At 40.3% G+C, this 72,089-nt stretch overlaps 1 protein-coding gene across 1 annotated transcript; it reads left to right on the forward strand.

Annotated features, from left to right (window-relative positions):
• Positions 1–28,698: 28,698 nt before the first annotated feature.
• On the forward strand, positions 28,699–31,420 carry LOC311601857 (uncharacterized protein). The gene is made up of 3 exons (XM_084789566.1): positions 28,699–28,791; positions 29,244–29,351; positions 30,636–31,420. The coding sequence occupies exons 2-3, from the start codon at positions 29,326–29,328 to the stop codon at positions 31,306–31,308; spliced, it is 699 nt and encodes a 232-aa protein (XP_084645692.1). The 5' UTR covers positions 28,699–28,791; positions 29,244–29,325; the 3' UTR covers positions 31,309–31,420.
• The last annotated feature ends 40,669 nt before the right edge of the window (positions 31,421–72,089 follow it).

Here is a 72,089-nt window from a genome sequence, read left to right on the forward strand (position 1 = left end):
GCACACAAACGTTCTGGTTTTGTAGGTTGATCCCAGTTGCCTGTCCTTCCTGGGGCTTTGTAGTCAAAACCCCAGGTAAATCAGATCTTCTGGGAGTGTAGCTGTCTTTTAGGTCTGTCTCTATATCCTGTAGATGTGTTCAACCTCTCCCAGAACCATATGCCTTGGGGGACCAAGGTCGCTCTTGGTCAGCAATTAGACACTTAAAGCAAGACCCACATTTTGTCTCCTGATAATGTGAGAGTGCCTGCCTTGGTCGGGCCAAGAGCCCTGGCTAGGCACTCTAGTTCAGGGAGTGCAGGGCCAGTGCCTTGTGGCTGGCTGGGGAGGCACAATAGGGTTGCAGAGCTCTGGGGGAAGCCCACGGAACCAGATCTTCCTGCCGGGCTGTGAAGCTCCACTAGTGCTCTAGGGAAGCAATTAGACACTGCAAACACGACCCACCCACGTCTCATCTCCTGAAAATGTGAGAGTTCCTGTCTTGGTCGGGCCAAGAGGCCTGGTTAGGCTCTCTAGTTCAGGGAGTGCATGGGCAGTGCCTTGCGGCTGGCTGGGGAGGCACAATAGGGTTGCAGAGCTCTCGAGGAAGCCCGCAGATAGGAAGGAGATCTTCCTGCTGAGCTCTGATGCGCCACTAACGCTCTAGGTTAGCAATTAGACACTGCAAACATGGCTCACCCACATCTCGTCTCCCGATAATGTGAGAGTGCCTGCCTTGGTCGGGCCAAGAGCCTTGGCTAGGCTCTCTAGTTCAGGGAGTGCAGGCCAAGTGCCTTGCAGCTGGCTGGGGAGGCACAATAGGGTTGCAGAGCTCTGGAGCAAGCCTGGGGAACCAGATCTTCCTGCCGGGCTCTGAGGGTCAGCTATAGCTCTAGGCAAGACCCAGGTCTCCTGAAAGGTCTGTAGAAGCAGTTCCAAGCTGACTTCTCCGTGCCGTTGTTTTCAGGCTCAATCCACTGTGATTGGTGTTAGGTTGGGCCCCGGATGGCCAGCGAGCTGCAGTCCCACTTTAGCTGTCTCTGTTGGGTCCCTCTGCCTGTGTTTCCACTCGTCCTAGGCGGATGATCTCTGCAGTTTGGGGTGGTGTGGAAGGAGGAATCCTAGGGAAGATTCACCCTCTTCATTGAGACTCCTCTGGCTGGGGACTCCAGAACATCCCTTCCCCAAACAGCGAGTCTGTGCTTTATATACAGGCTGTAGTTTGCATGTGGATTCCATTCCAGAGTTTCGGGAGTGTGCTTTGCACCTCCAGGATGTTGCTTTTCCCAGGGGGGTAGGCCCCCTGTTTGGTCTGTGGCCTTTGGGGCCCCACTCACCTACAGTTCTCATAGTCCAGCAATCTGTTGCTCCATTTATGTCCCTGGTCTCCTCGGAGTAGATCAGATACACGGCTTATTGTTCGGCACCATCTTGGAATCCCCCCTAGATATGATTTAATGTTCTTCATCTGGGTGGGATTCTCCATCCATGCCAGCCATGTGCTTCTCCTCCATCCAACCCATGGCAGCCTTCCTCTCTTCCCTTCGGGTCTCTCTCCTTCCTCCAGGTGGCAGTCTTTACCCTATCCTCATTTTCAAATGCTTAAAAATCAATGCTTTATGAATATTCTTATCCTTGTTTTTTCCAATCTATAATATAGCTTTAGACTTTTATAAGCTATGGACTTTTTATAAACTAATTCATATAAGAAACTGTTATGTTCTTTGTTTATGGACTATGTTCTTGATTTTTAAGACCACAACAGACATAAAATCTAAAGCCCTACTCCTTAATTATTAAGATCTTATAAATGATCAAATCCTTTAACATTTTGAAGAATATAGCTTTAGTCTTACTAAGAACAAATGTGGCATATTTTCAATGTCAAACATAGAAAAATATCATAACGTTCTATTTTATCTTTGCAAGATATGGTTTAAATCAGATAAGAGATATAGACAAAAAGTTGATTTACTCAACTATGCAAACCCTCAAACTTGTCAAGGGTCTGCTGAATATGGCATTTAAAATGTATAAGTTCATTATAAAAAAACAAAGATTAATAGTTCCCCAAAATCTCTTAGAAGATTTGGGGTACAGCAGTAGATGACTTCAACCCTGGAATATGGTATGCTGACTACTGAGCAAGATTGCCCCCAATGTCTTGCCCTCTTGCTATGGGACAGCCTCACCTGTGGACAGACTGACCACCTAGAAGATATTGTCTCAACTTGCTGAAAAAGAGGTGAGGTCAGTCTCTCCTATGTTATCTTTCCACAGAAACAGCCCCTCCTGTGCTGTGCCTGATGATGAGACTGCCTGCCTGTGGTGCCGTATTGCCACAGGAGACAACTCATACAACTTATCACATTGTAAGCTAAGGTGAGGTTAACTTGATAGCTAAAAAACAGACAACTAGCTCCTTATCCCAAAGTAATCTGCCATGTTAAGTTAGCTAGTTGAAACTACTAGGTACTATATCTCTTATTTAAAAAAGCAAACAGATATGCCTTACTCATAAACCTCAGGGTAAAGATAAACATACTTCAGATACTTATTTAGTACTTTTCATACGCAGGAGATAAGGCTTTAAGTCTCACTCCTAGAGACGCTACTGCCAGGTATAAGTACAGTCTACCTTGTTACAAGATTTAAAAGACAGGTCTCAGATGCAACTTTTTAAAAACCATTTATTAAAACCTAAACAACAGTGACTCTTCCTCGGGAATTTCATGTATATTTTTTTATTTAAGTGATTTGTTCATATTACATCTAAATTGCTATCCCTCACTTGTATTTTCCTGTTTCTCCATCCCTCCCTCCTTCACTCTATTCCACTCCCTTAGGTCTGTGATAGAATGTGACTTCTGCCTACACCATATGATCACAGTGTATCAGGACTCATCCTGGCAGCCTGCTTACTCTTCCTCTGTGTGACACCAGGCCTCCACACCAAGGGGAATTAGTCAAATAGGGGCCACCGTAGTTCATGTCAGAGTCAGTACCTGCTTCCCAGACAACTGTGAAGAATGTGTTGTCCATTGGCACAATCTGAATTGGGGTTCTAAGTTTACTGCATGCATTGTCCTTGGTTGGTACAGTAGTTAGAGTGGACCGTCCCCTGGGTCCAGATAGCCTTGATGGAATTCTTGTAGGTTTCTAGGACCCTCTGGATCCTTCTATTTCCCCATTCTCCCATACTTCTCTCACCTGAAGTCTCAATAGGAAGTCCCAGAATCTAATCCAATCTCCTGCTAAGTAAAGACTTTCAGGGGACATCTCTGTGTGGCTAGCATCCAGTTATAAGCCAGTATATAGTATGTGTATCGTTCTGTGTCTGGGTTAACTCCTGCAAGATGATCATTTGTAGTTCCATCCATTTGCCTGCACATTTCAGGTTTCCCTTGTTTTAATAGCTGAATAGTATTCAATAGGGTAAATGTACCACAGTTTCTTTATCCATTCTTTGACTGATGGACATCTAAGTTTTTTCCGGGTTCTGGCTATTATAAATAAGGCTGCTATGAACATAGTTGAGCATATGTCCTTGCTGTGTGGTGGAGAATCTTTTGAGTATATTCCAAGGAGTGGAATAGCTTGTTCTTCAGGTAGCCCTATTTCAAGTTTTCTGAGAAAGTGCCAACTTGATTTCCAGAGTGGTTGTACAAGTCTTCACTACCATCATCAATGAAGGAGTGTTCTCCTTCTACAAATCCTTGCCAGCATGTGCTGTCACTTGAGTTTTTGATCTTAGCCATTCTGATGGGTGTAAGATGGAATCTCAGAGTAATTTTGGTTTTTATTTCTCTGATGACTAAAGATGTTGAGCATTTCATTAAGTGTTTCTCAGCCATTCAATATTCCTATGTTGAGATTTCTGTTTAGTTCTGATTTCCATTTCTTAATTGGGTTCTATGGTTCAGTGGTGTTTAATTTCTTGTGCACTTTATATGCTTTGGATATTAGAACTTTGTCAGATGTAGGGTTGGTGAAGATCATTTCCCAGTCTCTATGCTGTTTCTTTGTTCCCTTGACAGTGCCTTCTGCCGTATAGAAGCTTCTCAGCCTCATGAGGTCCCATTTATTAATTGTTGACCTTTGAGCCTAGGGTGTGGAGTTCTGTTGAAGAAGTTGTCTGCTGTGTCAGTGAGTTCCAGGCTCTTGCTCACTTTTTCTGATTACAAGTTTACTATCTCTGGTTTTATGTTGAGGTCTTTAATCTACTTGGACTTAAGTTTTGTGCATGATGATGAAGATGGATCTACTTGTATCTTTCTACATGTAGACATTCAGTTAGACCAGCACCATTTGTTGAAGATGCTATCCTTTTTCCATTGAATAGATTTGGCTTCTTTGTCAGAAATCAAGTGTTCATAGGTTTTTGGATTTATTTATGGGGCTTTGATTCAACGTCATTTGTCCACCAGCCTATTGTTATGCCAGTACCATACTGTTTTAATTAATGTTCCTCTATAATACAGTGAGAGATCAGGTATGGTGATTCCTCCACAGGATCTTTTATTGTACAGGATTGTTTTAACTATGCTAGGTTTTTTACTTTGCCATATGAAGTTGAGAATTGATCATTCAATGTTCTAAAAAATCGTGTAGGTCTTTTGATAGGGATTGCATCAAATCTCTAAATTGCTTTTGGTTAGATGGCCATGTTTTCCTATGTTACATCTCCTGATCCACAAACAAGGAAGATCTTTCCATCTTCTGATGTCATCTTCAATCTCTTTCTTCAGAGATTTGAAGCTTTGTTCAAACAAGTCTTTCACTTGCTTAGTTATAGTTTCCCCGAGATATCTTATTTTGTCTGTGGCTACTGTGAAGGGTATAGTTTCATTAGTTTCTTCCTCCTCATGACTGTCATTTTTACACAGGAAGGCTACTGACTATTTTGAGTTAATTCTGTTTCCAGCCACTTTGCTGAAGGCATTTATCAGATGCAGAAGCTCTCTGGTGGAATTTTGGGCATCATTTATGGTCACTATCACATCATCTGCAAATAGGGGTTATTTTACCTCTTCTTTTCCTATTTGGATCCCCTTGATTGCCTTTCTTGTCTTATTACTCTGGCTAGAACTTCCAGATCTATAGTGAAGAGAAATGGAGAAAGTGGACAGCCTTGTCTATTCCCTGATTTTAGAAGAATTTCCTTGACTTTCTATCCACTTAATTTGATGTTGGCTATTGGATTGCTGTATATAGCCTTACTTATATTCAGGTATGTGCTGTGTACCCCTGAGCTGTCCAGAATTTTAAAGATGATTCGGTGTTGGATTTTGTAAAATGCTTTTTTTGGCATTTAGAGAGATTATCATGTGTTTTGTTTTGTTTCTTCCAGTTTGTTTATATGGTAGATTACATTGATGGATATCCATATATTGAACCATCCTGCATACCTGGAGTGAAGTTTATTTGGTCGTAGTGGATGATATATGTGATCACTTCTTTTATTCAGTTTAGAAGTATTTTTTAAATTTTTCCTTTTTTACTAATTTATTCCTGTTACATCTCAAAGGTTATCCCATCCCTTGTATCCTCCCATTCTTCTCTCCCTCCCATTTTCCGTTATTCCCCTCCCCTATGACTGTTCCTGAGGGGGATTACCTCCCCCTGTATATGCTCATAGGGTATTAAGTCTCTTCTTGGTAACCTGTTGTCCTTCCTCTGAGTGCCACCAGGTCTCCCCCTGCAGGGGCATGGTCAAAGGTGAGGCACCAGAGTATGTGAGAAAGTCATATCCCACTCTCCACTCTACTGTGGAGAATGTTCTGACCATTGGCTAGATCTGGGTAGGGATTTAAAGTTTTATGGTCTGTATTGTCCTTGGCTGGTGTCTTAGTTTGAGCGGGACCCCTGGGCCCAAATCTGCCTATCATAACATCTGAGATTCTATCTTACACCCATCAGAATGGCTAAGATAAAAATTCAAGTGACACCACATGCTGGCGAAGATGTGGGGAGAGAGGAGCACTCCTTCATTGCTGGTGGGAATGCAAACTAGTACAGCCACTTTGGAAATCTATCTGGTACTATCTCAGAAAACTGGGAATGGGGCTTCCTCAAGACGCAGCTATTCCACTCCTTGGAATATACCCAGAAGATGCTCCAGCACACAACAAGAAAATTTGCTCAACCATGTTCATAGCAGCCTTATTCATAATAGCCAGAACATGGAAACAGCCTAAGTGTCCCTCAGTAGAAGAATGGATAAAGAAACTGTGGTAAATATACACTATGGAATACTATTCAGCTATTAAAAACAAGGAATTCCTGAAATTTGTGGATAAATGGATTGAGCTAGAAATGATCATAATGAGTGAGTTAAGCCAGAAGCAGAAAGACTCAAATGGTATATACTCACTTATATCTGCATACTAGCCCAAGGGGCATGTCCTACGAAAGCCTCCACGTACCAGGAAACTGAGACAGAGGGGAGGACATTCTAGTGGGACTCTAGATGAGAGAAGCATGGGAGAATGGCAAAGTAGAAGGATCCAGAGGGTCCTAGAAACCTACAGTTTTCAAGTATTTAACTGAGTATTTTTGCATCAAAGTTCATAAAAGAAATGGGTCTGAAGTTCTCTTTCTTTGTTGGGTCTTTGTAATGTTTAGGTATCAAAGTGACTGTGGTCTTATAGAATGAGTTTGGTAATGTTCCATCCATTTCTGTTTTTGGAGTAACTTTAAGAGTATTAGTATTAGGTCTTCTTTGAAGGTCTGGTAGAATTCTGTGCTGAAGCCATATGGCCCTTGGATTTTTTTTTTGGTTGGTAGACTTTTAATAAGTGCTTCTATTTCTGTAGAAGAGAAAAGATTGTTTAATTTGCTTATCTTATCTTGATTAAATTTTAGCAAGTGGAATCTATCAGGAAAGTGTCCCTTTCCCTTAGAGTTTCAAATTTTGTGGCATATAAGCCTTTGAAGTAGGACCTTATGATTCTTTGTATTTCTTCAGTGTCTGTTGTTATTTTCATTTCTGACTTTGTTGATTTGGATAGTGTCTCTTTGACTTTTAGTTAGTTCAGCTAGTGGCTCAATCTTGTTGACTTTCTCAAAGAACCAGCTTCTCATTTTGTTGATGATTTGAATTGTTCTCTCTGTTTCTAATTTACTCATTTCAGCTCTGAGTTTGATAATGTCCAGACTTCTAGTGGTCTTTGGTGTTTCTGAATCTTTTTTTCTAGGGCTTCCCGATGTGTCCTTAAATTGCCTACGTGAGATGTTCTAAATTTCTTTGTGATCACACTTAGTGCTATGAATTTTTCTCTTAGCACTGCTTTAAATGTGTCCCACAAATTTGTGTATGTTGTTCCTTCATTTTCAATGAATTTCAGGAAGTCGTTAATTTCTTTCGTTATTTCTTCCTTAACTCAGGTGTCATTAAGTAGCGAATTGTTTAGTTTCTGTGTGTATAGGCTTTTTGTTATTTCTGTTGTGGTTGAAGTCCAGCCTTAGACCATGGTGATGTGATAGGATACAAGGTATTATTTCAATCTTCCTGTATCTGTTGAGGCTTGCTTTGTGACCTACTATGTTGTCAATTTTGGAGAAGGTTCAATGGGGATCTGATAAAAAGTTATAATCCTTTGGGTTTGAGCGAAAATTTCTTTAGATATCTGTTAGATCCATTAGATTCATGACATTTGTCTTGTTATTTCTAGTTTTTATTACTGTTTCAATGACCTATCCTTCAGTGAAAGTGGGATGTTGAAGTCTCAATTAATGTGTTGGGATCAATGTGTTGTTTAAATTTTGTTAATATTTCTTTTACAAATGTGGTTGCCCTTGTATTAGGAGTATAGATGTTCAGGATTGTGATGTCCTCTTGGTTGACTTTACCTGTGATGAGTATAAAGTGTCCTTCCTCATTCCTTTTGGTTAATTTTGTTTAAAAGTCTATTTTATTAGATACTAAAATGGCTACACCAGGTTTCTTCTTGTGTCTGTTTGCTTGTAATATCTTTTTCCAGCCTTTTAAATGGAGACATTGTCTATCCTTGTGGCTGACATGTGTTTCTTGAATGCAGAAGAATGTTAGATCTTGTTTATGCATCCATTAAGTTAGTCTGTGTCTTTTTATTGGAGAATTGTGACCATTTGTGGTACACATTGAAAGCAGTGCTAACAGAAAAATTCATATTACTAAGCACCTTCATAAAGAAGTTGGGAATATCTTATACAGGCAACTTAATGACACATCTGGAAGACTTAGAAAAAAGAAAAAGATACACCCAAAAGGAGTAGACATTTGAAAATAATCCAACTTAGGACTGAAATCAATAAATTAGAAACAAAGGGAACAATTTAAAGAATCAACAGACAAACCATTAGCAAAACTAAATAAAAGGCAGAGAAACACTACGCAAATCAAAATCAGAAAAAAAGGAAGACATAAGAACAGATACGAAAGAAATACAAAGAATCTTAAGATCCTATTCAAAGGCATATAAGCCACAACATTTGAAAATCTGAGGGCAATGGGCTATTTTCTTGACCAATTCCACTTGCCAAAATTGAATCAACATAAGGTAAACAAACTGTATAGTCCTATTTCCCCTACAGAAATTGAAGCAGACATTAATACTCTCCGAACCAAAATAAGTCCAGGGCCATATGATTTCACCGCACAATTCTACAAAGACCTTCAAAGAAGAGCTAATACCAATACTCTTCAAACTACTCCAAAAGATAGAAATGGATGGAACATTACCAAACTCATTCTATGAGGCCACAGTCACTATGATACGTAAATATCACAAAGACCCAAAAAAAGAAAGGGAATTCCATACCAATTTCTGTTATGAACTTTGATGCAAAAATACTCAATAAAATACTCCCAAGCTGAAAAAAAGAACACATCAAAACTGTCATTCACCATGACCAGGAAGGCATTATTCCATGAATGCAGGGATGGTTCAATATACTGAAATCCATCCACGTAATCCATCATATAAACAAACTGAAAGGAAAAAAACATAAAATCCTCTCTTTAGATGCTGAAAAAGCATTTGACAAATTCCAGCACCCATTCAAGTTTAAAGTTTTGGAGACATCAAGCATACAAAGCACATACATAAACACAACAAATACTATATACAGCAGGCCAATAGCCAACATCAGATTAAAAGGACAGATACCCAAGGAAATTCCTTTAAAATCAGAGACCAGGGAAGGCTCCACACTTTATCCATATCTCTTCAATATAGTTCTTAAAGCTCTAGCTAGAGCAATAAGACAACAAAAGGAGATGAAGAGGATCAGAATGGGAAAGCAGGAAGTCACATTACCCGTATTTGCAGATGATATCATAGTGTACATAAATGATGCCCAAATTTCCACCATAGAACTCCTGTAGCTGATAAACACCTTCAGCAAAATGGCTGGATACAAAATTAACACAAAAAGTCAGTAGCTTTCCAATATACAAATGACAGTTGTGCAGAGGAGGAAATTAGGCAATATACACCCTTCATGATTGCCACAAGCAATATAAAATATCTAGGGTAACTCTAACCAAGCAAGTGAAAGACTTATTTGATAAAACCTTCAAATCTCTGCAGAAGCAGATTGAAGATGACATCATAAAATGGAAAGATCACCCTTGTTCATGGATCAGGAAAATTAACATAATAAAAACGGCTATCTTACCAAAAGCAATTTACAGATTCAATGCAATCCCTATCAAAATACCTACACAATTTATTAGAGACATTGAGAGATCAATTCTCAACTTTATCCAGCAAAACAAAAACCCCAGGATAACTAAAACTATCCTGGACAATAAAAGACCATCCAGAGGAATCTCCATACTTGATCTGAAGCTGTACTATAGAGCCACAGTAATTAAAAGAACATGGTACTGGCACAGCAATAGGCGGGTGGATCAATGGAATCAAACTAAAGACCCAGAAATGAATCCATATGCACATGGATACTTGATTTTTGACAAGGAAGCCAAATCTATTCAATGGAAAAGAGATAGCATCTTCAATAAATGATGATGATCTAACTGGATATCCACATGTAGAAAAATTCAAATAGAACCATATTCATCACCATACACAAAACTCAACTGAAAGTGGATATAAGATCTCAATATAAAACAAGAAACATTAAATATGTAAGAAGAAAAAGTGGGGAAGAGCCTGGCACAGGAGAGACAACTAGCTAACCAGAACCCAACAGCCCAGGCCTTAAGGTTAACACTTAATAAATGGGACCATATGAGGCTGAGAAGCTTCTGTAAAGCAGAAGACACTGTCAACAGAACAAAGTGACAGCCTCCAGACTGGGAAAAGGTCTTCACCAATCTTACATCTGATAAAGGGCTAATATGCAAAATATATAAAGAGTTCAAGAAATTAAAGACCACCAAACCAAATAACCCAATTTAAAAATGTGGCTGAGTTCACCTACCGGGAAACTGAGACAGAGGGGAGGACATTCTAGTGGGACTCTAGATGAGAGAAGCATGGGAGAATGGCAAAGTAGCAGGATCCAGGGGGTCCTAGAAACCTACAAGTAGAACATTATGATAGGCAGATTTGGGCCCAGGGGTCCAGCACAAACTAAGGCACCAGCCAAGGACAATACAGGCAGTAAACCTTAAGCCCCTACCCAGATCTAGCCAATGGACAGAACATTCTCCACAGTAGAGTGGAGAGTAGGATATTACTTTCTCACATACTCTGGTGCCTCACCTTTGACCATGTCCCCTGGAGGGGGAGACCTGGCGGCAATCAGAGGAAGGACAGCAGGTTACCAAGAAGAGACTTGATACCCTATGAGCATATACAGGGTGTGGTAATCCCCCTCAGGAACAGTCATAGGGGAGGGGAATAAGGGGAAAATGGGAGGGAGGGAAGAATGGGAGGATACAAGGGATGGGATAACCATTGAGATGTAACAAGAACAAATTAATAAAGGAAAAACAACAAAAAATGTGGCTGAGGATTAAACAGAGAATTCTCAGCAGAGGAATATTGAATGGCTGAGAAACACTTAAAAGAAATGCTCAATGTCCGTAGTGATCAGAGAAATGCTAATCAAAATGATTCTTAGATTCCATTTTACACCAACCAGAATTGCCAAGGTCAAAACTCCAGTGACAACACATGCTGGTGAGAATGTGGAGAAAGGGGAACATTCCTTCATCAATGGTTGGAGGGAAAACTTGTACAGCCACTTTGGAAATCAATCTGGTGCTTTCTCAGACTATTGCAAATAGGACTACCTCAAGACCCAGCTATTTCACTCCTTGGAATATACTCATTAGGTGCTCCACCACAGAACAAGGACATATGCTCAACCATGTTCATGGCGGCCTTATTCATAATAGCCAGAAACTGGTAACAATCTAAATGTCCCTCAGTATAAGAATGGATAAAGAAACTGTGGTATATTTACACTATGGAATACTACTCAGCTATTAAAAACAAGGAAATCCTGAAATGTGTGGGCAAATGGATGGAACTAGAAATGATCATATTGAGTGAGTTAATCTGGACTCAGGAAGACTCATATGGTATATACTCACTTAAAATTGGAAACTATACCAAAACAGATGTCCCCTGAAATTCTTCATTTACCAGGAGATTAGGATAGATGTGGGGACCTCCTATTGGGATACTAGGTGAGAAAAGTACAGTAGAATGGGAAATAGAAAGGTCCAGAGTGTACTAGAAACCTATAGGAAGAACATCATGACGGGCAGATCTAGACCCAGGAGGGTCTGTTCAAGCTACTGCACCAAGAAAGGACATTTCATGTAGTAAATATTGAACCCCTACTTATATCTAGCCAAGGGAGAGGATATTATCCACAGTTGTGTGGAGAGTGGGGGCTGACTCTGACATGAACTCTAGTGCCCCATATTTGACCACTTCCCTTGGTGGGGAGGCCTGCTAGCACTCAGAGAAAGAATAGGAAGGCTACTAACATGAGACTTGACAGGCTGTGACCATATATAGGAGGAGGAGGTTCCCTTCTGTCACAGACTTAGTGGAGGGGAATAGTGTGAAAAAGGGAGGGAGGAGGAACAGGAGGAGACAAGCAAGGGGATAACAATTGAGATGTAATCTAAATAAATTAATAACCATGAATAAATAGCCTAGTAAGTGAAATGACTATGATTGGATCAATTGACAGTTGCCTTGTCTAACTTACGTATCCTAAACAGCTTGCAGTAGGATTTTCAGAGCAGTGGAGGTATACTTTGTGTTCTACTTGAGTGGTACGGGTACAATACCACACACACATATATAATGTGTGTGAATAGTATCTTAAATTTGAATTCTATCTCAATGTATCAACATTAAACTTGTTGTGCATCAATACACAATTTTCTGTTAATGCCCGGCTGGTGCTCTGGTGAGGGTCCAGGGTAGATTCTCTCTGGGGTTGGATTGCGGGTGCCCTTCTTGTTCACTTTATCTCTAGGGTGGCCAGAGCTGATGGCTCAGGCAACCGATCAGAATTGAAAGAAGAAAAGGGAAGGAAAGGGAAAAGGAGCCCAAGGTGTCTTCTCTAGGGACTGGCTGTACCGCGGCTGAGGAGAATTTAAACTGACCACCTTTTTTTCCTATGGCTGAGGCTGTAAAAGCGGCTTCTGGCTAGAAACTGCACGGGGTCATAAAAGGAGGCTCTTTGATCTGTAGATAGGCCTCTTTGCGGAGATCTCCAATAAGTTGGTGTAAACTTAGGCTTATTAGCTATAGAAGGCTGATGGCCCTGAGTCTGCTAACTTATTTGCGAATCTACAGAGAAATAAGAAGTAAGAGGGAGATAGAAAATAAACCACTCACACACATACATTCAAGAGAAGAGGATCAGGAGAAAAGGTGGATGAAGTCAGGCATCTTAACTTCAACTGAAGTTGAGCTGCTTCATTTCTTCTCTTCTGTTCTCCCGCTCTCTCCTTTCTCTCTCCTTTCTCTCTTCTCTCTCGCTCTCTCCTTTCTCTCTCCTTTCTCTCTCTCCTTTTCTCTCCCTCTCTCCTTCCTCGTTTATTGTAGAAGACCATACTTATACTTCTGAGAACAGGGAATTACCTCATAGTCAAAACAGTACAATTAATCACAAAAGCAGATGAATTCTAAAATACAACAGGTTACATGCTTTAAATCTAAACATTTCTTATCTATGTATCCATTACATAAGTTCATGGCGAGTTCAGAATGACAAAGGTTGACAGGGTCTAAGGTTAATAGGGTCAGAAACTTACAAGAGTATACAACTTATCAGTTAGGACGGACCTGACTATACATTATCCAGCTATCTCTTAGTTCGTTATGAGCTCAGGACAATAATTTTGTCTGTCTTTCATTCTAAGAAACAGAGTAAATTCAGACATCTCTAGGTAACTTCATTCCACATAGGTTCACATGGAGTTTAAACAAAGTTGGCTATATTTATGGTCAAATACCAGGATTCGTGGTGCCATCTGCGGTGGAGGCTTATCTGAAGCCACAAATCTGCTGGTAGGCTATCCTAGTGAGGCATTTGGAGGTCCACAAAGGTATTTATTGCAGCCATAAACTAACTTTAACTTTTAAAACTATTTGAGCCAAATCAGGAATTCCATAATCAGGGATTAATTCATCTGGATAACAAAAAGTACATCTTCAATAAGAACCTCTAGGAAGTTTGCTCAATCAGAGCTGGTCAGTACCCAGAAAATAACAATTCACACCAATGCCAGATGTATTTATTTTTGGTTTTTCGAGACAGGGTTTCTCTGTGTAATCTTGGCTATCCTGGACTCGCTTTGTAGACCGGGCTGGCCATGAATGTAGTCCTGGCTGTCCTGGACTCACTTTGTAGACCAAGCTGGCCTTAGACTCACAGTGATTCACCTGCCTCTGCCTCCCTGGGTGCTGGGATTAAAGGCATGCGCCACCATGCCCGGCTCTAATGCCAGATTTCAGAGAGATGCAGCAGTGCACAATTGACAGGGTAGTCAGAGGTTGGAAGCAATTCTGGGGCACATCACGATACAGACCTTGCAAATATCGGATCAGCTCCAGAGATCTCTCATGCCTCCTGGACTTTCCCAAATCAATGGCTCCTGACAGCATGTTAGAGGCTGGAAGTAGTTTCGGGGTACATCGTGGTATAAGACCTTGCAAACACCAGATCACCTCCTAGACAGCCCACATGCCTAGTGAGCCCCCTCAACAGGGCGGCTCTTGGCAATTTTCTATACCAATGAATTAAAAATGACATTTTCATTTATTTCATTAATTTATTCATATTACATCTCAATTGTTATCCCATCCCTTGTACCCTTTCATTACTCCCTTCCTCCCATTTCCTCCTTACTCCCCTCTCCTATGACTGTGATTGAGGAGGACTTCCTCCCCCTGTAAATGCTCATAGGGTATCAAGTCTCTTCTTGGTAGCCAGCTATCCATCCTCTAAGTGCCATCAAGCATCTCCATCCAGGGGACATGGTCAAATATGGGGAAGGATGCAGGATTTCACTGTCCAACATGCTGAGAGGAATGAATCCTGCATGACATGATTCAGCATCACTGTCCATTCATTTGTTCTGAAAATATTTAACTTCTCACAAGCATTATATAGTCCTAAAATTATATACATGTGAGATATGTGTGATACACATGACAATTAAGGCTGGTTTTCAGCTCTTTTTAATAGCAGAGTAAAGACATTTGTAAACCTTCATACAATGTAAAGAATGGAATCTAAAAATATGTAAGAGGTATTCGGTAACCAACAATAAGCATTGCCTATGCAAAGACATTCATGTCTCAGCCAATCTCAGAGCTATTCTCAGGTATTGAGATTAGCAATATAAGTTACCTGCTGGTTCTGTAGTTTGAATTCTTCACATCCAGATTTTAGCCCACTCTTGTTATTGCCTCCTGATCCCCCTCTCTCCCTAATATGCTCTTCTACTCTCCACTAATCCTCAGAAAGGAGAGCCCTCTTCCTTTTACCTCTGGCCTCAGTCTATCAAGAAATGTTCTTAAGAGAAAGGTAAATTGTTAAAACAAAGACAGTTACATAGACAGAGCTGGAATCCATGGCTAAACCTGTGGAAGTCTCATGAGCTCATCTCTCAGGTTTTGTATCTAGGCCTTCTGTCAAGAACCATTCAGAGGATCATGAAGGAATTAAGTTCCCTTCTTAGTTTTTATTTTTTGTTTTTGTTTTGTTTGTGTTTTTTTAGTGCTTTTTAAAAAATTTATTCTTGTTACATTTCAATGGTTATCCCATCCCTTGTATCTTCCCATTCTTCCCTCCCTCCCATTTTCCCCATATTCCCCTCCTCTATGACTGTTCCTGAGAGGGATTACCTCACCCTGTATATGCTCATAGGGTATCAAGTCTCTTCTTGGTAACCTGCTGTCCTTCCTCTGATTGCCACCAGGTCTCCCCCTCCAGGGGACATGGTCAAAGGTGAGGCACCAGAGTATGTGAGAAAGTAATGTCCCACTCTCCTCACTCTCCACTCTACTGTGGAGAGTGTTCTGTCCATTGGCTAGATCTGGGTAGGGGTTTAAGATTTACCGCCTGTATTGTCCTTGGCTGGTGCCTTAGTTTGAGAGGGGACCCCTTAGCCCAAATCTGCCTATCATAATGTTCTACTTGTAGGCTTTTAGGATCCTCTGGATCCTTCTACTTTGCCATTCTCCCATGCTTCTCTCATCTAGAGTCCCATTAGAATGTCCTCCCCTCGGTCTCAGTTTCTTGGTAATGAAGGCTTTTGTGGGACATGCCCCTTGGGCTAATATGCAGATATAAGTGAGTATATACCATTTGACTCTTTCTGCTTCTGGGTTAACTCACTCATTATGATCATTTCTAGCTCAATCCATTTATCCACAAATTTCGGGAATTCCTTGTTTTTACTAGCTGAGTAGTATTCCATAGTGTATATGTACCACAGTTTCTTTATCCATTCTTCTACTGAGGGACACTTAGGTTGTTTCCATGTTCTGACTATTACAAGTAAGGCTGCTATGAACACGGTTGAGCAAATTTTCTTGTTGTGTGCCGGAGCATCTTCTGGGTATATTCCAAGGAGTGGAATAGCTGGGTCTTGAGGAAGCCCTATTCCCATTTTTGTGAGATAGCACCAGATAGATTTCCATAGTGGCTGTACTAGTTTGCATTCCCACCAGCAATGAAGGAGTGTTCCTCTCTCCCTACATACTGGCCAGCATTTGGTGTCGCTTGACTTTTTTTATCTTAGCCATTCTGATGGGTGTAAGATGGAATTTCAGAGTTGGTTTGATTTGCATTTCCCTGATGATTAAGGGGGTTGAGCATTTCTTTAAATGTTTCTCAGCCATTTGATATTCCTCTGTTGAGAATTCTGTTTAGTTCCAAGCCCCATTTCTCAATTGGGTTATTTGGCTTGGTGGTGTTTAATTTCTAGAGTTCTTTATATATTTTGGATATTAGACCTTTGTCAGATGTAGGGTTGGTGAAGATCTTTTCCCAGTCTGTAGGCTGTCGCTTTGTTCTCTTGACTGTTTCTCCTGCCTTACAGAAGCTTCTCAGCCTCATGAGGTCCCATTTATTAATTGCTGACATTAATGTCTGGGCTGTTGGTGTTCTGTTCAGGAAGTTGTCTCCTGTGCCAATATGTTCCAGGCTCTTCCCCACTTTTTCCTCTACGTGACTTAGTGTCTCTGGTTTTATGTTGAGGTCTTTAATCCACTTAGGCTTGAGTTTTGAACAAGGTGACAAATATGGGTCCAGTTGCATTTTTTTTACACATAGACATCCAGTTAGACCAGCACCATTTGTTAAAGATGCTATCCCTTTTCCATCGAATGGATTAGTCTTCTTTGTCGAAAATCAAGTGACCATATGTGTGTGGATTCAAATCTGGGTTTTCGATTCGATTCCACTGATCAACCAGTCTGTTGCTGTGCCAGTACCATGCTGTTTTAATAACTATTGCTTTATAGTACAGTTTGAGATCAGGTATGGAGACTCCTCCGGAACACCTTTTATTGTACAAGATTGTTTTAGCTATTCTGGGTTTTTTGTTTTTCCATATGAAGTTCAGAATGGAACTTTCAATGTCTTTAAAAAATTGTGTAGGTATTTTGACAGGAATTGCATTGAATCTGTAGATTGCTTTTGTAGGGTGGCCATTTTTATTATGTTAATTCTCCGGATCCATGAGCAAGGAAGATCATTCCATCTTCTCATCTCATCTTCAATCTCTTTCTTTCGAGTTTTGAAATTTTTTTCAAACAAGTCCTTCACTTGCTTAGTTAGAATAACTCCTAAGTACTTTATATTGCTTGTGGCTAATGTGAAGGGTGTAGTTTTCCTAATTTCTTCCTCTGCAAGCTTGTCATTTGTGTATAGGAAGGCTACAGACTTTTTTGAGTTAATTTTGTATCTAGCCAATTTGCTGAAGGTGTTTATCGGCTGTAGGAGTTCTCTGGTGGAATTTTAAGGGTCACCTATGTAGACTATCAGATCATCTGGAAATAGGGAGACTTAGACTTCCTCCTTTCCCATTTGAATACCCTTGATCTCCTTTTGTTGTCTTATTGCCCTGGCTAGCACATAGAGTATTATATTGAAGAAATATGAAGAGAGTGGGCAGCCTTGCCTTATTCCTGATTTTAGAGGAATTTCCTTAAGTATCTCACCATTTACTTTGATTTTGCCTATTGGCTTCCTATAAATAGCCTTTATTATGTTGAAGAAGGTGCCTTGTATTCCCAATCTCTCTAAAACTTTAAACATGAATGGGTGTTGGATTTTATCAAATGCTTTCTCTGCATCCAAAGAGATGATCATGTGGTTTTTTATTTTCAGTTTGTTTATATGGTGGATTACATTGACGGATTTTCGTATATTAAACCATCCCTGCATGCCTGGAATGAAGCCTACTTGGTCATGATGAATGATATCTTTGATGTGCTCTTGTATTCGTTTTGCAAGTATTTTATTTAGTATTTTTACATCGATGTTCATCAGAGAAATTGGTCTGAAATTCTCTTTCTTTGTTGAGTCTTTGTGAGGTTTAGGTATCAATCAGACTATGGCCTCATAGAATGAATTTGGTAATGTTCGATCCCTTTCTGTGTTTTGGAGTAGCTTGAAGAGTATCGGTATTAGCTCGCGTTTGAAGGTCTGGTAGAATTCTGCACTGAAACAATCTGGCCCTGGGCTTTTTTTGTTGGGAGACTATCAATGATTGCTTCTATTTCTGTAGGGGAATTGGGACTATTTACCTTGTTTATCAGTTCTTCACTCAACATTGGCAAGTGAAATTGATCAAGAAAATCATCCATTTCCCTTAGATTTTCAAATTTTGTGGCATATATGCCTTCAAAGTAGGATCTTATGATTCTTTGTATTTCTTCACTGTCTGTTGTTATGTGTCCCTTTTCATTTCTGATTTTGTTGATTTCAGTACTGTCTCTCTGCCTTTTATTTAGTTTGGCTAATGGTCTGTCTATCTTGTTGACTTTCTCAATGAACCAGCTTTTGGTTTTGTTGATTCTTTGGACTGTTTTCTTAGTCTCTAACTTGTTAATTTCAGCCCTGAGTTTGATTATTTCCAGACATCTACTCCTTTTGGGTGTTTCTGCTTCTTTTTTCCTAGGGTTTCCAGTTGTGTCGTAAGGTGCTTATGTGCGATGCTTCCAATTTCTTTTTAAAGGCACTTAGTGCTATGAATTTTCCTCTTAGAACTGCTTTCAATGTATTCCACACATTTGGGTATGTTGTTCCTTCATTTTCATTGAATTTCAGAAACTCCTTGATTTCTTTCTTTATTTCTTCCCTGACCCAGGTGTCATTTAGCAGAGACTTGTTTATTTTCTATATACGTGTAGGCTTTTTGTTGTTTCTGTTGTTGTTGAATTGCAGCCTAAGCCCATGATGATCTGATAGGATACAAGGTATTATTTCAATCCTCTTGTATCTGTTGAGGCTTTCTTTGTGAACTACAATGTGATCAATTTTGGAGAAGGTTCCATTGGGTGCAGAGAAGAAGGTATATTCTTTCTTGTTTGGGTGAAAGGTTCTATAGATATCTTTTAGATCCATTTGACCCATGGCATTGGTTAATGATGTTATTTCTCGGCTTAGTTTCTGTTTCAATGACTTGTCCTTCAGTGAAAGCGGGGTCTTGAAGTCTCCCAGTATTATTGTATGTGGATCGATGTGTGGTTTAAGCCTTTTTAGCAGATCTTTTACAAATGTGGGTGCCATTGTATTGGGGGCATAGATGTTCAGAATTGTGATGTCATCTTGGTTGACTTTACCTTTGATGAGTATGAAGTGTCCATCCTCATCCCTTTTGATTAATCTTGGTTGAAAGTCTATTTTGTTCGATATTAAAATGGCTATGCCTGCTTGCTTCTTTTAACCATTTGCTTGGAATATTTTTTCCAACCTTTTATCCTGAGGTAATGCCTATCATTATGGGTGAGATGTGTTTTTTGAATGCACAAGAATGTTGGATCCTGTTTATGCACCCATTCAGTTAGTCTGTGTCTTTTTATTGGAGAATTGAGACCATTGATGTTGAGAGATATAATGACCAGTTACTGTTAAGAGTCTTAATTTTGATGTTGGTTCTAGTCGAGCATTTGTGTAGTTCTGTTTTTGCCATTGTATAGTTATCTATTTCCTGAGTAGTTTTGGTTGTAGCTTGACCCTTTGGGATGGAGTTTTCCTTCTAGTACCTTCTGTAAAGCTGGATTTGTGGATAGGTACTGTTTGAATTTGTTTTTGTCATGGACTATTTTGTTTTCTCCATCAATGGTTATTGATAGTTTTGCTGGGTAAAGTAGTCTGGCCTGGCATCTGTGGTCTCTTAGGGTTTGCAGGATCTCTGTCCAGGCCCTTCTGGCTTTGATGGTCTCTGCTGAGAAGTCATGTGTAATTCTGATAGGTTTGCCATTAAATGTTATTTGGCCCTTTTCTCTTGCAGCTTTTAATATTTTTTCTTTGTTCTCTATGTTTTGTGTTTTGATTATTATGTGACGGGCAGTTTTACTTTTCTGGTCCATTCTATTTGGTGTTCTGTAGGCCTCTTGTATGTTTATAGGCATCTCTTTCTTTAGATTGGGGAAATTTTTTCTTCTATGATTTTGTTGAGAATAGTTTCTGGGCCTTGGAGTCTGATATCTTCTCTTTCTTCAATGCCTATTATCCTCAGATTTCTTCTTTTCATGGTGTCCTTAATTTCTTAGATGTTTTGTGTCAGGAGTTTTCCAGATTTGGCATTTTCTTTACTGGTTGCTTCAAGATCTGTGATTGTATCTTCTAGACCTGAAATTCGTTCTTCCATCTCTTGGATTCTGTTAGAAAAGCTCAGCACTGTGTCATTCGTCTTCTTCTCTGAGGTCTCACGTTCTCGTTTTTCTTCTGTCTGTGTGTTTATCATTGAATCCATTTTCATCTTCATATCTTGAACAGATTTTTTGATTTCTTTCATCTGGTTGTTTACATTTTCTTGAAAATTTTCCAGTTCCACTCTATGTGCTTCTTTTATATCTCACACCTGCTTGACTGCATCTTCCTACATCTGATTTTGAATTTTATTTGTTTCCTCCATTATCATCCTCATTACCAAGGATTTGAGGTCATTTTCTTGTGTTTCCGTTGTATTTGAGTTCTCTGGGTTATTTTCTTTGGGATAACTGGAAACTGGAGACGCCATGTTGTTTTGGTTTTTGTGTGTGTGTGTGTATGCTTTTACGCTGTCCTTCAGACATCTTGTCGTCTCTGTTTTTGTTGGGTAACTTCCAGAGTTGGTTGGAGGGAGTCTGATGATAGATTCACTTGTTTTCTCATGATTTCCGTAGGCTGGAAGCCCTGATACTTCACTGGTGTGGATGGCAGGGGTTTAGCCCTGTCGTTTTGGGCTCTCACAGCCAGTGATCCTCAGCTCCCATTTGCTGTGGGTCCTGCAATCATTCTGGGTCTCTGAATGAGCGTTGGATCAGGCCAAGGTATCCACAGCCTTTTGGGTCCCCTGCCAAGTCCAGCCAGGGATACCGTGCCCATACCACGCGTCGAGCTCAGCTAGATTCTCAGGGCTTGAACCATCTGCCACAGCAGGAGAACTGCGACTGCACTGAGCAAGCACCTAGGGTGGAACTGAGCGCTCCATGCAGCTTGTGTCACAGCAGGAAAACTGCGGCTGGGCTGAGCTGGTGCCTAGGGTGGAAGTGAGCGCTCCACCCAGCCTGTGTCACAGCAGGGGAACTGCGACTGCACTGAGCAAGCGCCTAGGGTGGAAGTGAGCACTCCACCCAGTCTGCATCACAGCAGAACTGCGATTGCACTGAGAAAGTGCCTAGGGTGGAGCTGGGTGCTCCGCTTAGCTTGTGTAACAGCAAGAAAACTGCAGCTGCGCTGAGCTGGTGCCTAGGGTGGAACTGAGCGCTCCACCCAGTCTTGGTAACAGCAGGAGAACTGCGACTGTGCTGAGCAAGCGCCTAGGGTGGAAGTGAGCGCTCCGCCCAGCTTGCGTCACAGCAGAACTGCGTCTGCGCTGATCATGCACCTAGTGTGGAACTGAGTGCTTCGCCCAGGTTGTGTCACAGCAGGAGAACTGCAGCTGCGCTGAGCTGGAGCCTAGTGTGTAACTGGGTACTCAGCTCAGCCTATGTCACAGCAGGGGAGCTGTGCCTTGGGCAGAATTGCTTGCTGAGCTAAGCCAGCTTCTCCACAGCACAGCTCACTGAGCAAACCCAGGACTCTGGGGCTGAACTGTCTGCAGAGTCCAGTTTGGGTCTCAAGGCACCACGCAACCCAAATCCTGTCCAGAGTCCCCTCTCTCGCAGCAAATCCCACCAAACCAATCGCCTCCACTGGAAGGCTCTGAGCTGCAAACCTCAGACACCGCCGCTGGTGCCGCTGGAGCCGCTGGAGCCACTGGTGCCGCTGGTGACACTGCTGTCTCTGCCTCTGCTGCTCTGATCCGAGAAAGTCCGCGCTCCTGCCGTGTGCAGGGGCAAGCAGTCCTCTGCACCCTGGTCCCTCTGAACCATGGAGCACTTCTGCTGCCGTGGTGTGGGGACCTTGGTGTTCCTGGCTCAGAAATCTGTGCAATTCCCTGAATTGTTCACTGGAGCTTTCACACTGCTCGCCGCCATCTTGGATCCCCTTGATTGTGTTTTTAAGCAAGATGCAGACAACAATAAAGGCTTTGCTCTTCATAGGAGCAGAAAAAAACATCCGTAAATCTTTATTCATGCCATACTACAGATGGCATCTAATAAATCACAGGGATTCCGTTCCCAACAAGAAGAATTATCTATGCATAGATTTCCATGTCTCATTTCATCTCAGAGCTATTACCATGTATTGGGATTACCAAGACAAATTACCTGCTTGTTCTGCAGTTGGAATTCATTATATCCCAACTGTAGCCCTGTCCCTTCTCACCTCCCACTCCCATCCTCCATCATCCTCTCTACCTCCCTCTCCTAGTCCTCAAAAAGCGGAGCCATCCTCTCCTAACATCTAACCTCTGCCTATCAAGTTTCATCTGTATTAAGTGTATCCCCTTCTTCTGTGGAATGGCCAGGCCACATTGCCAGGGGTAAATGATCAAATTTGGGGGAGTCCAGAGTCTATGTCCGATGTAGTCACTACCCCCTCCCCCATATTGTGGGCTCCACAAGAAGACTTTGTTGCCTATCTACTACATCTGAACACAGGGTCTGTGTCCACATCATATATGGTCCTTTTTTGGTGCATCAGTCTCTGTATTCTAGTGTGGTTATCCTCTATTATGTGGCTAATATCTGCTTATGAGTGAATGTATACCATGCATATCTTTCTGGGTCTGGGTTAACTCATTCAGGATGATCTTTTCTAGTTCTATCTATATGCTTGCATATTTCAAATATCCTTGTTTTTAGTAGCTGAGTAGTATCCCATTGTTCAAATGCACGACAGTTTCTTCATCCATTCTTAGGTTGAGGGACATCTAGCTTGTTTTCAGACACTAACTATTATGAATAAAGCTGATATGAATATAATTGAGCAAATGTCCTTGTTGTATAGTGGAACATGTTTAGGGCATATGCCTAGGAGTGGGATGGATGGGTCTTGAGCTAGAATTATTTCCAATTTTATGGAAAATGGACACAATAATTTCCAAAATGTTTCTACAGCTTTGCACTCCCACCAGCAGCGGAGGTGTGTTCCCCTTTCTCCACATCCTCACCCGAGTGAGCTATCATTTAAACTTTTGATCTTAGCCATTCTGACAGGACAGGTATAGGATGGACTCTCAGAGTCCTTTTGATTTGCATTTCCAGGATGACTAAGGTTGTTGAACATTTATTTGAATGTTTCTCCACCATTCTATATTCCTCTGTTGAAATTTCTCTATTTAGTTCTGTACCTTTATTTTAATTGGGTTATTTGGTTTGGTGGTGTTTTATTTCTTGAGTTCTTTGTACATTTTGGATATGAGCCTTTTGCCAGATATAGTGTTGGTGAAGATCTTCCCTCAGCCCATAGGCTGTCACTTTGTCCTGTTGACAGTGTCTTCTTCCTAACTGAAGCTTTTCAGTTTCATAGGGTGCCATCTATTAATTGTTGAGCCTGAGCTAGTTGTGTTGTGTTCAGGATGTTGCCTTCTGTGTCAATGTGTGCAATACTCTTCCCCAATTTTTCTTCTAATCCATTTAGTGTGTCAGGTTTTAAGTTGAAGTTGGATTTTAATTTTGTACATGGTTGTAAATATGGGTTTAATTGCATTTTTCTACATATAGCCATCCCCTTAGACAAGCACTATTTGTTGAAGATGCTGTCTTTCTTCCATTTTATGAATTTCCCTTCTTTGTCAAAAATCAAGTGTCCAAAGGTATGTGGGTTTATTTCTGGAGCTTCTGTTTGAATCCATTGATTCACCAGCCTATTGCTATGCCAGTATCATGCTGTTTAAATTATTGTTGCTCTATAGTACAGCTTGAAATTTGATATTGGAATTCTTCCAGAAGATCTTTTATTGTTTTAGCTATTTTGTGTTTTTTATTTTTCCATATGAAGTTGAGTATTGACCTTTCAAGTTCTGTAAGGAATGTATTGGAATTTTCACGGAACTCCATTGAATCTGTAAATTGCTTTTGGTAAGATTGCCATTCTACGTCTGTCTGCTATATTGCCCCAGAAGGCTGAAGATGATGGTCCAACATTATGGAGAGTTTTGAATGACTGTTTAGGCCACAAACTCTAGCAGTCTCTTTTTTTTTGTCTTTTCCTTCTTATTTTGGAAGCTGCTAACCTGCACTTCTGGTTCACTCAAATAATCAAGATTCAGTTCTTCTCAAGTCTCTGATGCAGTTGAAGACCTTAGCTGTTTAGGGGTTAAGATGTTTTTAGGTCTAAGTAGAGGTTTTGAGTTGGCAGAGGTAAGACATGATAGATATTGATTTGCATTCAGAATTTTGGACTCATCAAGATAGGAACAATGCTTCCTACAAAGATGCCAAATACAATTAGCCAAAACACCTTGAATGTAAAATTCATATGATCCCTGATTGTTTTGTGGTTCTTGTAGTAGTTTTTTTACTTACATATAATAATATAAATATAAATGCCAAAACAAGATGGCCATTTTTACTATGTTGAGTTTCCTGATCCAACAACAGAAACAAAATAATGCATACAAACTCATGGAAACTGAACAACCCCGTACGCAATGCTATTTGGGCAAGGAACAATATAAAAAAGAAATTAAAAGATTCCTAGAATTCAATGAAACAGAAGACACAGCATACCCAAGCTTATGAGACAAACTGATATCAGTGCTAAGAGGAAAGTTAATAGCTCTAAGTGCCTTTATTAGGAAATTGGAGAAATCTCATACTAGCAACTTAATAGCATACTTGAACACTCTGGCACAAAAAGAAACAGACACATGCAAGATGAGTAGACAGCTGGAAATCATCAAACTCATGGCTGAAATCAATAAATTAGAAACAAAGAGACCAATTCAAAGAATCACAAAACTAAGAGCTGGTTCTTTGAGTTCAGCAGCCTCAGGGGGCAATGCCAGAAGTAACAGGCAGGCAAGATTTTGAAGGATTGAGAGTGAAGAGGGTGATGTAGGAAGAAGATATATCTGATACTTGCTGAGCTTAGAGAACTGGTGGCCCCAGGTGAAGGTGGGAGAGTCCTTCTGGCTGCCAGGAATGTCAATGGGCCACTTAAGTCAGATTTGCCCAGTAGCATAGTCCAAGCTGATCATATCTGGTTTCATCAAGTCTTTTTGGAGGTCTTGGGGTCAGTGCTAAAAGCTGGGGGTCTCTGTCACATTAAGCTTTTTTTAAATTAAGCATTTAAAGGTACTCATTCTCCAGATTCTATGACAAGTTTGAGGACCATCATCTATAAAAATATAGCTAATCTAAAAAAAAGTTTGGTATAGGTGGAGAGGGCCTTCAGGAAGGCCAGAAATGTATAGGCTTCCCTTGGAGGGGCAGGGATGGAGAGGGAGTAAATGTTAGTGGGCCATGTTAGGTAGGGCTAGGGATGAAAGCATGCTTTCTTAAATGGAAAAACTGGACAGATGCAGTTTGGAAAAAATTCAGGCAGACAACCAGTTGCAAATCTGTTTCCCAACCTTTCCCAAATCCCAAGACTATGGAAGTGGTGTCCTAATTTGTTATCCTGTTATTGTTTAATTTTGGTGACATAAACTCTGGAATGTGTGATTACGCTGAAACAAAAGTCTGGTTTTGTTCAGGAGGACTCACCCTCTCATGGCCAAGTCTTCACAGCACTGAGTCCAGGAGAGTCCTGGATATCACAAATGGGATCCTGATACCTCTAGGCAGCAGCTGAGATACAGAAAAACTTACAAAGAGAGAGCAAACTAGCTTGAGGAAGAGAGGGATTTAGGAGAGAAGCCATGACCACACAGCCCTGAGTCGCCTGGCTGGGTACTCAACTTCTCCTAGCTTTAAAGATAATCTAATCAGAGCAGTTGAACAAGGATGAGCTATAGGGAGTGGCCCCACAAGTCCTGCCTGCTAGGCTGTGTGGAGTTCAACTTCCCCCAAGTCACTAGCACCAGATGATTGATTAAATAAACTGAAAGAGCTAATTGGCAGTGAAACTATAATATAAATGCAGGTCTGTGAGAAACAGCACAGTAGGTGGAAGGGAAGGGGAGCACATGCTGGAGATGGGGAGAGGGGCATAGTAAAGGAGAGAGAGTAGGATAGTTTGAGAGCAAGAGAGAGAGAGAGAGAGAGAGAGAGAGAGAGAGAGAGAGAGAGAGAGGGAGAGGGAGGGAGCTAGAGAGACTCTGAAAGTAAAATGTCTGGTTCATGTAGTAAATCTCTGGGAGAAGTGAAGTGTCACCCCTAGGTAGAGGGCAGGCCATGTAAGCCATGCCCTGTAGCAAGACCTAACAATTTCCACTATATTAATCCTCTCAGTCATGAGCTTAGATGATCTTTCGAACTTCCAATGTCTTCTTCAATGTTCTACAAGTTTTACTATACTAGTCTTTCACTTGCTTGCTTAGAGTTGTATATATATATATAATGTTTGGCTATTATAAATGGTACCATAATACTGACTTTATTCTCTATCAGTTTCATATTTCTATAGAAAGACTATTGATTTTTGTATGCTAATGTTGTATCCTGTTCCTTTCCTGAAAGTATTTATCACCTATAGAAGTTTCAAGGAGTGGATTTTAGAAAATTTTTGTACAAAGTCATATTATCTTCAAATAAATATTCATTGCCTAAATTATTTTCTATTTGTATCACTTGATCTCTGTCAGTTGATCCATTCCTTTAGCAAATACTTAAAGGACTATATTGTAGAGGCATGGGGAAGTTAGAAGTTTTTTTCCTAATCTTGATTTTAATGAAAATGCTTTGAATTAATAAGCAAATCTGCAACTATGCTTGTAGAAATCATTATATATATATATATATATATATATATATATATATATATATATATATTCTTTGTGTGTTTTGGGCCCTGGAATAATGATGGCATGGTAAAAAGAATTAAAATGTGTTCTTTCAGGTTCTATTTTTATGGAAAATTTGTAGAAAATTGGCATTAACTTTTCTTTAATACAGAAGTAGAAAACTTCACTTATAATGCCAGTTTGTTTATTTTACTTATATGAGTTTTAATTACTGGTTTTATTTCACAAGAGACTGTGATTCTGTTTTAATTACTTACTTGACATTATTTCAACTTATTAGGTGGGATATATTAAGAAAATCATCCTATCTTACGTTTTCCAGCTTAAAAGTGCAAGTTTTAGGACTATATTTCGGTGACCTGACTGGTATTTACACCAGTATAGGTGGCAGGAGATTCCAACAACCTTTTCACTGCATTCTGGGTATACATCAAGAGATGGAACCAGTACACAACACTGTTAAAGTGGACTGGGACCAGATATTAGATAGTTCACATGCTTATGGGAACCCTACCCCCAATAATCTGGTATAAACATAGTGAGACAAAAATGACTCTTAAAAATATTATTACACTTATAGATTACTGGGTCAATTAACCCACCTCATAAAATTTCTTCTTGCAGTAAATGACAATTAAAAATGAGATCCACAACTTCACAATGTGCAGAGTATGAGAGACTTTGAAGGATTTGGTCCTAAATGACATGTACTCATCAAGACCCTCTCCTTGACTCATAGAGATTATGACAACATACACGCAAGGTCAAAGCAGACAATATGCCAGTACTGTAACCAGGTATTGAACACAACTAATCACTACTAAACAGGACACTATTTGCATTTGATACCTTCAGGGGAAAAAGTCAGGTTTTTTTCAAATGGAGACTCAGTGGGATTATCCACTAGATTCTAGAGCAAGCTGAATAGAACAGTAGTTGGCCAAAACAAAACAGACACCATTAGACTTTAAACCCTAGAATCTTTGTTTTGAGTAGTACTGTTTTTTTTTTCACTTTGTCCTTTTAGAGTTTCGTAGGTTTTAAGATTTATTTATTTTTTATGTTTTGGGGGTCTTGAGTGAGTACGCTAGTTGGGAAGAGTTGCAGTGATGTTTTTATCCACTGTGTAAAGATTATCCTTGTATTATTTAAGCAATGATTTCCATATCCGTAGACCTGATAACAGGCCAGAGTTTTGCATTATTATTATGATGAAGTGTCCCCTATCTTAGTAATCTGTAAACATTGTTCTCCATCACATTCTAATTGGCTAAATAAATAATTGAGGAGCCAACTGTTGGGCAGAAGAAAATAAGACAGGACTTGTGAGCTGAGGGAGAGGGTCTCAGGTGGAGAACAGAGGGAAAGAGTGCCTTGGGAACATAGATGAAGAATAACCAGCCAAGTCACCATTAAGATGGCAGGTAATGGGCCACCTGGCTTGGAAGTAGGCCAGACCAGTATTATTCGGTTAGAAGAGCTGAGTATTTCCCAAACTATAGTGCCTGAAGCTTTTAATAATTATAAAGATCTATTAAAGAGCTAGGTGAGGTCTAGAAAAAAAACATGTGTTTTAGATGGAAGGATCTCAGAAACTATAGCAAAGGGGAAAGCCATAATCTACTTATACTGGTTGGAAAATCCTTCTAAATTAAGATATAAAATAAATTAATTATTACCTTAAACTTTCTCACATATGAGAAGGGTATTAGCTACTCTTGCCCTTTAAGACTACATCATATCTTGGCTCTGGCTCTTTGCTCATAATGTGCCATTTATCTCTGGTGGCCATGGAAACAGAAGGTTATTTAAAGCCACTCCCTTACACATGACAGTCACTAACATTTGGGCTTCATAGAAGAGATAAAAAGGCAAGTATTTTAGATTAACTATGTAGACTTATTAAGAACTTTCTGTTTCAAAAGACAAAGAAGGCCAAAGAATCCACACATAGATTCAGCTATTTGTTGACATCATTTCCATGTGAGCAAATCCTGCTGAGTATCTTAAATGCAAGACATTTTTGTTTCTTTATGATGGCTGGGAAGCCTGTACTAACACTGATAACTGTGTACTTTCTTGCAGTTGAGTAGGTGAAATAGACTTTATGTTCTCCTATCCATACGATGGGGGATATGCCTGTGTAGATCACTTTGGCAGGGTCACGAACCCCAGGTGGGCCAATCATGCTAAGGTGTATAAATGGGTCTCCAATAAAGCAAAGCACAGGAAGGGAATGGAACTTGTGAATGAGACAAGGGTCGGTTGGGTAGACATTGTTCTAAACTGAAATACCTGCCTAACAGATCTTCTTTTACTGAAGGTTATTCACCTTTTCTGTGACTCCCTTCTGTGTCAACATTTCCTACTACTTGGGTGAAATTTATGATCTTGGCATCTTTCAAATGGATCATCTCCTTGATACGCGAAGGTAAACAAATTCAAATAAATTACATGGACGTTTCCAAATATGGTCTTTATGCAATACATGCATCTACTTGCTGGGATTCATACATAGGCAGAACCAGATCCTGACCCACTGCTCCTATAGTCTATGGCCTCAGATATGCCTCAGCAAAGAAGACAGTGTGTGAGCAGGATATTAATTCAGACCACCATCAATTGAAACCCCATCTTGTTGATGTAACTTTATATGGACTACAGCTAATATTTTCTCAAAATTAGAAAGCACATTACACATAGGCTGTCAAGGAGTAGGTAAGTGAAAGAGCATTTTTCATGGCAAAGATCTCCTGTGTGTGGGGCCCTCAATATTTCTGATTAGGCAGTGGGAATAAAAAATTTCAAATGCCTCTGACTACAAAAATTGCCTCCTTGCTTACTTCTAAAGAAACCCACTATGTGTATTTTTTGTTTCTATCTAATTGTGTCATTGTGAGTGTGTCTGTTTGTCTGTCTGTCTTTCTCTCTGTCTCTCTCTGTCTCCTTGTCTCTGTCTCTGCCTCTACCTCCCCCAGGCTCTCTCTCTCTCTCTCTCTCTCTCTCTCTCTCTCTCTCTCTCTCTCTCTCTCTCTCTCTCTCTGTGTGTGTGTGTGTGTGTGTGTGTGTGTGACTGACTGCATTTTCAGATATATTAAAATATAAATACTTTGTGTATGGAATTTTGTTTTAATTGGTTATAGCATGTGTACCATTTCTCATTTTGCTTGTTCTTTCACAGATATAAGCTTCCAATAGTTATACTCTCCTACTTATGATTCTAATTTATGATAATATATTATTTATGCACCGCAAACACATCAGAATTGAATATCACTTTACAGATGATGTTACCAGTTTGTTTGAAATATTAATTCCAAGTACTAGAATTCTTAGTTAACAAATATGCACATTGTAACACTTGGCAGATACAAGAAGATTGCTAAGTAGAACAACATGCCAAGGTTGTTGCTGAAATTGTCATAAATTTCTAGACCTCTAATATTCTTACTGGTAGTATGTTTGATAGATACAGTGCACATGATAAATAAAAGGACTCTTAGAGGTTTTTTTTTTTATATTTTCCTGGATTTCTAGGATCCTTATTCTCTCACTTGTAGCCCGTTAAACATTAACACATAAAATCTTTAATAACAAGTATGTGACAACAGGGTCTAAGTATGAGATCTCAGTGCTCGATAGACTGTGAGACATTTTGATTCTCCATCTTCCCTGGGTTCTGGTTGACTGAATAATTGTTCTATCTTGTCTTCAGATTTACAGATGCAAGGGAGTGCATCTACAAACTGAGTGGGTTGCTTAGCAGCCTAACAGCTTTCCTGCTTGAAATAGTCCTTGCGTGCAGCTCAAGCTGGCGCCTGTGGGAATTCAACAGCACAGTAGTGCAGTGTGTGTCCTTTGGACTATGGGACGCTTACTACCATCAAGAAGTTAAAGTTTCTGGTTCCCTAAAAAAGATCCTGGTGAACACTCCTATCGATTCAACTTGGACCATTCCACCTGAATTAAAGTATGCCCGGAACCTGATAGTGTGCGCCATTTTAATGAAGCCTGTAGTTCTTGCTTTCAGCGCAATGGCCCTTAAGATCAGCTGCATGAAACACCCATTTGTCGAGATGCAGATATACTGCCAAAAGATGGCTGCCTTAGTTTTGTTTGCAAGTAGCCTCTTCACTTTTTCTTCTGTGAGTGTGAACTACCTGGATGATCTTTATGGACAATCTACTCTGGACTTCCCTGCTGACTTTCCTGTCCAGAAAGAAGATTTGAAATCCAAACACCTTACAGCAGTATTCCCAGTAGGGGTCCTGATAGCCAACATATCACTCCTTGGTGTGATCATGTTGCTTTCTGATATGATCTATTTGAAACAAGAAAGTCAGGTGAAGGCCAAGTATGCTTCCAAAGTGGCCTCTCAAGAAGCCTGAAGTGAGGACTCCTTCATTTGCAACATCTGTCAAAAGGTTCCTTGAAGAAAACGTCCTATTCATGGACAAAATTCATGTAGTCCTCAACTCGTTCTGAATAAATGTCTTTGAAGTAAAGCATCAATTTTGTTCTCCCTGTGTGTGAAAACCTACTTTATACTCTGTCTAATGTATTCTTCCCTTTAAATGTTTTCACATCTAAACTCCGATGGCCGTGATGAGGTGCTCATTATTTGCCAAGAAGCAGTAGCAGGAAAATGTACTGGTGATCTTTTGTTGTAAACATAACACAATAAACACTGTGAGAAAGTATTTCATAATGATGCTGACACCCAAACAAAGGAAACAACCACATTCTTGTATGGAGACCCTTAGGTACTTCCACATGAGAGCAAAGATGAACTACCTAGTGTTGGCCCTGTGGAAAGAATGTGCCATTTCCTGGATGGCTATTTTGTACCCTGGGAAGTGGGTATGTCCCGTCTCCATGCTTGTGAATATCACAAATATCCACCTAGTGTTGGCCCTGTGGAAAGAATGTGCCATTTCCTGGATGGCTATTTTGTACACTGGGAAGTGGGTATGTCCCGTCTCCATGCTTGTGAATATTACAAATATCCACCTAGTGTTGGCCCTGTGGAAAGAATGTGCCATTTCCTGGATGGCTATTTTGTACACTGGGAAGTGGGTATGTCCCGTCTCCATGCTTGTGAATATTACAAATATCCACCTAGTGTTGGCCCTGTGGAAAGAATGTGCCATTTCCTGGATGGCTATTCTGTACCCTGGGAAGTGGGTATGTCCCGTCTCCATGCTTGTGAATATCACAAATGCCCACAGATTCCCAGTGTGTTCTGATGGAACAAGTGTGTAGATATCAGTGGACAGCTTCTTCTATAACTCTTCTTGTATTAGCTTCAGGAATAACTGTGTTCCATATCACATTTATGTTGTGGCAAACACAATTGTGTAATGGCCAGTCTTCCTCACACTAAATATGCCAATTTGATTCATAAGTCCCCATAGATAAAAAGCCATTAGATTTGAAAAACTAATTTATCATAATTGTTAAAATTATCAAACATCTTACCAGTCCCACATTTCTTACTTAGGTCCAAGACTATATTGTGACTCAGTTTAGTTTATCAACTGTGAGAACTTGGGCAATCATAAACTGATTTACATACTTCTAACATAAAATGACACAGTAAATATTTGCAATCTACAAGGAGGGAAGGAGACACTGCAAGGGAAAAGGTAAAAGAAAAATGCCTAATTCCATGAGGGAAAACTCTGAATGCAGCATCTCCATACCTCTCCTCTACTAATATGAAGTAGCCATTAGGCTTCAAATGGCCTTTACCAGTGCCAGCAGCAGTAAGCATTCTCTTTCTTGAGCACTCTGTACTACACACCTGCAGCTTTACATGAGAGGTAACTTATGTTTCTGGTATTCTTTTTTGAATATTTGAAAGTATTTTTACATATATTTTATTAATTTATTCATATTGCCTCTCAATTGTTATCCCATAACTTGTACCCTCCCATTCCTCCCTCCCTCTCATTTTCCCCTCACTCGCCTCCCCTATGACTGTGACTGAGGGGGACCTCCTCCCCCTGTATATGCTCATAGGGTATCAAGTCTCTTCTTGGTTGTCTGGTATCCTTCCTCTGAATGCCAGCAGGCCTCCCCATCCAGGGGACGTGGTCAAATATGGGGCACCAGAGTTCATGTGAAAATCAGACCCCACTCTCCAGTCAACTGTGGAGAATGTCTTGTCCATTGGCTAGATCTGGGTAGGGGTTTGAAGTTTCCGGCCTGTATTGTCCTTGGCTGGTGCCATAGTTTGAGCAGAATCCCTGCACCCAGATCTGCCTCTCATAGTGTTGTTCTTGTAGGTTTCCAGGACCATCTGGATTTTTCTATTCCCCCATTCTCCCATACTTCTCTCACTTAGAGTCCCAATATAATGTCCTCACCTCTATCCCACTTTCCTGGTAAGTGAAGACTTTCATAGGGCATGCCCCTTTGGCTAGTCTCCAGTTATAAGTTAGTATATACCATTTGAGGCCTTCTCCTTCTGGGTTAACTCACTCATTATGATCATTTCTAGTTCAATCCATTTGTCCACAAAGTTCAGGAATTCCTTGTTTTTAATAGATGAGTAGTATTCCATAGTGTAAATGTACCCCAGTTTCTTTATCCATTCTTCTACTGATGGACACTTAGGCTTTTTCCATGTTCTGGCTATTAAGAATATGGCTGCTATGAACATGGTTGAACACATTTCTTTTTTTCCCTTTAAATATTCAATCTCTTTCATTTATATAGAAACACTCTAAAATGCAGACATCTTGGCACTTCTTCATAAAATATAACACTGGCAAATAAGACTTTAATTTAAGCCAATGTAGAAAATAAAATTCCAATGTCCCACATAGTGACTAGGGTTTTTCACACTCTTACACTCCCATAATGCTTTGGATATAATTAACCACAGCCCAGTAGACCAGATTTCTCTATGTAATTCACTGTTGTTTTTCTGTATCTTTATATATTATTTTCCATTCCTAGTTTTCATATTTTCAAGAGAACTTAGAATAAAGCTTACATAACAAAATGGTTTATGCTTTAAAAAGTTTTATAGACCTTGTGGTCGAAGAGATCGCTCATTGGTCAGGAGCACACACGGCCCTTTCATAGGACTCAAGTTAAGTTCTTAGTGCCAACATCAGGTGACTATCACTACCCATAACTTGAGCTCCTTTGAAGGATCAGACAGCTTCTTCAGCCTCTGTGGATACTTACATACCTGTGGCTCATGCACACGCATGCACACACACACACACGCACACACACAGGTTTATATAGACAAAATGATAAGAATGGATCTTTTTAAAAAACATAAAATGATAAATCAAAAGCCAGAGATATTAAAAACTTAGATGAGTGGAGATAATTTTGTGTCTGATATTATATAAACATTGGACACATATCTATAAATATAGGATGCATACCTATGAATGCAGAAGAATCTATAAGATTTCATGATGTGTTTTTTTGTATACTTTTATTTTTTTACACATGTGTAAAACAAACTACATACAGCAGGGAGAACCATGTAACAATCATGAGAATACTGAGTACTATATATCTTACATTCATAGTAACTTGCCCATCTGCATTTGTCTCCTTTGGAGTAAGTGTTTTTCCTGTCTTGTTGGGTCTAGATCTCCAAATGAGATTCAATACCTATCTTATCTCAACTCTAATAGCGTAGCTTCTTTATCTTGATCTAAAACGATCTTGTCCCCTAACCAGCTAAACTTGGTTATAGAACTATATTATCTTGTCTTCAATGCCCCTCAGAGACTTGAGAAGGAATAAAACTTAAATTCCTGAGTGAAGCAGCAGTGTGGGTTAGCAGTTTCCAAGATGTACAAATTGACTTAAGACAGTTCACCTCCTGACCAGTCCCCCAATACACTGTATAACGTTGGAGCCTCATCTACAGCTTTCTGGCCTAATATTTCTGCCAGACTTGTTCGCAGGACAGGAACTATTGAGGACTTGCTTACCATGACTTGGCAGAGTGTGGCTGTTGACTCTGCCTGCATCTAAATTGCCCATTTTTAGTCAGATTCTGTTAGTGGCGGAATGAGGACATTTTGCCCCGTTGGTATTTTGCCACCTTTGAAGCCATGTCCATAAGGAGGCTCTTTGATACTCATCATCTTCTTTGAGGTCGGCTGGATGTTGTCCGGAGTTAACTTGTCTTGTTGTCAAAGAAATTTAGGATTGTGAGAACAACTTTAAATGCCATATTCTGTGCATCTCTGAGGCTTTTGAAGACCTTATTCAACTATTTTACCTCATATATCGATAGTCATATCTATCTGTTAGACCTAGGATATATATTCTTGTGTTAAAATCTGCCAGTTATTTGACATGCCCATGTTTTGTATCAATATATTGAATTCTATAGCAAGGACTTAGATGTACCCTTCATTATAGTTGGGATCTGGAGATGACTTTGTTGTTGTTGTTGCTGTTGTTTATGGTTTTGCACTGACCTCCAGTCATCTTGCTCTCTCTGTTGTTGGGACCCTGATCTATGCTCTCCATTCTGCCTGTGCCAACATGCTCTCAGAGCAGCCAGAGAGGTAGACAGAGGCTGGGCCATTGTGACATGTACACAGGCATGAATGCTTGGTGTTGGGAAGCTTTAAAGCTGTGGCTGGTGGTGTGTTTGCAGCTGCCTGAGAACTTGTGTCAGCCCTGGCTCTCTCTGAGGACTGGCAGGCCTGATCTATGCTCCCTGTTCACCCTGGCCAGTGGGCCCACAGGTGGCCAGAGAGGAAGACAGAGGGTGCAGTTGATGCAAACACCCTAGGGTCTGGGTTTTGGATTTGTGCTCATGCTCCCGTGGTTTCTGGCCACTGCAGCTGTCTCAGAACTTGCAGGTCATTCCAAACCCAGAACCACCTGTTTTCCTGGACTAACCATCCCAGCCTGGTATTACACTGCTCACAGTTCAGTCTCAGATACCAAGCTCCTGGTTATCACTGTCAGGAATCTGTCCAGCTGTTGGAAAGTGTGCACTCTTCCTCCATGCTCTTAGATTAGACCATCTGGGTATGCTGCTTTATAGCTGTGTCTGGGATGAGTGTCCACAGCTGCCTGGTCCCCTGTGAGGTCCCTGGGTTTCTCTGTGGTCTGGTAGGCCCAGACCCATGCTCTCTGTTCCCTCTGGGCCAATGGGCCCACAAATGGTCTGAGAGGAAGTCAGCAGGCACAGGTGAAGCCAATACCCTTGGCTCTGCGTTTTGGTTTTGCACTCATGCTCACCTGGCCACTTGGCCCTGGGGCTTTCTCAGAACTCGCATGCTCATCTGGGGTCAGAGCCACCTGTTGTCCTGTGTTTTTCCTGGTCCAGTAGCTCCAGCCTGGAGATTGGCTGCCCACAGTTCAGTCTGAGGTACTAAGCTCTTGGTTAACAATGGCAGGCACCTGTCCCGCTGCTAGGAAGAGTGCACCCTTCCTCTAAGTTCTTAGAACAGAACATACAAGCTGAGAGTGCAGCTTTAGTGCTGCAGCTGGTGGGTGAATCCACAGCTGCCTGGTCCCCTGTGTGGCCCCTGGGTCTCTTTGTGGACCGGTGGGCCCAGAAACACACTCTCTGTTTCCCCTGGACCTAGTATTGTCCAGATCTTCTGGACACCATGCTAGTCACCTCTGTAGGTGGGACCTGGCCTGCATTCCCAGTAACATGCTTGAGTGGCTGGAACCATGCGAGCTTCTTTCCAGTGTGTTCCATGTTCTCCTCATGGTCTCTGGGTCTCTCTGTGTACCAGTGATCCCCCAAAATATGCTCTCTGTTCCCCCTGGATTTAGTATTGTCCAGATCTTTCAGACACCGTGCCAATCACCTCTTCAGGTGGGACCTTGCCTCTGTTCCCAGCTACCCGCTTGAGTGGCTGCAACCATGTCAGCTGCTCTTCAAGGGGTTCTGCACTCTCCATGTGGGCTCTGGGTCTCTCTGTGGATCAGTGGGACCCAAAACATGCTCTCTGTTCCCCCTGGACCTAGCATTGTCCAGATGTTCCAGACATCGTGCCAATCATCTCTGCAGGTGGGACTGTGCCTCTCTTCCCAGGTGCCCGCTTGAGTGACTGGAACCATGTCAGCTGCTCTCCAGGGGGTTCTGTGCTCTCCATGTGGGCTCTGGGTCTCTCTGAGGACTGATGGGCCCAGAAACACATTCTCTGTTTGCCCTGGATCTAGTATTATTCAGATATTCCAGAAACCACGCCAATCACCTCTGCAGGTGGGACATTGCCTGTGTCCAAGGAACTACTTCTAAATAGGTCCACAATGTTATTTTCCTATTAATTTTCTTCCTTATTTCTGGTCAGTGTGTTAAAATGGAGGTAGAAGCATTTATAAACCATCAATAAAGTAGGTATTGAAGAATCTAAGCTAATAGGTGGTTCTCAGCCATGGATTATGCATAGTGGGTAAGTTCTCTCCTAATGTAGTACTGGAATCAGCAACTTTCGATGGACTGGCAATGTGGAAGGAATTTGGGGGAAATATCAGCAACTGGTCTTGGGTTCTCTCCTATCTTTCTCCCTGAGGGGATTTATGGCTTCATATATTCTGTTTTGAAATAGTTTGAGAGAAAAGCTTGCATTCTACATTGGTAAGAGAAATGTTAAATAACTGGCCTATATACATAGATTTATTCCATAATATGGAAGGGATTACTATCAGCTATGCTGGAAGATGGTCAACAATTTCAATAGCTGTCATGGAGGCAGGAAACCATGAACATAGAATAACATAATATAACAAGGGAGATAAATGTTGCAAAAGATCAATTGCATAGTAAACGGCTTTATGCTGACCTACAAGACCAAATCCAATCTAACTGCCATAATTGAACAATATAGGGTAGCATCCTTAAGATCTTGACAGATGGTTGAGGAGCTGGGGAGAAAATCCATCGCATTTACACACATAATACAGGGTACTGCAGAAAGCTTTACAAAATTCTTACAGAGATTGGGTTCAGCTGTAATAAAGACATGTCAGACCCTGAAACCAGAAAGTTGTTGATAGAGATCTTGACAGCTGCAAATGCAAATAATCAATGTAAGAGAGCAATCTGAGCATTGAAATCACAAGGAACCCCAATAGACTAATGCATAAGCAATACAACTGGTTTTGGTTTCAAGAGCATCATGCCAATACCATAAGTTAAGTCAATTCTGAACTCTCAGCAATCAAAATGGCTAGTGTTTTATTGTGGTGGATTTGGCCATTTCCAAAGAAATTGTAAGGCTAGACAATTTAGAGTTCAAAATTTAGTGCTCAAGATGCACTGACTCTGGTGAAAATGGTATTCGTAGAAGAGAACAAGCAGTTTCTGGCTGGAATAGAACACGATGTTACCAGGGCATTTTAGCTGATGTGGAAAGAGCAAACAGTGGTTTAAGAATTGGGTTTCCAAGAGAGGTTCCAATGTAACCTCTTTCCATCATGAAATGAACAAAGGAACCTGCCAGCTCGAGGGCCCACAGCAAACAATTCAAGCCATCTTCATTTTGTCATCCAAGAAGTACCAAGTGGGCAAGAAAAGAAAAACTAAGTATTTCTGATATTATACATGCTACAAAAAGATGTACAGCTTTGAACCTGGAAAGAGATACACCCCTTTTATTATCCCCCAAAGTTAAATGTTACAAGTTAACCATTCACTGGTGCATATCTTCCTTTGCCTTCAAGGACAATAGGGATAATTTTGGGAAGAACTGGATTAACTTCTCAAGGTTTTATTTTATTGTAGATTGGGATTGCCAAGAGGAAATTAACATTATGGCATATGTCCACAGAAGGCATACATTAATGCAGGATATAGAACTGCTCAACATTTACTGACTCTTTACATCAAGGGCTACGTCACTCCAGTAGAAAGAACAGGGGCTTTGGGAGTATTGGTAAACATGTGTTTTAGTAAGCATTGGTTAATGATCAGAGACACACATTAATGGTACAAATGAATGGTGTTGAAAGATAACATTTGGAGGAGTGCTCCATGGTTCAGAGGGACCAGGGTGCAAAGGAACTGCGTGCCCCTGCACAAGGGAGGAATGCTGATTTTCTCAGATCAGAGTTGCAGTGGCAGAGGCAGCAGCAGCAGTGGCACCAGTGGCACCAGCGGTGCCCGCTGAGGTTTGTAGCTCAGAGCCTTCCGGTGGAGGTGATGGGTGTGGTGGCTGGTGGGAGTTGCTGTGGGCGAGGGGACTCTGGACAGGATTTGGGTCACGTGGTGCCTTGTGACCCAAACTGGACTCAGGAGACAGTTCAGCCCCGGAGTCCCTGGGGCTTTGCCGTGGAGACACTGGCTCAGCTCAACAAGCAATTCTGCCTGAGGCACTACTTCAGCACAGCCACAGCTCCCCTGTTGAGATGCAGGCTGGGCCAAGAATTCAGTTCCTCCCTAGGCACCAGCTCTGCTAAACAGCAGTTCTCCTGCTGTGACACAGACTGGGCAGAGCGCTCAGTTCCACCCCAGGCACCAGCTCAGCGCAGCTGCAGTTCTGCTGTGACACAGGCAAGTCGGGGCACTCAGTTCCACTGGAGGCTCAAGCTCAGCCCAGCCGCAGTTCTCCTGCTGTGGCAGACGGTTCAGGCCCTGAGAATATAGCTGAGCTCGATGTGTTTGGGCCCAGTGTCCCTGGCTGGACTTGGCAGTGGAACCAGAAGGCCGTGGATGCCTTGGCCTGACCCAATGCTCATTCAGAGACCCAGAATGATTACAGGACCCACGGCAAAGTGGAGCTAAGGATCACTGGCTGTGAGAGCCCAAAACGACAGGGCTAAACTCCTGCCATTCACATCAGTGAAGCATCAGAGCTTCCAACCTACAGAAATCATGAGAAAACAAGTGAATCTATCATCAGACTCCCTCCATCCAACTCTGGAAGTAACCCAACAAAAACAGAGATGGCAAGGTGTCTAAAGGAAAGCGTAAAAGCATATGCAAAAAAACCCCAAAACAACATGGCATCTCCACTTTCCAGCTATCCCAAAGAAACAACCCAGAGAACTCAAATACAATGGAAACACAAGAAAATGACCTCAAATCCTTGGTAATGGGGATGATAATGGAGGAAACAAATAAAATTTGTAATCAAATGCAGGAAGACACAGCCAAGCAGGTGCGAGACAGAAAAGAAGCACATAGAGTGGAACTGGAAAATTTTCAGGAAAATGCAAACAACGAGATGAAAGAAATAAATAAAACGGTTCAAGATCTGAAGACCTATAAAGCGACAATGGAAGAAACTCAGGAATATAAAAAAAAATCGGATGAAAGAAATAAAAAAATCGGTTCAAGATCTAAAGATGGAAATGGATTCAATGATAAACACTCAGAAAGAAGAAAAAGAGAATGAGAGACTTCAGAGAAGAAGGGGAGTGACACAGAGGTGAGCTTTTCTAACAGAATCCAAGAGATGGAAGAATGAATCTCAGGTCTAGAAGATACAATCACGGATCTTGAAGCACCAGTAACAAAAATGCCAAATCTGGAAAACTCCTGACATAAAACATCCAAGAAATTAAAGACACCATGAAAAGAAGTAATCTGAGGATAATAGGCATTGAAGAAAGAGAAGATATCAGACTCCAAGACCCAGAAACTATTCTCAACAAAAATCATAGAAGAAAATTTCCCCAATCTAAAGAAAGAGATGCCTATAAACATACAAGAGGCCTACAGAACACCAAATAGAATTGGCCAGAAAAGAAAAACTGCCCGTCACATAATGAACAAAACACAAAGCATACAGAACAAAGAAAAAATATTAAAAGCTGCAAGGGAAAAGGGCCAAATAACATTTAATGGCAAACCTATCAGAATTACACCCGACTTCTCAGCAGAGACCATCAAAGCCAGAGGGGCCTGGACAGAGATCCTGCAAACCCTAAGAGACCACAGATGCCAGGCCAGACTACTTTACCCAGCAAAACTATCAATAACCATTGATGGAGAAACCAAATAATATTCTATGACAAAAAGAAATTCAAATAGTACCTATCCACAAATCCAGCTCTACAGAAGGTACTAGAAAGAAAACTCCATCCCAAAGGGTCAAGCTACAACCAAAGCTACTCAGGAAATAGATAACTATACCATGGCAAAAAACACAAATACACAAATGCTCGACTGGAACCAACATCAAAATTAAGACTCTTAACAGTCACTGGTCATTAATATCTCTCAACATCAATGGTCTCAATTCTCCAATAAAAAGACACCGACTAACTGAATGGGAGCATAAACAAGATCCAACATTCCTGTGCATTCAAGAAACACATCTTATCCATAATGATAGACGTTACCTCGGGATAAAAAGTTGGAAAAAATATACCAAGTAAATGATCAAAAGAAGCATGCAGGCATAGCCATTTTATTATCGAACAAAATAGATTTTCAAACAAAATTAATCACAAGGGATGAGGACAGACACTTCATACTCATCAAAGGTAAAGTCAACCAAGATGATATCACAATTCTGAACATCTATGCTCCCAATACAAGGGCACCCACATTTGTAAAAGATCTGCTAAAAAGGCTTAAACCACACATCGATTCCCACACAATAACAGTGGGAGACTTCAACACCCCATTCTCCCTGAAGGATAAGTCATTGAAACAGAAACTAAGCCGAGAAATAACATCATTAACCAATGCCATGGGTCAAACGGATCTAACAGATATCTATAGAACCTTTCACCCAAAAAAAAAAAAAGAATATACCTTCTCCTCTGCATCCCATGGAACCTTCTCCAAAATTGATCACATCGTAGGTCACAAAACAAGTCTCAACAGATACAAGAGGATTGAAATAATATCTTGTATCCTATCAGATAACCATGCCCTGAGGCTGCAATTCAAGAACAACAGAAATAACAAAAAGCCTACACGTATGTGGAATCTAAACAACTCTCTGCTAAATGACACCTGGGTCAGGGAAGAAATAAAGAAAGAAATCAAGGAGTTTCTGAAATTCAATGAAAATGAAGGAACAACATACCCAAATTTGTGGGATACATTGTAAGCAGTGCTAAGAGGAAAATTCATAGCAATAAGTGTCTTTAAAAAGAAATTGGGAACATTGCACATAAGCACTTTAACGACATAACTGGAAGCCCTAGAAAAAAAAGAAGCAGAAACACCCAAAAGGAGTAGACGTCTGGAAATAATCAAACTCAGGTCTGAAATTAACAAATTAGAAAAACTAAGAAAACAGTCCAAAGAATCAACAAAACCAAAAGCTGGTTCTTTGAGAAAATCAACAAGATAGACAGACCGTTAGCCAAAATATCTAAAAGGCAGAGAGACAGTATTGAAATCAGCAAAATCAGAAATGAAAAGGGACACATAACAACAGACACTGAAGAAATACAAAGAATCATAAGATCCTACTTTGAAGGCATATATACCACAAAATTTGAAAATCTAAGGGAAATGGATGATTTTCTTGATCAATTTCACTTGCCAAAGTTGAGTGAAGAACAGATAAACAAGCTAAATAATCCCATTTCCCCTACAGAAATAGAAGCAATCATTGATAGTCTCCCAACCCAAAAAAGCCCAGGGCCAGATGGTTTCAGTACAGAATTCTACCAGAAATTCAAGGGCGAGCTAAAACCTATACTCTTCAAGCTACTCCAAAAGATAGAAAGGGGTGGAACATTACCAAATTGATTCTATGAGGCCATAGTTTCATTGATACCTAAACCTCACAAAGACTCAACAAAGAAAGAGAATTTCAGACTGATTTCTCTTACGAACATCGACGCAAAAATACTAAATAAAATACTTGAAAAACGAATTCAAGAACACATAAAAAATATCATTCATCATGATCAAGTAGGCTTTATTCCAGACATGCAGGGATGGTTTAATATACGGAAATCCATCAATGTAATCCACCACATAAACAAACTGAAAATAAAAAAAACACATGATCATCTCTTTAGATGCAGAGAAAGCATTTAATAAAATCCAACACTCATTCATGTTTAAAGTTTTAGAGAGATCGGGAATACAAGGAACTTTCCTCAACATAATAAAGGCTATATACAGCAAGCCCATAGCCAAAATCAAAGTAAATGGTGAGATACTCAAGGAAATTTCTCTAAAATCGGGAACAAGGCAAGGCTGCCCACTCTCTCCATATCTCTTCAATATAGTACTCGAAGTGCTAGCCAGAGCAATAAGACACCAAAAGGAGATCAAGGGTATCCAAATGGGAAAGGAGGAAGTCAAATTATCCCTACTTGCAGATGATATGATAGTCTACATAAGTGACCCTCAAAATTCCACCCGAGAATTCCTACAGCCGATAAACATCTTCACCAAATTGGCTGGATACAAAATTAACTCAAAAAAGTCTGTAACCTTCCTATACACAAAAGACAAGCTTGCAGAGGAAGAAATTAGCAAAACCACACCCTTCCCATAAGCCAAAAGTAATATAAATATTTAGGAGTTACTCTAACTAAGCAAGTGAAGGATTTGTTTGAAAATATTTTCAAAACTCTGAAAAAAGAGAATGAAGATGACATGAGAAGATGGAATGATCTTCCTTGCTCATGGATTGGGAGAATTAACATAGTAAAAATGGCCATACTACCAAAAGCAATCTATAGATTCAATGCAATTCCTGTCAAAATACCTACACAATTTTTTAAAGACATTGAAAGTTCCATTCTGAACATCATATGGAAAAACAAAAAACCCAGAATAGCTAAAACAATCTTGTAAATAAAAGGTGCTCCGGAGGAATCTCCGTACCTGATCTCAAACTGTACTATGAAGCAATAGTAATTAAAAGAGCATGGTAGTGGCACAGCAACAGGCTGGTTGATCAGTGGAATCGAATCGAAGACCCAGATATGAATCCATCCACATATGATCACTTGATTTTCGACAAAGAAGCCAAAACCATTCAATGGAAAAAGGATAGCATCTTCACCAAATGGTGCTGGTCTAACTGGAGGTCTATGTGTAAAAAAATGCCAACTGGACCCATATTTGTCAACTTGCACAAAACTCAAATCCAAGTGGATTAAAGACCTCAACATAAAACCAGAGACAGTAAGTCACTTAGAAGAAAAAGTCGGGAAGAGCCTGGAACATATTGGCACAGGAGACAACTTCCTGAACAGAACACCAACAGCCCAGGCCTTAATGTCAACAATTAATAAATTGCACCTCATGAGGCTGAGAAGCTTCTGTAAGGCTGGAGACACTGTCAAGAGAACAACAGCTTACAGACTGGGAAAAGATCTCCACCAATCCTACATCTGACCAAGGTCTAATATCCAAAATATATAAAGAACTCAAGAAATTAAACACCACCAAACCAAATAACCCAATTGAGAAATGGGGCTTGGAACGAAACAGAGAATTCTCAACAAAGGAATATCAAATGGCTGAGAAACACTTAAAGAAAAGCTCAACCTCCTCAGTACTCAGGGAAATGCAAATCAAAACAACTCTGAGATTCCATCTTCCACCCACCGTTTGGCTATGGTCAAAAATTCAAGCGACACCACAGGCTGGCGAGGTTGTGGGGAGAGAGGACCACTGCTTCTTTGCTGGTGGGAATGCAATCTAGTACAACCACTTTGGAAATCTATCTATTGCTATCTCAGAAAACTGGGAATAGTGCTTCCTCAAGACCCAGCTATTCCACTCCTTGGAATATATCCAGAAGATGCTCCAGCACACAACAAGAAAATTTGCTCAACCATGTTCATAGCAGCCTTATTCATAATAGCCAGAACATGGAAACAGCCTAAGTGTCCCTCAGTAGAAGAATGGATAAAGAAACTGTGTTAATATACACTATGGAATACTACTCAGCTATTAAAAACAAGCAATTCCAGAAATTTGTGGATAAATGGATTGAGCTAGAAATGATCATAATGAGTGAGTTCTCCCAGAAGCAGAAAGACTCAAATGGTATATACTCACTAATATCTGCATATTAGCTCAAGGAGCATGTCCCACAAAAGCCTTCACTTACCAGGAAACTGGTACAGAGGGGAGGGCATCCTATTAGGACTCTAGATCAAGGAAGCATGGGAGAATGGCAAAGTAGAAGGATCCAGAGGGTCTTAGAAACCTCCAAGTAGAACAGTACGATAGGCTGATTTGGGCCCAGGGGTCCCACTCAAACTAAGGCACCAGCCAAGGAAAATACAGGCTGTAAACTTTAAACCCCTACCCAGATCTAGCCAATGGTCCGAACATTCTCCACAGTTGAGTGGAGAGTAAGATATGACTTTCTCACATACTCTGGTGCCTCACCTTTGACCATGTCCCCTGGAGGGGGAAACCTGGTGGCACTCAGAGGAAGGACAGCAGGTTACCAAGAAGAGACTTGATACCCTATGAGCATATAGAAGGGAGGTAATCCCCCTCAGGAACAGTCATAGGGTAGTGGAATAAGGGGAAAATAGGAGGGAGGGTAGAATGGGAGGATACAAGGGATGGGCTAACCATTGAGATCTATCAAGAATAAATGAATTAAAAAAAAAGAAAGAAAGCTAACATTTGGTGGAAACTGGAGCTGACACGTTTATACTCTCCCAAAATTCCTGGAATCCACATTGGCCACTTCAAAAATTTTAAATACAGTTCATAGGAATGGGAAATTATCATGAATTAGACAAAATGCCCAATGGATTAATTGTGTGGGACCAGAAGCTCAACAGGGATGGTAGGACCTTCTGTGGATAGTAAACCCACAAATTTTGGGGGAAGTAATATATTACAACAATAGCATATTCACAGTAATTTTCCTGCATTTCAAGGGGTGATATGTTAGCTCCTCCTAAGAAAGTTATCACTATAGGTGATTAAACAATCATAAGTTGTGCTCATTGCCCATACATAGGACATCACAGGGATTGAGCTTACAACATTATAAAAGGGTCTACTGTTGACATACCAAATGCTGTGCCCCCAAAATGGTCATCAAACTTAGAGAGCCCTAGGTGAAAGGGCTTGACAGAGTAAAGAGCACAGGAGGGTCTGGCCTTGGGTCATCCAATGGCCTGGCCCATGGAAGACAAGTGTCCAGTCCCCAGAGTCTGGACCTGAACCTGCCTGTGAACTGCATCCAGGCTGTATAGCATGAACTTGGTAACTGGGACTGAACTTTGGGAGGTGAAGCACCAGATCTGCTGCCTTGGGGGAAATCTCAGGGAAACGAGTGGATCTGAACTCAGACTCCCCCAAGACCTGCCCCTAGCCAGTCCAATGAAAGCCCCAGGTGCAACACTGGGGCCCAGGCAGATGTTCCTGACACATTATCCAGCCACAGCTGCATGGTCTGAACAGATTGGGCAGAAACCTAACTACCTGCCCCAGTGGACTGTTCCTACACATTTGGACTCAAGTGCCAGGTGACGCTGGAGAGATGTGGAACAAGGGGGACATTCCTCCATTGCTGGTGGGTATACATACTTGTACAACCACTTTGAACTGGTGTTTTCTCAGAAAAATTGAGAATATATCTACCTCAAGGCCCAGCTAAACGTCTCCTAGGTATACAATCAAATTTTTGTCCTCCATACCACAAGGACATCTACATACTAACCAGAAAATTGAACCAAACTACATGTTCCTCGAGTGAAAAATAGATAAAGTAATACAATATTCTTTTTACAATGGAATATTGCTCAACTTTTAAAAGTAATGACATCATTTTCAATCTCTTTCTTCAGAGATCAAACACTTTTTTTCAAACAAGTCCTTCACTTGCTTGGTTAGAGTTACTTCTATATATTTTATGTTGCTTATGGCTGTCATGAAGGGTGTAGTTTTCCTAATTTCTTCCTCTGCTTGATTGTCGTTTGTACATAGGAAGGCTACTGAGTTTTTTGAGTTAATTTTGTATCCAGCCAATTTGCTGAAGGTCTTTATCATCTATAGGAGTTCTCTGGTGGAATTTTGGGGGTCACTTATGTACACTACCATATCATCTGCAAATAGAGATAATTTGACTTCCCCCTTTCTATTTGGATCCCCTTGATCTCTTTTTGTTGTATTATTGCTTTGGTTACAGTGTTAAGAACTATATTGAAGACATATGGAGAAAGTGGGGAGCCTTATTTGGTCCCCGATTTTAGAGGAATTTCATTGAGTATTTCTCCATTTAATTTGATGTTGGCTATTGGCTTGCTTTATATAGCCTTTATTACATATAGGTATGTTCCTTGTATTCTCGGTCTCCCCAAAGTTTTAAACATGAATGGGTGTTATATTTTATCAAATGTTTTTGTGTGTGTGTGTGTGTGTGTGTACAGACTGGGTAAAAAGATCTTCACTAACCCTACATCTGACAAAGGCGTAATCTCCAAAATATATAAAGAACTCAAGAAATCAAACACCACCACACCAAATAACCCAATTGAGAAGTAGAGCTCAAACTAAACAGACTTCTCAACAGAGGAATACGGACTGGCTGAGAAACACTTAAAGAAATGCTGAATGTCTTTAGTCATAAGAAAAATGTAAATCAAAACAACTCTGAGATTCCATCTTATACCCATCAGAATGGCTAAGATAAAAAATTCAAGTGACACCACATGCTGGTGAGGATGTGGAGAAAGAGGAACACTCCTTCATTGCTGGTGGGAATATAAACTTGTACAACCACTTTGGAAATCTATCTGATGCTTTCTAAGAAAACTGGGAAGAATGGATAAAGAAACTGTGGTATATTTATACTATGGAATACTACTCAGCTATTAAAATAAAGAAATCTTTAAATTTGTGGACAAATGGATGGGACTAGAAATGATCATAATGAGTGAGTTAACCCAGAAGCAGAGAGACTCAAATGGTATATACGCACTTGTAATTGGGCACTAGCCCAAAAGGCATGTCCCACGAAGGTCTTCACTTACCAGGAGATTGGGGCAGATGTGAGGACATCCTATTGAAACTCTAAGTAAGAGAAATATAGGAGATAGGGAAATAGAAGGACCCAGAGGGTCCTAGAAATCTTCAAGAAGAACATCGTGATGGGAGGATTGGGGCCCAGGCGGGTCTGCACAAACTATTGCACTAACCAAGGACAAGATAAGTAGTAAACATCGAATCCCTACTCTGATCTACCCAATGGACAGGACATTCTCCAAAGTTATGTGGAGAGTGGGGACTGACTTTGACATGAGCTCTGGCGCTCCATATTTGACCCCTTCCCCTTGGTGGGGAGGCCTGATGGCACTCAAAGAAAGAATAAGCAGGCTACTAAGATGAGACATGATAGCCTGTGACCATATAGTGGGGGAGGAGGTGCCCTTCAGTCTTAGACCTAGGGGAGGGGAATAGGGTGAATGTGGCAGAGAGGGAGGAATGGGAAGATACAAGTGATGGGATAACAACTGATTTGTAATCTGAATAAATAAATAAAATAAAAACAATGACAGGAAAAAATTGCAGATGATGAAATAGAACTATGGATCATCCAGACTCAGAAAGTAACATGTTATATAGTCAGCGATAAGTGGGTTTTAGACATAAAGTACTTGATGCACACGGTGCAATCTACAGAATCAAACCAGCAATTTAAAAAAGTGGGCCCAAAGGAGGCGGCTTGACTCTCACTTAGAGGGGGAAATAGAATATGTCACAGACAAGAAAATAAGTCTTTGAGGCTTTTCTTGACGAAGTCCCAGAGACCTCAAACTGTCTACCATGATCTCTAGACATCCAGAACAGCTGCTGATGCATTGCTTGACAAAGTTTCAACAATCTCTGGTTGATCACCACTGCCCTTAAATATTATGTATGATCCAGGCTTAATTTTGTCTAAATATGTGGCTTTTCTCCTAAAACTCTATTTTTCTCTTTATTCTCAGCCATGAGGACATTCATACAGGGAAAACCTTTTCCCATAGATAATGTTGAAAGAGAGCATCTGATCAAAGGCTTGAGACAATGATAGAGGTTTTTGCTCTGACTGAGCACCTATGAAGAAACTACATGAAGGAAAGTTAGGCCCTTGATATAACAGTAACTTGCTAGATATCATTGCCAGTAGAAAAGTTTCTTTAGAATCTACATTGACAGCAATAGAATGTGCACTTAGAACACAGTGCTTTACAGGTATTTTTCAGTAAAGGACCCCTTGGCAGTTAGGCTAGGCTTGGATAGCATACCTGTTGGTTTGGGGCTGGGAGCAAGTCAAGTTTTTTTTTCTATACAAGAGAACATTTATGTTGCCATTATAATCTTTTAAACATAATGGCCTTAGCCAGTGGAAGTATATGATCAAACTTTCTTGAGTATTGTCTAAGAAATAATCATCAGAAGCCAGATCCAAGAAGGCTGCACAAGTCGCAAACTGTTTTAGCATAATAGGACAACCAGGACTGCACAGTGAACTAAGACCAAACTGAGATCTACAAAACACCAGTGCTGCTGATTCCTGGGAGAGAGGGAGCTACATTGTTTGGAGCACGGGTGGGTCTGACACCTGATCAGATAGGTAATCCAAAGAAAAATTTGGGGGCAGCTCACATTAGCCTCCATCTTGTGAAAGATTGTGCTACATTGTACAGCTTCAGGCTCTCACCACCAGTCTACTGCTGGCTGGATCTGGGATGGTGAGTAGAGAGAAAGTTGAGTCCCCTGGCACCAGGCACAATCCAGATTATCTGCCTTCTGAGAAAGAGTGTGGGCCACCCAAGCACCTCTGGGCCCTGATTTCTCTCAGGCACCCAGCTTCTGGCTGGCCTAGTCCAGATGGGTCACAGAGCATATAGGCAGAGCCCTGCCATCTCAAAAAGGACTGTAGGGAAATTGAGCAGCTTTGGGATTAGAAACCTACCAGCCCATTCCTCCCTCTCCTGCCTGAACCAACTTGGATACAACCAAGGAAGCCAGATGAGTTGAGCTGGGTGGAGGCTCTAAAACCTCCTGACCAACATCCCAAGGAGGCTTCTGGAGAGCCTTAACAAACAATCTTTGGCTTGGAGCTCTATTTACTTGCACCCAACCTGCCTGGACAATGTAGGACACAGATGGCAACCTCAATGGAGGAACCTCTAGGTCTGATAACACCAGAGAAAACCAGGTTCCTAGAGGACATCACAAGAAGACTAGCAACAAAATTCAGTGCCATATAACAACACTGGAAACAAGTGATCCTAATACAGCAATGGGAGATATTAGCACCCATGAGAAGACATTAAATCTGAGGTGATGAAAATGATAGAAGCTTTGTAAGAGGAAAATAAATCACTCAAAGAAACAAAAGAAAATACATCCATACAGAAGAAATAACTAAATGAATTCTACAAAGAATCACAGGAATATTCAATCAGATAGGAGAAAGAAATGAATAGGACTATTCAAGACCTAAATAGGGAATTAAAAGTAAAAAAGAAGCAAACAAAAACCAAAAACCAAACCAATCAAAACAACAACAAAAAAACACAAACTGAGGCAATCTTAGAATTGGAAACCATAGGGAAGAGAACAGGAACTACAAAGACAAGGAAGATGAACTAAATACAAGAGATGGAAGAGAGAATCTCAAGTGTGGAAGATATAATCCAGGATATTGATACTTCAATCCAAGAAAATGTTAAAACTAAAAAGTTCCTGACACAAAACACCGATGAAATCTGGGACACTATAAAAAGACCAAGACTAGGAATAATAGGAATCGAAGAAGGAGAAGATTCCAAGGTCCAAGACCCAGAAAACATATTGAACAAAATCATAGAAGTAACTTCCCCATTTAAAGAAAGAAATGGCCATAAACATAGAAGATGCCTACAAAACTCCAAATAGATTTGAAAGAAAAATTTGCCCATCACATAGTAATCAAAATATTAAATGTACAGAACAAAGAAAGAATATTAAAAGATGCAAGACAAAATTGTCAAGTCACATATACAGGCAAACGCATAAGAATTACACCCCACTTTTCTACAGAGACCAGGAAAGATAGATTGGCCTGGACAGAAGTCATGCAAACATTAATAGACCACAGCAAAACTTTATCAAGTCAAACTATCAATCACCATAGATGGAGAAAACCATCGAGTCCATGAAAAAACCAAGTTTAATCAGTACCTAACCACAAATGCAGCCTTACAGAGGGTACTAGAAGGAAAACTCCAACTCAAGGAGGCTAATTACACCCAGGAAAACACAGGAAATAAATACCACCACACCACAAATCTAAAATACAGAAACACACACTCTATCACCACCAACATGAAAATAAAAGGAACTATCAGTAACTGATCATTGATATCTCTTAACATCATGGGCCTAAACACCCCAGTCAAAAGATGCAGGCTGACAGAAGGGTTATGAAAGCAGGATCCATTATTTTGCTGCATAGAAGAAACACAACTCAAAAATAACGATAGGTGTTACTTCAGAATAAAGGGTTGGAAAACTGTATTCCAAGCAAACAGACCCAAGAAGAAAATAGGAGTAGCCGTACTAGTATCTAGTAAAGCAGACTTTCAATGAAAACTAATCAAAAGGGATGGGGAAGATCACCTTATTCTCAACAAAGGAAAAATGCACCAAGATGATGTATTAATTCTGAACATCTATGCCCCAAATGCAGGAAGAACCAATTTTGTAAAAGTTACTAAAGTTTAAGTCACACATTGAGCCCCACACATTAATAGTAGGAGACTTCAACATCCCTCTCACCCCAATAGACAGATCATCAAGATAGAAACTAAATGGAGTAACAGGGAAACTAATAGACACCATGAAACTATTGGCCTTAACTGATATCTACAGAATATTTCTCCCAAACACAAAGTAATACACCTTCTTTTCAGCATCTCAAGGAACCTTCTCTAAAATTAACCATATGCTAAGTCACAAAGCAAACCTCAACAGATACAAGATAATAGAAATTATCCTTTGCATCTTATTAGACCACAATGGAATAGAGCTGGAACTCAACAACAACAACAACAACAACAACAACAACAACAACAACAACAAGCCCAGTACCAGTTGCATTCAGCACAGAATTCTACCAGACATTCAGAGAGGAGATAATATCAGTTCTCTTAACGCAAAATAGAATCAGAAGGAACATTACCAAACTCATTCTATGAGGCCACAGTCACCTTGATAGATAAAATACAGAAAGACTCAACAAAGAACTAGGATTTCTGACAAATGTATATTGTGATCATAGATGCAAAAATATGGAAATCCTTCAAAGTAATCCACCATATAAAGAAATTGAAAGAAAGAACACATGATCATCCCCTTAGATGCCAAAAAAGCATTTGACAAAATCCAACACCCATTCATGTTAAATGTCCGGGAGAGAGCAAGCATACAAGGCACATACCTAAATGTAATAAAGGCAATACACAGCAAGCCTCTAGTCAACATCAAACTAAGTAAAGAGAAACTTAAGTCAACTCCACTGAAACCAGGGACAAGACAAGGCTGTCCACTCTCTCTGTATCTTTTCAATATATTACTGAACGCCCTAGCTAGAGCAATAAGACAACTAAAGGAGATCAAGGGGGTACAAATCAGAAAAGAAGAAGTCAAACTATCACTATTTACTGATGATATGATAGTAAATATAAGTGACCCAAAAAATTCTATCATGGAACTCATATAGCTAATAAATACCTTTGGTAAAGTGGCTGGTTACAAAATCAACTCAAAGAAAACCAGTAGCCCTCCTGTATACAGATAACAAACAGGCTGAGAAAGAAGTTAAGGAAGCTACACCCGTCACAATAGCCACAAGTAACACAAAGTACCTTGGTGTAACCTTAACCAAGAAAGTGAAAGATTTGTATGAAAAAAACTTCAAATCTCTGTATAAATAATTTGAAGGAGATTTCAAAAGATGGAAAGACATCCCATGTTCATGGATCGGGAGAATCAGCATAGTAAAAATGAGCATCTCACCCAAGGATATCTATGGAATAAATGCAATTCCCTTCAGGGTACCCACACAATTCTTCACCAACCTTCAAAAATCAATTTTCATCTCCATATGAGAAACAAACAAACAAACAAACAAAAACCCAGAATAGCAAAAACAATCCTGTACAATAAAAGATCTTTTGGAGGAATCTCCATCTCAGATCTCAAGCTGTACAGCAACAGTAATAAAAACAGCATAGTCCTGGCATAAAAATAGGCTGGTTGATCAATGGAATCGAATCAGAGACCCAGACATAAACACACATACCTATGGACACTTGATTTTTGACAAACTAGCAAAACTCATACAAGGGAAAAAAGATAACATCTTCAACAAATGGTACTGGTCTAGCGGAATGGGACCATGAATATTAAAAAGAGATACATATCTATCACGCTGCACAAAACTGACATCTAAATCCATAAAAGACCTTACCATAAAATCAGATACACCAAATCTTTAGATGAAAAGTGGGGAAGAGCTTTGATCTCATTGACAGAGGAGACTACTTCATGAATGGAACGCCAACAGATCAGGCTCTATTATCAACTATTAATAAATGGGACCTTATGAAACTTAAAGACTTCTGTAAGGCAAAGGACACTGTCACCAGAACAAAACAACAGCATACAGATTGGGAAAGTTCTTCACCCTCTGAGAAAGGCTAATATCTTAAAGAACACAAGAAATTAAACACCACCAAACAAAATAATCCAATTAAAAATAGGGTACAGACCTAAAGAGAAAATTCTCAACAGAAGAATACTGAATGGCTGAGAAAAACACAAAGAAATGCTCGACATCTCTAGTTATCAGGGAAATGCAACTCAAAATGACTCTTAGATTAAATCCCACACTCATTAGAATGGCTAAGTTTAAAAATTCAGGTGAGAGCACAGGGGAACACTTCTCTACTGCTGGTGGGAGTGAAAATGGTACAACCACTTTGTTAATTAACTTGGTGCTTTCTAAAGAAAGTAGGAATACCCTTACCTCAAGACCCAGCCATAAAACTCCTGCAAATATACCTAAAAGATGCTACACCATACAATAAGGACGTTTGCTCAACTATGCTCATAGCAGCCTTATACGTAATAGCCAGAATCTGGCAACAACCTAGATGTCCCTAAGTCAAAGAATGGACAAAGAAACTGGTACATTTACACTATGGGATGGTTATCAGCTATTAAAGACAAGAAACTCTTGAAATTTGTAGGCAAATGGATGGAACTAGAAAATATCATCCTGAGTTAAGTAAAGGAGACCCAGAAAACATGTGTGGTATATACTAACTCATAAGCGGATATTAGCCAAATAATACAGGATAACTATACTATGTTACAGAGACTGAAATATCAACAAAGGACCATGTAGTATGTGGACCTAGACCCTCTGCTCAGATATAGTAGCAAAGTCTCCCTGTTGTCCCACAATGTGGAGAGTAGGGACTATTTCAGACATGTATTCTGGCCACTGAATTTGATCACTTCCACTTGGCATGTTGGGCTTGCCAAGTATACAGAGGAAGAGCTTACGGGTAGTTCAGATTAGACGTGATAGGCTAAGGTCAGATATTAGGGGAGAAGGGCTCCCCTTTCTGATGAATAGGGGAGGGAGTGAGAGTGAAGGAAGGGGATGGGGGCACAGGAAGGAAAAGAGAGATGGGAATACAATTTGGATGTGAAGAATTTAAACTGTGTAACAAGCAGGTAACTTACATTGCTAATCCCACTGTATGGGAATAGCTCTGAAGCTGGCTGAGACATCAATGTCTAGGTATAGACAATACTTCTTGTTGGCTACAGAATATCTATGGATTATTAGCAGATGCCATTCTTAGTATGGCATGAATGAAGATTTACAGATGTCTTAATTTCTGTTCATATAAAGAGCAGATAATCAGCCTTAACTGTTCCGTATACATTTATAAATTTAGGACTTTACAATGGTTGTGAGGAATTATATGTTTCCAGAATGAAAGAATCATACACTGACACTTGATCAGACCTGACAAGATTTATACCTCTCAGCATGATGGACACTGACATCCTGCATCCTTCATAGTCCAGCACCAAGTCCTTCAGTTTCAGTTCCTCATGAGAACAAGACAGTTCCCAGGACACCTTCAAAGAAAACTTCCCACCGCAATTTGTTCAGCATTTTAGACTGTTCCACACAGGACTCTAATTAAGCTTGTAATGTCTCAACATTTAGATTCTGGACTACAAATGCAGTCCCTAGCTTGTTTAACCATTTCCCCAATGTTATTTTAGCTCCTACAAAGGTATTATTAATCCCAAATCAGGCAGAAAAAAAACTTGAGAATGACTCCCTATTTCATATAAGGGGGGGTTGGGTAGGTTTGTGGTTGCTTTCTTTGGTTATTTTCAATGGGAGTTGGTGACAAGTTATTATTGGTCTTATTTAGAGAGAAAGCAAGATTCGACTTGGGGATGTCTCTCTTTTCCTTTATCTTCTGTTCTTACGTTTGGAGATAGAGGTTGAAAAGAAAGTAGGGGGAATATAGAAATATAAAGAGAAGACAGAACACAAAATAGATTATGAATCTACTCTTCAACCTAATGCCTTGTCAGTCACAAGGTTATTTTTAATTAATTGGTATGGAATTTTGTATATAGATGCAAAATAAGTTTAATTTAGATATGGTGGTAGAGAATCCAAATGCAAGATTTGTCTTCACACACATTATATATATTTCTCCTCTAATATGAGGTATTGTATCCATATGGGTCAATTATAATACAAGGTTTACTTCAAAACCTTTGAAAGTGTTATTGCGGGTTGTTTAGGATAAATATGTTATACAAGTTAATTGTTTGTTAATCATAATCATATCTGTTAGTAGTCTATTTTTATTACAAGAATATATATCTTAGGTGCAACATATAGATATGATACTATAGAAAGTTAAGAAAAAATAGTTAGATAAGGTTTTCAACAACCTCAAAGACATAGATAATATGGCATTTAAAAATATTTTTATTAGTTTAAAGATTTACTGACAGTGAGACAGGTTAAGTCCTGGCAGCACCCATCCTATCTCAAGGAGATGTTCAGCATCAAAGAACCTCCTTCTGGAGATGCCTTCAAAAGTGGAAAACAAGCCAGTTGAAAAAATGACCTAGTTTCTACCACAGAGAGAATTCTGCCTAAAACAGGGCAAGCTTGGATGCAGGCAAAGTCGATGGCCAAACTCTACCAAGACAGGGTAAGCAAGTCCTCAAAAGTTTCTGCCTCACAAACCTATCAGAATTACACACGACTTCTCAGCAGAGACCATCAAAGCCAGAAGGGCCTGGACAGAGATCCTGCAAACCCTAAGAGACCACAGATGCTAGGCCAGACTACTTTACCCAGCAAAACTATCAATAACCATTGATGGAGAAAACAAAATATTCCATGACAAAACCAAATTCAAACAGTACCTATCCACAAATCCAGCTTTACAGAAGGTACTAGAAGGAAAACTCCATCCCAAAGGGTCAAACTACAACCAAAACTACTCAGGAATTAGATAACTATACCATGGCAAAACCACAACTACACAAATGCTCGACTGGAACCAACATCAAAATTAAGACTCTTAATAGTAACTGGTCATTAATATCTCTCAACATCAATGGTCTCAATTCTCCAATAAAAAGACACAGACTAACTGAATGGGTGCATAAACAGGATCTAACATTCTTCTGCATTCAAGAAACACATCTCACCCATAATGATAGGAATTACCTCAGGATAAAAGGTTGAAAAAAAATATTCCAAGCAAATGGTCACAAGAAGCAAGCAGCCGTAGCCATTTTAATATCGAACAAAATAGACTTTCAACCAAATTTAATCAAAAGGGATGAGGATGGACACTTCATACTCATCAAAGGTAAAGTCAACCAAGATGACATCACAATTCTGAACATCTATGCTCCCAATACAAGGGCACCCACATCTGTAAAAGATCTGATAAAAAGGCTTAAACCACACATCGATCCACACACAATAATAGTGGGAGACGTCAACACCCCACTCTCACTGAAGGACAAGTCATCGAAACAGAAACTAAGCCGAGAAATAACATCGTTAACCAATGCCATGGGTCAAATGGATCTAACAGATATCTATAGAACCTTTCACCCAAACAAGAAAGAATATACCTTCTCCTCTTTACCCCATGGAACCTTCTCCAAACTGATCACATCGTAGTTCACAAAGAAAGCCTCAACAGATACAAGAGGATTGAAATAATACCTTGTATCCTATCAGATCATCATGGGCTTAGGCTGCCATTCAACAACAACAGAAATAACAAAAAGCCTACATGTATGTGGAAACTAAACAACTCTCTGCTAAATGACACCTGGGTCAGGGAAGAAATAAAGAAAGAAATCAAGGAGTTTCTGAAATTCAATGAAAATGAAGGAACAACATACCCAAATTTGTGGGATACATTGAAAGCAGTGCTAAGAGGAAAATTCATAGCACTAAGTGCCTTTAAAAAGAAATTGGAAGCATCGCACATAAACACCTTAACGACACAACTGGAAACCCTAGAAAAAAAAGAAGCAGAAACACCCAAAAGGAGTAGACGTCTGGAAATAATCAAACTCAGGGGTGAAATTAACAAATTAGAAACTAAGAAAACAGTCCAAAGAATCAACAAAACCAAGAGCTGGTTCTTTGAGAAAGCCAACAAGATCGACAGACCATTAGCCAAACTAACTAAAAGCAGAGAGACAGTATTGAAATCAACAAAATCAGAAATGAAAAGGGACACATAACAACAGACACTGAAGAAATACAAGGAATCATAAGATCCTACTTTGAAGGCATATATGCCACAAAATTTGAAAATCTAAGGGAAATGGACGATTTTCTTGATCAATTTCACTTGCCAAAGTTGAGTGAAGAACAGATAAACAAGCTAAATAGTCCCATTTCCCCTACAGAAATTGAAGTAATCATTGATAGTGTCCCAACCAAAAAAAGCCCAGGGCCAGATGGCTTCAGTCCAGAATTCTACCAGACCTTCAAGGGCGAGCTAATACCGATACTCTTCAAGCTACTCCAAAAGATAGAAAGGGATGAAACATTACCAAATTCATTCTATGAGGCCATAGTCTGATTGATACCTAAACCTCACAAAGACTCAACAAAGAAAGAGAATTTCAGACCAATTTCTCTGATGAACATCGATGCAAAAATACTAAATAAAATATTTGCAAAACGAATACAAGAGCACATCAAAGATATCATTCATCATGACCAAGTAGGCGTCATTCCAGGCATGCAGGGATGGTTTAATATACGGAAATCCATCAAAGTAATCCACCACATAAACAAACTGAACATAAAAAATCACATGATCATCTCTTTGGATGCAGAGAAAGCATTTGATAAAATCCAACATCCATTCTTCTATTGAGGGACACTTAGGCTATTTCCATGATCTGGCTATTATGAGTAAGGCTGCTATGAACATGGTTGAGCAAATTTTCTTGTTGTGTGCTGGAGCATCTTCTGGATATATTCCAAGGAGTGGAATAGTGGGGTCTTGAGGAAGCCCTATTCCCAGTTTTCTGAGATAGCACCAGATAGATTTCCAAAGTGGCTGTACTAGGTTGCATTTTAACTTCATATGGAAAAACAAAAAACCCAGAATAGCTAAAACAATCTTGTACAATAAAAGGTGCTCTGGAGGAATCTCCATACCTGATCTCAAACTGTACTATAAAGCAGTAGTAATTAAAACAGCATGGTACTGGCACAGCAACAGGCTGGTTGATCAGTGGAATCCAATCGAAGACCCAGATATGAACACACACACATATGGTCACTTGATTTTCGACAAAGAAACCAAATCCATTCAATGGGAAAAGGATAGCATCTTCAACAAATGGTGCTGGTCTAACTGGAGGTCTATGTGTAAAAAAATGCCAACTGGATCCATATTTGTCACCTTGCACAAAACTCAAATCCAAGTGGATTAAAGACCTCAACATAAAACAAGGGACACTAAGTCACTTAGAAGAAAAAGTGGGGAAGAGCCTGGAACATATTGGCACAGGAGACAACTTCCTGAACAGAACACCAACAGTCCAGGCCTTACTGTCAACAATTAATAAATGGGACCTCATAAGGCTGAGAAGCTTCTGTAAGGCTGGAGACACTGTCAAGAGAACAAAGTCACAGCCTACAGACTGGGAAAAGATCTTCACCAACCCTACATCTGACAAAGGTCTAATATCCAAAATATATAAAGAACTCAAGAAATTAAACACCACCAAACCAAATAACCCAATTGAGAAATTGGGCTTGGAACTAAACAGAGAATCCTCAACAGGGGAGTATCAAATGGCTGAGAAACATTTAAAGAAATGCTCAACTTCCTTAGTCATCAGGGAATTGCAAATTAAAACAACTCTGAGATTCCATCTTACACCCATTAGAATGGCTAAAATCAAAAATTCAAGTGACACCACATGCTGTCGAGGATGTGGAGAGAGAGGAACACTCCTGCATATGCTTTATTTTTTAATTTATTAACTTTACACCCAATTGGAGTGTCCTTCATTGTCTCCTCACATTCCCACCCTCCCTTCTTCTCTCTTTCTTTACACCCCTCCCCTTGCCCTCAAAAAGGGGAGGCACCCTTTTCTCCTACCACCTGACCCCAACCTAACAAGTCTCATCAATACTGCTTTCATTCTCTTTTTCTGTGGCCTGGCAAGGTCGCCCCATGAGAGGGAAGTGATCAAGAAGTGGGCAACAGAGTCCATGTCCTAGATAGGCACTGCTCCCCAGATTAGGGGACACACATGGATATTGAGCTGCCTATAGAGTACATCTGAGCAGGAGGCCTAGGTCTTCTTCATGCATGGTCCTTGATTGGTGTTTCAGTCTCTGCTGCCACTCCTATCCAGGCCACACTTGTTGTGTCTCTTGGTCTCCTTCTAGAGGCGCTGTCCTCTATGGGTCCTTCTACCCAAGAACTCTTGCATGAGACTCCCTTCTCTCTTCCCAAAAGTTGGTTGTGAGTCTCAGCATCTGCTTTACTCCCTTGTTGTGTATAGCCCTTCAGAAGACAGCTATGGTAGGCTCCTATTATGTTCCCTCTATTAAGTGGCTTCTGGTGTCTATTTTATTACCCCTTATGAATGAGAATTAAGCACCCTTAATAGTCCTCCTTGTCATTTAGCTTCTTTAGGTCTGCAGAATGTCACATGTTAATCCTGTATTGCATGATTAATATCCTCTTATAATTGAGTATGGACCATGTGAGACTTTCTGGGCCTGGGTTACCTCACTCAGCTCTGGATGATCTCTTCTAGTTCCATCCACTTGCCTGCAAATTTCATGATTTCCTTGTCAGGACAGAAATCAATAACTTAGAACAAAAAAGAACAATACAAGAATTATTTAAATAGGTGCTGATTCTTTGAGAAATGAACAAAATAGACAAAAACAAAAACAAAACAAAACAAAACAAAAAACAGGGCCAAATGGTGTTATCACAGAAGTCTACCAGATATTCACAGAAGTGCTAATACCCAGACTCCTGAAACTATTCTGAAAACCAAAACAGACTGAACGTTGCCAAATCATTCTACAAAGTCACAGTCATGCTGTTACTTAAGCCACACACAAACTCAACAAAGAAAGAGGATTTCTGATGAACTTCAACCATGAACATTGATGTAAAACTCCCCAATAAAATACCCACAAACCAAATCTAAGAAAGTATCAAATACATTATCCACCATGATCCCAGAAGCACAGGGATAGTACAACATATGAAAATCCACCAGTGTGATATATCATCTAGACAAAATAAAAGAAAAGTATCACACGATCATCTCATTAGATTCAGAAAAAGACTATGACAAAATCCAATACCCCTTTATGATGAAAGTCATTGGGAGATCAGTGAAAAAATGCTATCAGATATCACCTATCAGCTCAGGCTTTAAGATCAACAATTAACATATGGAACCTCTTAAGACTTAAAAGCTTCTGTAAGGCAAAGGAATCTATCCATAGAAGGAATTGACAACCTATAGCTTGGGAAAATATCTTCACCAATCACCAATTCCACATCAAAGGACTAATATCCCAAATAGACAAGGGACCCCAAACATTAAACACCAACAAATGAAGTAACCCAATTAAAATGGGGGCACAGAACTAAACATAGATTTCTCAACAAGTGAACTTCTAATGTCCGGAGAACATTTTAGGAAATTATCAATATCCTTACTCATTAGATAATTCCAATCAAAGCAAATCTGAGAGTCAATCTCAAACCTGTCAGAATGGTTAAGATGAAAATCTCAAGTGACACCACATGCTAGTGAAGATGTGGGAAAAGGGGAACACTTCTGCATTGCTGGTGGCAGTGCAAACTTGTACAAACACTTTGCACATCAATCTGGTGGCTTCTCATAAATCCCAGAATAGTTCTACCTAATCACCCACCTATACCACTCCTGGGCATATACCCAAAAATTGATCCACCATACACCAAGGACACTTGCTCACCTATGTTCATATCAACTTGGTACCTCCTGGCTGACCAAAGGAAGATGGCTCATATTATTTGCTGTGGAGCCTCAAGCTAACAGGTCACTGTGTCCCTTTCCTGATGGCTAGAGATTACTTCATATATCTCTTTTGGAACTACAATCCTTTTACCACTGTTTGCCCTTTCAACAGCTGTTTCAGTACTATGAAAATCTTTGTGTTCCACTGCAGCCAGAAACTGCTTGTTCTCTTCTATGAATACCATTTTCTCCAGAGTCAGTGCACCTGGAGCTTTAAAAGTTGAACTCTAAATTGTCTAGCCTTACAATTCCTTTGAAATGGCCAAATCCACCATAATCAAAGCACTGGGCATTTTGATTGCTGATAGTTCAGCTACAACTTATCCTATAATAATGGTATGATGCTTTCCAGAGCCAATACCAGTTGTACCACTTATCCATTTGTTTATTGGAGATACTTGTGCTTTAAATACTCTAATTGCTCTCTTACACTCACTATTTGAGTTTTCAATGGCCAATATCTCCATCAATAACACTCTTATTTCAGTGTCTACAGGGATCTATTACAGCTGAATCCAGTATCTGTAAGAATTCAGTAAAGGCTTCTGTAGAACCCTGCATTACCCAAGAAAATCAGATGGATTTTTCCCTGATTCCTCAACCATATCCCAAGGTCTTAAGGATGCTACACTATATTGTTCAACTATGACATCATTAGATTGGATTTGGTCTTGTAGGTCAGCATTAATCCTTTCACCAAGCAATTTGTGTTTATCACCGCCATTATATTATGTTGTTCTATTTTCATGGCTTCATGCTTCTGCCATTACAACTACTAAAATTGTCCACCATCTTAGAGCATAGCTGGTAGAAATCCCTTCCATATTAGAGAATACGTCTATGTTGCTTACCCAGTTACTTACCTTTTCTTTAACAAATGTAGAATGCAAAGCATACAACACAATAGCCTCTTTAAAATCCTTCACATCAAGCATTTCTGTTGAACACTGTGTCAACTCATTATCAGCATAACCACCATTGTTAGTATGGAATATGCTGCACAAAGACTGGGAAGGCTGAAGGTGCCTGTGTAAGCCCAGGCAAATCCTCTGGTGATGCACATGGACGAATACTAACATGCTGTCCCTGTACTGTCTCCTAATCTTCCTGGCCCCTTGTTTCAAGGAGGTGGTCTAGGCAGCAGACAGTGAAATTGCACACAGCAGGGCAGGGCAGCAGTCTGCCTTCCAGCTATGTTTGCTTACCTCTTTCATCCTGCAGTATATTTATTTCTGGTCTCAGACACCAATCCTGAACCCTTTCATTATCCTCCCACTGGTCCTTTTTGCTTTCTAAGCATCTTGACGCTTTCTGTAAACTCTATTTGCATAGCCAATTCTGCAATCCTTGCTAATACAAGATAATTTGGTGAACCTTCTGAATTCTCACTACCCACCAAATCTTTCTCACAATGGAATATATGAAAACTATAAAGCCCCCTTCTGAAGCAAGACAGGAAAGAGCCCAGCATCTGTAGCTGATATTCTGCCAAACTCCTTAAACAACCCTGCCAATCCATCAAAACTTGCTGTTTCCCATGCAACATTAGGAGAGAGATTATGCAATATGCATAATCAATAGCTGGCCTCCACTTATAAGCTTAGATTCCTCAAGACCTACTTTATTTAGTGTTCTTAAATGCTTCTACCTCTCTTCTTACATACTGACCTGAGGGAAGGAAGAAGGTTATTAGGAAAGGGAGATTGTGGAACTGTTTAGAAGTAGTTCCCTTGGCCAATCCCACTTTTCATTGCCAGGACACAAGCAATCCAGTCCAAAAAACAAACACAAAACAGCAACAGGTATCCATAGCAGTGGCATGATCCAGCAGAAAGAGCAAGGCTCTGCCAAATCAGCCTCAGTCAGCAGAAGTGTCTTGAATCAGCTGGAATACAAAGAGAGTTTCTTGGCACATTTCTCTAAACAAAGTGAAGAACAGAGGAGACCAGTGAAGAACAGGGAAAACCAGAGAATACAAGTGACGACTAGGAAGCATCGCATAGCATAGCAATGCAAAAGGATTGTCTCACAATTGGTGCGATTCTATTTATATTCTTTCTAAACATCATGCACCTTCTCACATATCTGCTTTCAGTAATACATCACATGTGTTTCAGTAATACGTCACAGTAATACACCCTCTCATAAGACATTTTTCAAAAAAAATTGCAGAACACAAATGAGTGGTTAAAGAAACCAAAAATGTCCACATCAGAGGGACTTTAGCAGAGACTCCTAGTAGCATGGGCCATACAGATTGAAGAGCATACCCTCTGTCTAGAGAAGGCTACCTGTAGAGGGTGGGTAACACCAACTCACCTACAAAACTATGAATCTTTCCACCCAATCTTTCTCAAAGTGGAATATATGAAGACTATAAAAGAAAAACTATAAAACACCCTCAGGAAAACTCAAGCCTATCTTTACCCTGGCTACAAGATTTGCATGGATAAAGAAAGAACAGAGAGCAGTGATGGAGAGAATGTCCAAAGCATGCCTGGTCCAACTTGAGCTCCATTCCATGTGAGAAAGCCAACCTCTGACACTAATAATGATACTCTTGCAGACAGGATTCTAGTATAGTTGTCCTCTGAGAACCTACACTGAGCAGCGGTTAGAAACTGATCTGGAGAATCACAGCTAAACATTGGGTGACATGTAGGTGTCTTGTAGAAATGTACGAGTGTGGAGGACAAAAAAACCTGAAGTAACAGGGGCTCCATACATAGATGTTGCTGATGGGCAGCAAAGGCTCCATTTGGGTCCTCTATTAAGGATAGCAGGGGCTGTTTCTGACATGTACTCTGTTCCCATCTTTTTAATTGCTGCCCCTGGGCTGACTGCCTTTCCAGGCCACAGTGAAGGGGGACATGCTCAGTCCTGATGAGGCTTGATGAGCTGGGCTAGACGGGATGAAGGGGCCACTTTTCTTAGAAGTAGAAGAGGGAAATGGGGGAAGAGGAGGGAAGGTGACATGGATGGAGGTAAGGGATGTGACTATAGCCACAATACAAAGTGAATAAATAAAAAGAAAAGAAAAAAGGAAATGTTAGTTTTGTTCAATGGAGTCTAACTTGGTATAAAAACAACTCTATGGGGTTGTCTTCATGCCCAGCAGTGTGTGGCCAATGGAATTTAAACACAGTGGGATTTTGGTAAAATACTTTCATTTATTATGCATTGTTTCTGCATTTATTTTTGTATATTATTGTTTCTATTTCTGTGTTTCTCTGGGTTTAGGTCTCTCGCTCCATCTCCCTGTGTCTGTGTATTTCTTGAGGTGTTTGTGTGTTATATATTTTGTTTTTTATATCTTCAATTTGTTCCTTTTTCTTTTGTTTTCAAATGAGACAATTAACATATAGAGTTGAACATTTGCCTTGGGAGATGGGGAGACTGGGAAGACGTGGAAGCAAATGTAGACGGGAAAACTGTATTCACAATACATAGCATGCCATGCATTTCTTAAAAGAAAAAAATGGAAACAGTACAGACCAGAGCTTGGCATTAGAGGATGTAGACTATGATGCCAATTAAGGTTGTAAAGAGTTGGGGGATCCAAGATGGCGGCGAGCAATGTAGACCGTGTTTGAAAGCTCCAGTGAACAATTCAGGGAATTGCACAGATTTCTGAGCCAGGAACACCAAGGTCCCCACACCACGGATGCAGAAGTGCTCCACGGTTCAGAGGGACCAGGGTGCAGAAGACCTGCTTGTCTCGGCACATGGGAGGAGCGCGGACTTTCTCGGATCAGAGCAGCAGAGACACAGACAGCAGTGCCACCAGCGGCTCCAGCGGCACCAGCAGAGGTGGCTGAGGTTTGCAGCTCAGAGCCTTCTAGTGGAGGTGATTGGTGTGGTGGATGGTGGAAGTTGCTGCAGGAGAGGGGACTCTGGACAGGATTTGGGTCGCGTGGTGCCTTGAGACCCAAACTGGACTCAGCAGACAGTTCAGCACCAGAGTCCTGGGTTTGCTCAGTGAGCTGTGCCATGGAGAAGCTGGCTAAGCTCAGCAAGTAATTCTGCCCAAGGCACAACTCCCCTGCTGTGACACAGGCTGGGCAGAGTGCTCACTTCCAGCCTAGGCTCCAGCTCAGCTCAGCCGCAGTTTTTCTGCTGTGACACAGGCTGGGCAGAGCGCTCACTTCCCCTAGGTGCTTGCTCACCGCAGTCGCAGTTTCCCTGCTGTGACGCAAGCTGGGCAGAGTGCTCAGTTCCAGCATAGGTGCTTGCTCAGCACAGTCGCAATTTCCCTGCTGTGACGCAGGCTGGGTGGAGCGCTCACTTCCACCCTAGGCGCTTGCTCAGTGCAATCACAGTTCTCCTGCTGTGGCAGAAGGTTCAGGCCCTGAGAAACTAGCTGAGCTCGATGCATGGTTCGGGCCCAGTATCCCTGGCTGGACTTGACAGGGGACCCAAAAGGTTGTGGATACCTTGGCCTGATCTAACGCTCATTCAGAGACCCAGAATGATTGCAGGACCCACAGCAAAGGGGAGCTGAGGATCACTGGCTGTGAGAGCCCAAAACTACAGGGCTAACCTCCTGACACCCACACCAGTGAAATATCAGGGCTTCCAGCCTATGGAAATCGTGAGAAAACAAGTGAATCTGTCATCGGATTCCCTCCACCCAACTCTGGAAGTTACCCAACAAAAACAGACGACAAGATGTCTGAAGGACAGCGTAAAAGCATACGCAACCCCCCCCAAAACAACATGGCGTCTCCAGTTCCCAGCTATCCCAAAGAAAACAACACAGAGAACTCAAATACAACGGAAACACAAGAAAATGACCTCAAATCCTTGGTAATGAGGATGATAACGGAGGAAATAAATAAAATTCGAAATCAGATGCAGGAAGACGCACGCAAGCAGGTGCGAGACATAAAAGAAGCACATAGAGTGGAACTGGAAAATTTTCAGGAAAATGTAAACAACCAGATGAAAGAAATAAAAAAACCCGTTCAAGATATGAAGATGAAAATGGATTCAATGATAAACACACAGACAGAAGAAAAACAAAAACGTGAGGCCTCAGAGAAGGAGGCGAATGACACAGTGCTGAGCTTTTCTAACAGAATCCAAGAGATGGAAGAACGAATCTCAAGTTTAGAAGATACAATCACAGATCTTGAAGCAACCATTAAAGAAAATGCCAAATCTGGAAAACTCCTGACACAAAACATCCAAGAAATTAAGGACACCATGAAAAGAAGAAATCTGAGGATAATAGGCATTGAAGAAAGAGAAGATATCAGACTCCAAGGCCCAGAAACTATTCTCAACAAAATCATAGAAGAAAAATTTCCCCTAATCTAAAGAAAGAGATGCCTATAAACATACAAGAGGCCTACAGAACACCAAATAGAATGGACCAGAAAAGAAAAACTGCCCGTCACATAATAATTAAAACACAAAACATACAGAACAAAGAAAAAATATTAAAAGCTGCAAGAAAAAAGGGCCAAATGACATTTAATGGCAAACCTATCAGAATTACACACGACTTCTCAGCAGAGACCATCAAAGCCAGAAGGGCCTGGACAGAGATCCTGCAAACCCTAAGAGACCACAGATGCCAGGCCAGACTACTTTACCCAGCAAAACTATCAATAACCATTGATGGAGAAAACAAAATAGTCCATGACAAAAACAAATTCAAACAGTACCTATCCACAAATCCAGCTTTACAGAAGGTACTAGAAGGAAAACTCCATCCCAAAGGGTCAAGCTACAACCAAAACTACTCAGGAAATAGATAACTATACGATGGCAAAAACACAACTACACAAATGCTCGACTAGAACCAACATCAAAATTAAGACTCTTAACAGTAACTGGTCATTATATCTCTCAACATCAATGGTCTCAATTCTCCAATAAAAAGACACAGACTAACTGAATGGGTACATAAACAGGATCCAACATTCTTGTGCATTCAAAAAACACATCTCACCCATAATGATAGGCATTACCTCAGGATAAAAGGTTGGAAAAAATATTCCAAGCAAATGGTTAAAAGAAGCAAGCAGGCATAGCCATTTTAATATCGAACAAAATAGACTTTCAACCAAGATTAATCAAAAGGGATGAGGATGGACACTTCATACTCATCAAAGGTAAAGTCAACCAAGATGACATCACAATTCTGAACATCTATGCCCCCAATACAAGGGTACCCACATTTGTAAAAGATCTGCTAAAAAGGCTTAAACCACACATCGATCCCCACACAATAATAGTGGGAGATTTCAACACCCCACTCTCACTGAAGGACAAGTCATTGAAACAGAAACTAAGCTGAGAAATAACATCATTAACCAATGCCATGGGTCAAATGGATCTAACAGATATCTATAGAACCTTTCACCCAAACAAGAAAGAATATACCTTCTCCTCTTCACCCCATGGAACCTTCTCCAAACTGATCACATCGTAGTTCACAAACAAGTCTCAACAGATACAAGAAGATTGAAATAATACCTTGTATCCTATCAGATCACCATGGGCTTAGGCTGCAATTCAACAACAACAGAAACAACAAAAAGCCTACATGTATGTGGAATCTAAACAACTCTCTGCTAAATGACACCTGGGTCAGGGAAGAAATAAAGAAAGAAATCAAGGAGTTTCTGAAATTCAATGAAAATGAAGGAACAACATACCCAAATGTGTGGAATACATTGAAAGCAGTGCTAAGAGAAAAATTCATAGCACTAAGTGCCTTTAAAAAGAAATTGGAAGCATCGCACATAAGCACCTTAACGACACAACTGGAAGCCCTAGAAAAAAAAGAAACAGAAACACCCAAAAGGAGTAGGCATCTGGAAATAATCAAACTCAGGGCTGAAATTAACAAGTTAGAAACTAAGAAATCAGTGCAAAGAATCAACAAATCCAACAGCTGGTTCTTTGAAAAAGTCAACAAGATAGACCGACCATTAGCCAAACTAACTAAAAGGCAGAGAGACAGTATTGAAATCAACAAAATCAGAAATGAAAAGGGACACATAACAACAGACACTGAAGAAATACAAAGAATCATAAGATCCTACTTTGAAGGCATATATGCCACAAAATTTGAAAATCTAAGGGAAATGGATGATTTTCTTGATCAATTTCACTTGACAAAGTTAAGTGAAGAACAGATAAACAAGCTAAATAGTCCCATTTCCCCTACAGAAATTGAAGCAATCATTGATAGTCTCCCAACCAAAAAAAGCCCAGGGCCAGATGGTTTCAGTGCAGAATTCTACCAGACCTTCAAGGGCGAGCTAATACCGATACTCTTCAAGCTACTCCAAAAGACAGAAAAAGATGGAACATTACCAAATTCATTTTGTGAGGCCATAGTCTCATTGATACCTAAACCTCACAAAGACTCAACAAAGAAAGAATTTCAGATCAATTTCTCTGATGAACATCGATGCAAAAATACTAAATAAAATACTTGCAAAACGAATACAAGAGCACATCAAAGATGTCATTCATCACGACCAAGTAGGTTTCATTCCAGGCATGCAGGGATGGTTTAATATACGGAAATCCATCAAAGTAATCCACCACATAAACAAACTGAACATAAAAAATCACATGATCATCTCTTTGGATGCAGAGAAAGCATTTGATAAAATCCAACACCCATTCATGTTTAAAGTTTTAGAGAGATCGGGAATGCAAGGAACTTTCTTCAACATAAGAAAGGATATATATATAGGAAGCCAATAGCCAAAATCAAAGTAAATGGTGAGATACTTAAGGAAATTCCTCTAAAATCAGGAACAAGGCAAGCCTGCCCACTCTCTCCATATCTAGTCAATATAGTACTCGAAGTTCTAGCCAGAGCAATAAGACAATAAAAGGAGATTAAGGGTATTCAAATGGGTAAGGAGGAAGTCAAATTATCCCTATTTGCAGAAGATATGATAGTCTACATAAGTGACCCTCAAAATTCCACCAGAGTACTCCTACAGCTGATAAACAACTTCTGCAAATTGGCTGGATACAAAATTAACTCCAAAAAGTCTGTAGCCTTCCTATACACAAATGACAAGCTTGCAGAGGAAGAAATTAGGAAAACTACACCCTTCACATTAGCCACAAGCAATGTAAAGTACTTAGGAGTTACTCTAACTAAGCAAGTGAAGGACCTGTTTGAAAAAAATTTCAAAACTCTAAAGAAAGAGATTGAAGATGAGATGAGAAAATGGAATGATCTTCCTTGCTCATGGATCTGGAGAATTAACATAACAAATATGGCCATCCTACCAAAAGCAATCTACAGATTCAATGCAATCCATATCAAAATACCTACACAATTTTTTAAAGACATTGAAAGTTCAATTCTGAACTTCATATGGAAAAACAAAAAACCCAGAATAGCTAAAACAATCTTGTACAATAAAAGGTGTTCTGGAGGAGTCTCCATACCTGATCTCAAACTGTACTGTAAAGCAATAGTAATTAAAACAGCATGGTACTGGCACAGCAACAGGCTGGTTGATCAGTGGAATCGAATCAAAGACCCAGATGTGAATCCACACACATATGGTCATTTGATTGCCGACAAAGAACCCTAATGCATTCGATGGAAAAGGGATATCATCTTCAACAATTGGTGCTGGTCTAACTGGATGTCTATGTGTAAAAAAATGCAACTGGACCCATATTTGTCACCTTGTTCAAAACTCAAATCCAAGTGGATTAAAGACCTCAACATAAAAGCAGAGACACTAAGTCACTTAGAAGTAAAAATGGGAAAGAGCCTGGAACATATTGGCACAGGAGACAACTTCCTGAATAGAACACCAACAGCCCAGGCCTTAATGTCAACAATTAATAAATGGGACCTCATGAGGCTGAAAAGCTTCTGTAAGGCTGGAGACACTGTCAAGAGAACAAAGCAACAGCCTACAGACTGGGAAAAGATCTTCACCAACCCTACATCTGACAAAGGTCTAATATCCAAAATATATAAAGAACTCAAGAAATTAAACACCACCAAACCAAATAACCCAATTGAGAAATGGGGCATGGAACTAAAAAGAGAATTCTCAACAGAAGAGTATCAAATGGCTGAGATACACTTAAAGAAATGCTCAACCTCCTTAATCATCAGGGAAATGCAAATCACAACAACTCTGAGATTCCATCTTACACCCATCAGAATGGCTAATATCAAAATTTCAAGCGACACCATATGCTGGCGAGGATGTGGAGAGAAAGGAACACTCCTGCATTGCTGGTGCGAATGCAAACTTGTACAACAACTTTGGAAATCTATCTGATGCTATCTCAGAAAAATGGGAATAGCGCTTCCTCAAGACCCAGCTATTCCACTCCTTGGAATATACCCAGAAGATACTTCAGCACACAACAAGAAAATTTGCTCAACCGTGTTCATAGCAGCCTTATTCATAATAGCCAGAACATGGAAACAGCCTAAGTGTCCCTCAATAGAAGAATGGATAAAGAAACTGTGGTACATACACACTATGGAATACTATTCAGCTATTAAAAACAAGGAATTCCCGAAATTTGTGGATAAATAGATTGAGCTAGAAATGATCATAATGAGTGAGTTAACCCAGAAGCAGAAAGACTCTAATGGTATATACTCACTTATATCTGCATATTAGCCCAAGGGTCATGTTCTAGGAAAGCCTTCACTTACCAGGAAACTGAGACAGAGGGGAGGACATTCTAATGGGACTCTAGATGAGAGAATCATGGGAGAATGGCAAAGTAGAAGGATCCAGAGGGCCCTAGAAGCCTACAAGTAGAACATTATGATAGGCAGATTTGGGCACAGGGGTCCTGATCAAACTAAGGCACCAGCCAAGGACAATACAGGCGGTAAACCTTAAACCCCTACCCAGATCTAGACAATGGACAGAACACTCTCCACAGTAGAGTGGAGCGTGGGATATTACTTTCTCACATACTCTGGTGCCTCACCTTTGACCATGTCCCTTGGAGGGGGAGACCTGGTGGCACTCAGAGGAAGGACAGCTGGTTACCAAGATGAGACTTGATACCCTATGAACATATACAGGAGGAGGTAATCCCCCTCAGTCACAGTCATCGGGGCGGGAATAAGGGGAAAATGGGAGGGAGGGAATAATGGGAGGATACAAGGGATGGGATAACCATTGAGATGTAACAAGAATAAAATAATAAAGGAGAAAAATTGAAAAAAAAGGTTGTACAGAGTTCAATATGGAAAGCAGATACACACTCTGTTAATATGAAATGAGGCATGCTTTGATATGTAGAGACAGCATGTATAGGGTTGATTAGAGGCATCCAGTGTAAAGCCTGCTTAGGATCTTTTGACGCACATTGGGAGCAGAATATAGGGTATATCTGCAGGTGAAATGATGGAATTTGTCATCAAGAAAATGATTGGCTAGTAAATAAGCCATGGACAATGTGACCAGTATAGTCATGCGTGGATTCTATAGAACTGAACAGGGAAAGTAGGTGCTATAAGTGCATAAAATTAAATAAGCATTGGAGTGTGGGGTTAGGAAAAGTGCATGAGTCTTGGGGAATTCACCAGAGAAAGTCAGGCCTGATGCAGAAAGACCAGCACTAAGCTCACAAGAACAGAGACTATGGTGTCAGGCAAGGATT

Source organism: Acomys minous (genome assembly GCF_964271855.1).
Source record: "Acomys minous genome assembly, chromosome: 7".
NCBI classification, from domain to species: Eukaryota; Metazoa; Chordata; class Mammalia; order Rodentia; family Muridae; genus Acomys; species Acomys minous.

Coding starts and splice junctions, on each gene's coding strand:
- LOC311601857 (XM_084789566.1), top strand. CDS start 29,326: ATGGATCATCTCCTTGATACGCGAAG. Junction 29,352..30,635: donor CATCTCCTTGATACGCGAAG/GTAAACAAATTC, acceptor TCTTGTCTTCAG/ATTTACAGATGCAAGGGAGT.